At 42.0% G+C, this 72089-nt stretch overlaps 1 protein-coding gene and 2 long non-coding RNA genes across 10 annotated transcripts; 1 reads left to right on the top strand and 2 right to left on the bottom strand.

Moving 5' to 3' along the window:
- Nucleotides 1–3626: 3626 nt before the first annotated feature.
- Nucleotides 3627–9139, bottom strand: LOC146548400 (uncharacterized). Its single transcript, XR_014890723.1, has 6 exons — nt 8849–9139; nt 7887–7947; nt 7727–7775; nt 5994–6149; nt 5696–5790; nt 3627–4753 (listed from the first exon to the last, which is right to left on the bottom strand). It is a non-coding gene; the product is annotated as an uncharacterized LOC146548400 (long non-coding RNA).
- Nucleotides 9140–19486: 10347 nt separating this feature from the next.
- LOC146548399 (NLR family CARD domain-containing protein 3-like) lies at nt 19487–39938 on the top strand. Of its 8 annotated transcripts, none has more exons than XM_085265116.1 (12): nt 19487–19589; nt 19682–19751; nt 22636–22723; nt 22957–23195; nt 23350–23391; nt 29591–29741; nt 31885–32058; nt 32331–32504; nt 33406–33579; nt 35233–35406; nt 38856–38902; nt 39051–39938. In XM_085265116.1, the coding sequence occupies exons 4-12, from the start codon at nt 22964–22966 to the stop codon at nt 39590–39592; spliced, it is 1710 nt and encodes a 569-aa protein (XP_085121242.1). In that variant the 5' UTR covers nt 19487–19589; nt 19682–19751; nt 22636–22723; nt 22957–22963; the 3' UTR covers nt 39593–39938. The 8 variants fall into 8 exon arrangements, with proteins under 8 accessions (XP_085121242.1, XP_085121234.1, XP_085121235.1 ...); XM_085265108.1 differs by having other exon boundaries at nt 27941–29741; XM_085265109.1 differs by lacking the exon at nt 22636–22723 and having other exon boundaries at nt 27941–29741.
- Nucleotides 39939–48260: 8322 nt separating this feature from the next.
- LOC146548398 (uncharacterized) lies at nt 48261–48850 on the bottom strand. Its single transcript, XR_014890764.1, has 2 exons — nt 48661–48850; nt 48261–48364 (listed from the first exon to the last, which is right to left on the bottom strand). It is a non-coding gene; the product is annotated as an uncharacterized LOC146548398 (long non-coding RNA).
- Between the last annotated feature and the right edge of the window lie 23239 nt (nt 48851–72089).

The following is a 72089-nucleotide window of genomic DNA, read 5'->3' as shown; positions in this document are numbered from 1 at the left end:
TTCAGCTGATGCCATTTTGTAAAGGCAGAGAATTCAGAAACACATCATCTCTAAAAATGAGGTTCATACATTCTATATATTCAAGTTTCATTCTATATATTCAGAAGATCATTCTATATATTCAAGTTTCATTCTATATATTCAGAAGATCATTCTATATATTCAAGTTTCATTCTATATATTCAGACTTTGGTTGGAATATATATATAATCTTTTCCTAAAGGGCATTCCATAATATATATATATGGGTGATCGTGGCTCAAGAGTTGGGAGTTCGCCTCGTAATCGGAAGGTTGCCGGTTCGAGCCCCGGCTTGGACAGTCTCGGTCGTTGTGTCCTTGGGCAAGACACTTCACCCGTTGCCTACTGGTGGTGGTCAGAGGGCCCGGTGGCGCCAGTGTCCGGCAGCCTCGCCTCTGTCAGTGCGCCCCAGGGTGGCTGTGGCTACAATGTAGCTTGCCATCACCAGTGTGTGAATGTGTGTGTGAATGGGTGGATGACAGGATATGTAAAGCGCTTTGGGGTCCTTAGGGACTAGTAAAGCGCTATATAAATACAGGCCATTTACCATTTACCATATATATATGTATATACACACACATATATACACACACACATATATATATTCAAGGATGCACGCCACCCTGCAATCAATATGCAGGTGGCTGTGAAGGCTCTCAGTCATCCAGGTCCCCCAAAGAGGGACAAAGGATCCCCTGATGATCCTCTAATCACATGAGCCAAGGTGTGAAACTGGGTGTGGGTCACAATTAGCCAGGGTTTCAGGTGAGCTCATTGTGAAACCTGGCCCCACCTTGTCATGTGAATTCCTGAGGTCAGATGGCCCAGGATGTGAGTGGGCGTTAAGGCGTCTGGGAAGGAACTCAAAACTGGATTATAGATGGCAGACAGTTGGTGTCGTAAACCACCGCCTCTGTTCAAAGATGGTCGCTCACAGTGGACATAGATGCTTCTTTCACTCCTCTTTCAAACCATCTGTCCTCTCTGTCCAAAATGTGAACAATGGCATCCTCAAAAGAGTGACCTTTGACCTTAAGATGCAGATGGACCAGTAGTACCAACTGGATACAAGCACGCTGTAGTGCAGCCAGTGCTTAAAAAAACAAAAATCTTGATTCTTCTGTTCTTGCTAATTTTAGACGTGTTTCCAAGCTACCTTTTCTGTCAAAAATTCTAGAAAGGATTGTATTTGAGCAGCTACAAACCTTTCTAAACTGTCATAATATTTTTGAGAAGTTCTAGTCGGGCTTCAAAACCCACCACAGCACAGAAACTGCCCTCTTAAAAATACTTAATGATATTTTATTAATCACTGACTCAGGAGACCCAGCTGTGCTCCTGCTCCTAGACTTAACTGCAGCCTTTGATCCTGTTGACCGCAGCATTCTGATCTCCCGTTTGGAGCAATGTGGTATCAAAGGTATCCCCTTGGAACGGTTTAGGTTGTACCTCTCAGAGAGGACTTTTTCCGTGAGCCTTGATGATTTTATTTCTTCCCCAGCTCCTTTTACTTGTGCTGTCCCGCAGGTTTCCACATTAGGCCCAATTGTTTTTTCAATCTACATGTTGTCCCTAGGCCTAATCTTTAGGAAGCATAACATCTGCTTTCACTCATATGCCGACGACACCCAGATTTATCTTCGGTTTAATAGAAACACCTCCACGCTCATGGAATCGTTAGTCAAATGTCTCGACCAAGTTAAAACCTGGATGGCCTCAAATTTTCTTACCTTCAACGAGGATAAAACTGAGGTAATTATTTTTGGACCGAGCTGTAATTTCAATGCCCCAGATTTGGACTTATGTAACCTAACATGTGCTGTTAAAACACATGTAAAAACCTGGGGGTTTTCTTGGATAGCAAACTTACATTTGAGAAACAAATTAATTCAGTTGTCCAGCGGTGGTTTTTTAAATTAAGGCTCCTATCCAAAGTGAGATCTTTTCTATCCTTTAGAAACTTGGAACGAGCCATTCATGCGTTTGTTTTATCTCAACTGGATTACTGCAATTCACTATATGTGGGTGTCAGTCAGTCCAGCTCGGCCCGGCTCCAACTGGTACAGAATGCTGCAGCTCGCCTTTTGACTCGTGTGAAAAAACACCAACATATTACTCCGGTGCTTGATTCCCTTCATTGGCTTCCAGTGCGTTCTAGAATTAAATTCAAAATCTTATTTTGGACTTATAAAGTGCTAAATGGCCAGGCACCGGACTATTTGTCTGACCCATTGCAGCTTTATACGCCCTCTAGAGCCCTTCGATCAAGCGATCACCTGCTCCTTACCTTACATAAGTCTAGGATGGTTCATAGAGGAGATCGGGCATTTGCGGTTGTGGCACCGAAAATGTGGAATGATCTACCTCTCCACATTAGAAAGGCCCCAACTGTTGCTCTTTTTAAATCGCATCTTAAAGCATATTTTTTTACTCTGGCTTTTGAAACTGTATGAGAGTTGCCAATTCTTTTATCTTCATTTTCTTTTAATTGTCTTACCTGTTGTTGTTGTTAATGTCATTGTTTAATTGTTATTTTGTACAGCACTTTGGTCAACTCCCTGTTGTTATTAAATGTGCTTTATAAATAAATAAATGAAATGAAATGAATGAATGTGCTGTTGGCCAAACTCAGCGCCTCCCTGACTGCTGTGTGTGTGTGTGTGTGTGTGTGTGTGTGTGTGAGAGAGAGAGAGAGAGAGAGAGAGGGAGAGAGAGACCCTTTTTTGGCAACATCTCATTGTATGATTCACATTGAATATATTTACACTGGTGTACTGGATTAGATCCTGTGTGTGTGTCCCTCTGTGTATGTGTGTTTCCATATGTGTCCATATTTGTAATTGTGTGTATCTGTTGGCTGTTATTTCTTGGGGTTTTTTTTAATCTATTTTTAATCATTATTTTCTTTTCACAGGTGAACAACAATTAGTTTTGAGGGAACTTAACCATGTTCCTTTTTTTCAGCTTTTCATTTTACTTTTCCAATATTTCCACTTAAGTTATTACTATTCTGCTAAATCACAGTATTTGTTCTAAATCATATTAATTAAGCTACATCACAGTATTTCTGCTAAATCATAGTATTTCTACTAAATTATGTTTTTTTCTAAATATAGCATTTCTGCTATATAATGGTATTTCTGCTATGTTATAATATTTGTGCTAAACCAGAGTGTTTGTGCTATGTTGTAGTATTTTTCTAAAGCATACACTCAAAAAAATCTGTTGTTGGATGAACACAATTTAATCATGGCACCCTTTTTGCACACAATTTAACCAAGTACAATAAACCCTTTTCGATCATGTCAAACCAACACATTTAGCATTTGGTGGTTTAATGTAATCAGATTACGTTGGATCAACATACTATACTTACATTGATTTGAAGTGATTTATTTAAGTATGTAGAGTGAAATTTGTTTTAATTCATTCTACACAATTTAAAAAGTTTAGGAAAACAGAATTAAATCTTGTTGTTTCAACAACTACTTTGTTAATCAAGGCAATGATTTCACTCATTTCAACCAAATTATTTCAATTAGATTTGTTTACATTTGTTACACATTTAGAAACCCACTACTTTACAAAAAAAAGTCACAATCAGATTATGATAACATTATCTTTATTAACTGGATTTAGTGGACAATATAAAAGCTTACCATTTTTGTACACCTGCAAGCATTATGCCACTTCAAAAGGTAAAACGTTAGAATACTTATTTACATAGGTAATATGTTGGAACCAAAGCTTCCACAACTAAAAACAGATGCAAAATTTGCTCAATATATCGACTGCATTGTAAAAAATTAAACTAAAAGATAAAAATACATCTCCCACTTGGCAAGTTAAAACATGTGACAAAATAGAATTGTGTGAATTTGGAAAAATAAAATAAAATAATTAGAAATATTTTGGGGGCAATACAACAACAACAAAAAATTCCATAGTTGATGAAAATCTATATTTGTTTGGTGTATCTCATTGAAATAATTATTAGTTTGACCAATTTTTATATTTCTGTATTTATTTTTTTAATTTTGGTTGCAGTCCTCCACAGCTAGCAATATAGTTTTGCTGTGTTTTAAAACATGCTAGCAAGCAAAATGGACACAATAATACAGTGAACTTAACAGGTGGCAGTGGTCTTAAACTTTACAGGACCTTGATACATAAACACAACATAGTACTTCTGTCAGTACTTCTGATCCATTTTGAGCCATCTATATAAGGACAAACAAAAATCATCTGCAGTGCTGTATAAAAGGTGAATTGCCCAACAGAGAGAATCCAAAAACTTTAAAAAAAAATTTTTTAAATGAAAGAAAATATAAACAACTCAAATATTAACATTATATATTGGAAATCACCATTGCACCAATGAACCATTCAAGACCTATCAGTCATTTTTCAAGTGCTCTCACCCCATAAGCTTGTTTTTCAGAAACTGTACCTTTGAAGACAGCTTTTGTCCATCAAAATTTAAAAGTATCTTCTGGAGGACTTCAAAGGTGCATTTAAGTTCTGGTGGGTAGCTCAGGTTCAAACAGTATATGAGTCCAAACAACAGAGCACATGCTTGTGCAATGTTACCCAAATCAGTGTTAGCCTCCACACCCTCAATCAGGACACCAATGTCCTCTGGGTCATCTTCAGGTTCAGCACCCTCCTTCTGGATGACGTACACCCCCATCACAGTTTGCTCCATGCAGCTTTTTGCCTCGCTGTCCGTATCCTACATGAAAAAGTATAAGACAACAAAGTAAAATTTAAGAGATTGTTTAAACAACTGTTTCTATTCTGTTCATAAAATCCAAGTAGTCAAAGTAATAAACAGAAAATTACACCACTAAAGTAGTTGTTAGTAATTACTCCAATACATAAATTATAAAATACACCTCTCATGTCAAAAGAGGTGGCATAATTGACCTCTCACCAGCCCCTCCCCCGAAAGGGCCATTGTCCAATTACACATTATAGCAACCGTTACTGTGTCTGACAAACATTAACCTCAAGCAAGATGGAGAAGCGGTGTGCCCACCGATACGCCGAGAGATTGTGTCTGGAGGAGTTGTGTTCTTTCCATTCACAAAGTCAAAAACAACGTGAATGGATTAAACAGTGTGTATGGCCCCATTCCCAGGTAAATGTACCGAACATTATGAAGCATGTCTGCTCGCACATTCGGGTACCCATTGGTGCGCAGAGGAAACCATTTGTTTGTCGGACGTAGCAAGAGTAACTTAGGGGGACAGGACTCGAGAAAAGGCTAACTCAGCTGTTAAAATAAAACAGGTATAGAAGTGTTAGTACTAAACAGCTCAAAGTTCATAGACATTTCTATTTACAAATACTGATGGCCATAGCAATGAAAAAACAACAGGACTTGTTTTAATCCAAGTACAGATTCAAAAGCAATATTGTCTTGATGCATGTTAAATGCATTGTATGTTTGTGTATCAAGTTTAAGTATGCATAAATTTCTTTCCTTCCAATACCAAATTCCAGAAATTCTTTATTGCAATGCTTAATACTGTTTGGTATTCAAGACATCCTTTCCCCAATACCAGGTGTCTTGTTGCTAATCTCAAAATTTTAATTTTAATGATTTGCATTTGAGGCAACGTCACAATTTGTATGAGAATGTTACAGACAACATGCTGTCACAATGACTCACCAAGTCCTCCTTTATTAACTTCTATTAACGTCTTCGTTTAGGTGGATGCACAAAGACTTCAAGATGCATGCTCGTCTGGTATGGATGTTGTCATGCTGGAGAGGAGGAGGAGATAATATGAGCCAAAACCAGTCTGTTTTTCTTAAAGCTAGGGTAATCAGTTAACTTGCATAATTATTCTTTAGGTTAGAACCTGGCATGTACCACTTGTTAAGCCGAAACAAAATCGACAACTTCATCTCCAAATAAAAGTTATTTTTGCTGCCTATGACAAAGTCTACTCAATCCTAATACAAACCTTGGAGATGGCAAGCATGAGACCTCTTATTTTCTTTCCACGTGTCCCTCCTTTGGTCAGAAAGATTTCCATTAAGCATGGCGCGTATTGGTCAAGCTCGGCAAAGAAAGTAGATAGCAGAGGCTTTGTGGTGATTCGCAGAAACTCCTTCTCAATCTGCAATAGAGAACAAATACATTGATTAAAAACGCAACTGTATATTTCACTCACTTCACATCTAAGCTGACTAAAGCTGCTTTTAGAAGACCATGCAGACATCAGTGCTGTCTGTGTAGGACATGAATCAGTCTGTGTCAGATACTGAATTTGAAATTTCCACTAAAGTCACAAGTAAGAGGCAAGTGGAACCAAGATCTAGGCCATTTGCTTTTTGAAGTTTGCAAAGACTGCTAAATTGCACCAGTGGTAGTTCACTCTTTGCAACACAGTATGCTGTTCTAAACAGATTTTTCAGGTTTATTTTTAGTATATTATTTGCAATTGGTGTTTGTTCTGGGAAAGATATTGCAGACTGAGCAATAATCCATTTCTAATGGGGGCCTTTCTTAAAATTACTGGTCCCAGTAACAAAGGCGCTTGTCGACTCAGAAATCGAGGGAAAACCAACAACACACCCGGCAGAACGTCATGTTATTTACACGGGTGCACATAAGTGGTCCGCATGTGCGCATTCGCTGTCAAAATAAAAGACGCGCAACAGATAAGAAGTTGCAACGCACGTTTGCATCCATATAAAAGGCACTGTTTTTGTTCACTAGAGTGGGATTTTCACGGCACATTCTGCACCACATCTGTGCGTTCATCATTTGTTTGAAGCCAGCTCACCTCCGGCAACCACTTTTGCGAGAATACGCGCTTCTTTTGTGGTTCAGACTCCTTCTGACATTTGTTTGGAGGTGGAGGAAAACCAAAGTAATTGCTTAAAGGAGCTTCTTCGACATATTTAAGAGTTCTAAACAAATATGTCCTCCTCCAGAAAATCTTATGTATGCAAACACGCGTTGCAACTTCTTATCTTGTGCGCGTTTTTTATTTTGACAGCAAATACGCACCTGCGGACCACTTATGTGCAGCCCTGGTTATTTAGCTCGTCATGTTGCAGCCACAGAAATTCTTTTGTCCATGAAACCGTAAAGCTGCACTTTCTTTTTGCCTTATAGTCTGATTTGTCATAACTTTTCCGTTTTGTGGTAAGCTTTTCTTTGGCTGTCACTTCTTCACCCTGACCTGTCTTATTTGGCTCAGCAGAACTAAAATATATATCCTGCTGCTTTTACACACGCACTCACATAACGCTCAGCGATTCTCTGCACGATCAACCTCTCACATGTTTAAGCTGCGGGAGATTTCACTTGTCATGTTTGCATAGTAAGCTAACGATTGATAAGACGATGTCAGAGGAATTGGTGCGCAAATTATCATCACTCACCAATCAGTACTGTCGCTCTCTATACACAGGTCGCGATTGCAAAGTGAAAGCAAAAAACAAGCGCGAATTCAAACGCGATTTCAATATGTCACATATTGACAGTGGCTCACCGATGCCAATGACATAATTACCCAGCTACATTTCCGAAAGAATGCAGAAGCATTGACATATATTTTTCCTTCCTATGACAGCCCGACGGGCAGGGCAGAGATAGATTTTGGTAGCCCAACTGGAAAAATCGCTAGCCCTGGGACGTCGGGCTAGCGATTTTGCGAGCCCTGTACAGTGTTTCAATAATTTGTACCTACTACTCTCCCTGATGGAACAACGCTTGCACTGCCACATACAAGTCACTGAAAGAAAAAAAGAAAAGCAGTTTTAAGGATAGTTTTATTGGCACCTTTTTTTCACTTTGATTAAATCATAAAACTATCATAAAAAATATATGATGGTAAAAGGCTTACCATGTATTAAAGAGGAGGCACAAACAATCAGAAAAAGGGGTCAGCTTTCTTTGTGGTGTTACTATGGTAAAGAAAACAGACAAAATTATTTTATAAAAATTCCACAGTGGATTTTTTTTTAAACTTTGTTGCAAATGTATAAAAAAAATACAAATACATATAAATACCTCTTGCAATATAAAATTCACAGATAAATATCCAATCTGTTGCCAAATGTAATAGCAGTGTTTCACACTATGCAATAAAGATGCTGGTAGTTGCGGTAAAGGTCCGACAGGCAATTTTCATAACTATCCGCCATTGCCTTTTCCTCTGACCTCGTGTTTATGCTCTTTTTCCCCATGCACTAGCGATTAAGTCAATTCGAAGGATGCAGCCCCTGAATTTGGACACAGCTAATATTTAGCAAATCGCGCATGCTAGTTTAACTTGCATTACTGTGAGAGGCCGAATGCTTAAAATAAAAGGAGAGAGAAAGAACGAAAGAAAAAATGCAAATGATAATAAAAAAGTGAACAAAGACCATGTCTTGCAATAACCGTCATTTAAAACCAAAGTGAATGCTAACAGAGCTAGGTAGAAGTTCAATGAGACAACCATACTAGCTTTAGCTAACTTCATTTACTTTGAAAGTGAATTACAAATGTGTTAAATATTGAATTAAACATATCAATAACCGCTAAAAACACTATAAGACTAACTGCAAAAACGGGTAAAAAAAAAAAAAAAGAAAAACAATGAAGTGGAAATGCTAATAATAGTATAAATATACCCAGAGCGGATTATAAATCAGGTATTAGACGGTACCGATTGGCACCGTCTAATACCAGATTTTCACTGTATTTGCTCCACTCCCACTGTCTAATGACAACTTACACATTTGGAATTAAAAACATTGTTAAACAATTAATGGACAGAACAACTTCGTTTGACTAAGATATTTTGAGTTATTTATTACTTACCTGTATTGTGGAAGATTCCGCAGAGGGAAATGGCAGTCCACTGAACACATATAACTTCTCCGCGTTCCCGCCTCTTCACTTTTGGGAAGTTTGAGCATGCGCACTAGGCATCGGTTTTAGAGTTGTTGATTTAAAATAATTACATTTAATTGAACTGAAGAATGCAAATCTAGTTCATTAAACTTTTTGTTATTTTATGTTAAACCAACAACTGATAATGATTTAAAAACCTAAACTCAATATGTTCATGTTAAATAGACAAATGTCTATTGAATTAATCAAACAACTGCCTTAGTTGACTTTTTTGAGTGTAGTATTTCATACACATTATTATTATTAAGCCCCAGCTCTTTTATCTAGTGTGTTTTTTCTTGACTTTTTCCCTCACAACTAATCTCATTGTTCTTCCTCTCATGTACAGACCTCCCCTGGATTTTCCATCCTGGAATGCTTGGAGAGATTGCCTGAGCTGAGTGAGTGAGGAGAATTAGTGTGTTTTAACAGAAGTATCTGTACTTCTAGTTAAGTAAAGGATGTCTGTACATTTGCCACCTCTGATTTCACCTCTTCCCCTAGGAGCTGAGAAAGTACCAGAAAACAAAGAAATGAAAATATCAAATTGTATCAGGTGTCAAATGGACAGAAAAATGACCTTTGAGTTGAGCAGCAAATAGGAAACAACCTGAGGTTTCTGTTTTAATCTAGTCTGTGTGATGGTGCGCACGTAGCAACAGCTGAACAGTCACACTTTCTGCTTTTAACACCTCCTTGAGCATGAACACTGAACCACTAACAGACACATGACTGTGACCACAGGAAGTTCACAAACTAGAAACTACTTCCTCTTCTGGTCTGCAAGTTTAGTTCTCATTAGTCTGATTCTGACTTCCTGTTCAACATGTTTAGACCCAAAATAAAAGTAGTTCAGCTACTCCTTCCAAAACACATAGGAAAAAGAAATAATGAAAGAGAAATATTCAATTTTACAGTTGTGACTATAGCCTTATGGCCATCCAACTAAACCCCAAGTCTCGCATGTCAGTCAGCTGAGTAGCTGGTATGTTGTACCTAAAAGAGTTAGAAACAAAAGAAGAAATATGTTAACTTCTTTCTTATTTCTTGCATTCATTATCTTATTTGCTATCTCTTGACTCTTTCAAGTGCCATACACATTATGAATGAATTTGTTTCCATTTTTATCACTTACCTTGGCCTTCCTCTTTGAGATGTAGAATGATATAATGAGCCCATAACATGTGCTTCAGCTTCTGCTCGAAGTGTTAGCTCAGTTGACATCTCCATCAGTGATTGATAAATTCCCTCAAGAAGTGTGCATAATCTTCTCCCAGAAACGTTTTGTTGAACATTATTCATGAGCACTAGAAATGTTGCAATAATGAAAACGTGTTCTTCAAGGTGACATAGTATAAATTCCAAATTATTTCTACCATTTGCAGTTTGAACAGCTGTCGCAAAACAGTTGTCAAGCTCTAAAAAGTATTGAAATAGTTCAGCTGATGCCATTTTGTAAAGGCAGAGAATTCAGAAACACATCATCTCTAAAAATGAGGTTCATACATTCTATATATTCAAGTTTCATTCTATATATTCAGAAGATCATTCTATATATTCAAGTTTCATTCTATATATTCAGAAGATCATTCTATATATTCAAGTTTCATTCTATATATTCAGACTTTGGTTGGAATATATATATAATCTTTTCCTAAAGGGCATTCCATAATATATATATATGGGTGATCGTGGCTCAAGAGTTGGGAGTTCGCCTCGTAATCGGAAGGTTGCCGGTTCGAGCCCCGGCTTGGACAGTCTCGGTCGTTGTGTCCTTGGGCAAGACACTTCACCCGTTGCCTACTGGTGGTGGTCAGAGGGCCCGGTGGCGCCAGTGTCCGGCAGCCTCGCCTCTGTCAGTGCGCCCCAGGGTGGCTGTGGCTACAATGTAGCTTGCCATCACCAGTGTGTGAATGTGTGTGTGAATGGGTGGATGACAGGATATGTAAAGCGCTTTGGGGTCCTTAGGGACTAGTAAAGCGCTATATAAATACAGGCCATTTACCATTTACCATATATATATGTATATACACACACATATATACACACACACATATATATATTCAAGGATGCACGCCACCCTGCAATCAATATGCAGGTGGCTGTGAAGGCTCTCAGTCATCCAGGTCCCCCAAAGAGGGACAAAGGATCCCCTGATGATCCTCTAATCACATGAGCCAAGGTGTGAAACTGGGTGTGGGTCACAATTAGCCAGGGTTTCAGGTGAGCTCATTGTGAAACCTGGCCCCACCTTGTCATGTGAATTCCTGAGGTCAGATGGCCCAGGATGTGAGTGGGCGTTAAGGCGTCTGGGAAGGAACTCAAAACTGGATTATAGATGGCAGACAGTTGGTGTCGTAAACCACCGCCTCTGTTCAAAGATGGTCGCTCACAGTGGACATAGATGCTTCTTTCACTCCTCTTTCAAACCATCTGTCCTCTCTGTCCAAAATGTGAACAATGGCATCCTCAAAAGAGTGACCTTTGACCTTAAGATGCAGATGGACCAGTAGTACCAACTGGATACAAGCACGCTGTAGTGCAGCCAGTGCTTAAAAAAACAAAAATCTTGATTCTTCTGTTCTTGCTAATTTTAGACGTGTTTCCAAGCTACCTTTTCTGTCAAAAATTCTAGAAAGGATTGTATTTGAGCAGCTACAAACCTTTCTAAACTGTCATAATATTTTTGAGAAGTTCTAGTCGGGCTTCAAAACCCACCACAGCACAGAAACTGCCCTCTTAAAAATACTTAATGATATTTTATTAATCACTGACTCAGGAGACCCAGCTGTGCTCCTGCTCCTAGACTTAACTGCAGCCTTTGATCCTGTTGACCGCAGCATTCTGATCTCCCGTTTGGAGCAATGTGGTATCAAAGGTATCCCCTTGGAACGGTTTAGGTTGTACCTCTCAGAGAGGACTTTTTCCGTGAGCCTTGATGATTTTATTTCTTCCCCAGCTCCTTTTACTTGTGCTGTCCCGCAGGTTTCCACATTAGGCCCAATTGTTTTTTCAATCTACATGTTGTCCCTAGGCCTAATCTTTAGGAAGCATAACATCTGCTTTCACTCATATGCCGACGACACCCAGATTTATCTTCGGTTTAATAGAAACACCTCCACGCTCATGGAATCGTTAGTCAAATGTCTCGACCAAGTTAAAACCTGGATGGCCTCAAATTTTCTTACCTTCAACGAGGATAAAACTGAGGTAATTATTTTTGGACCGAGCTGTAATTTCAATGCCCCAGATTTGGACTTATGTAACCTAACATGTGCTGTTAAAACACATGTAAAAACCTGGGGGTTTTCTTGGATAGCAAACTTACATTTGAGAAACAAATTAATTCAGTTGTCCAGCGGTGGTTTTTTAAATTAAGGCTCCTATCCAAAGTGAGATCTTTTCTATCCTTTAGAAACTTGGAACGAGCCATTCATGCGTTTGTTTTATCTCAACTGGATTACTGCAATTCACTATATGTGGGTGTCAGTCAGTCCAGCTCGGCCCGGCTCCAACTGGTACAGAATGCTGCAGCTCGCCTTTTGACTCGTGTGAAAAAACACCAACATATTACTCCGGTGCTTGATTCCCTTCATTGGCTTCCAGTGCGTTCTAGAATTAAATTCAAAATCTTATTTTGGACTTATAAAGTGCTAAATGGCCAGGCACCGGACTATTTGTCTGACCCATTGCAGCTTTATACGCCCTCTAGAGCCCTTCGATCAAGCGATCACCTGCTCCTTACCTTACATAAGTCTAGGATGGTTCATAGAGGAGATCGGGCATTTGCGGTTGTGGCACCGAAAATGTGGAATGATCTACCTCTCCACATTAGAAAGGCCCCAACTGTTGCTCTTTTTAAATCGCATCTTAAAGCATATTTTTTTACTCTGGCTTTTGAAACTGTATGAGAGTTGCCAATTCTTTTATCTTCATTTTCTTTTAATTGTCTTACCTGTTGTTGTTGTTAATGTCATTGTTTAATTGTTATTTTGTACAGCACTTTGGTCAACTCCCTGTTGTTATTAAATGTGCTTTATAAATAAATAAATGAAATGAAATGAATGAATGTGCTGTTGGCCAAACTCAGCGCCTCCCTGACTGCTGTGTGTGTGTGTGTGTGTGTGTGTGAGAGAGAGAGAGAGAGAGAGAGAGAGAGAGAGAGAGAGAGGGAGAGAGAGACCCTTTTTTGGCAACATCTCATTGTATGATTCACATTGAATATATTTACACTGGTGTACTGGATTAGATCCTGTGTGTGTGTCCCTCTGTGTATGTGTGTTTCCATATGTGTCCATATTTGTAATTGTGTGTATCTGTTGGCTGTTATTTCTTGGGGTTTTTTTTAATCTATTTTTAATCATTATTTTCTTTTCACAGGTGAACAACAATTAGTTTTGAGGGAACTTAACCATGTTCCTTTTTTTCAGCTTTTCATTTTACTTTTCCAATATTTCCACTTAAGTTATTACTATTCTGCTAAATCACAGTATTTGTTCTAAATCATATTAATTAAGCTACATCACAGTATTTCTGCTAAATCATAGTATTTCTACTAAATTATGTTTTTTTCTAAATATAGCATTTCTGCTATATAATGGTATTTCTGCTATGTTATAATATTTGTGCTAAACCAGAGTGTTTGTGCTATGTTGTAGTATTTTTCTAAAGCATAGTATTTCTGTATTGTTTAAGTATTTCTGGCTAAAAATGTTATTTCTGTTATCTTGTCACATTTCTCCTAAATTCTTGTATTTCTGAGAAGTTATCATGTTTTTGCTAAGTTACAATATTTTTCAGAAGTTCTGCTATGTTATTGCATTTCTTCCAAGTATTATGTTTCCTCTAAGATATTGCAGTTCTGCTAAATAATTAGATTTTTGCAAAGTTCTTATGTTTCTGCAAAGTTTTTACAATTTCTTCAACTTTTCAGCTTTTTCAGCTAGTTTCAGCAGACAGCTTCTGCTTTACAGCATGCACACAGCTTTTTTGCAGGAAATGCACATTTTTCTTGTTTCCTTTGTTGTACTGTTTTGATTATTATTTCCCTAGGTTTCGGTTATGGTTGTCAATGATTTAGTTCTTGGGTTTTGTGTAATGGCTTCTTTGTGTTCCATGTTGTGTCTACTGTGCCTTTCTGTCCCATGTTTCAGGTCCCAATGTTCTGTCTACCCAGTCTGTTAAGTTTACGTGTCTAAAGTTCAGTCTGTGTGTTTCCTGTTTTACTTTGAAGGTCTGTGTTTCATGTCAGTGTTTCTATTTTTGCTTCCTTTGTGTCGTCCTGCCTAATCACTCCCAGCTGTTGTGTCTCATTCCCCTCGTTATCCCTCAGTGTGTTTAAGCCCCGTGTTTCTCCTTGTAAGTGTCATGTCCTACATCATAGCTGTGTGTTATGCTCCCTGTGTCTTTCATTAGTTTGTTATTATTCATTTCCCAGTTTAGTTTTGTTCTTTGTTTCACCTCCTCGCCCGCAATAAAGCAGTGTTTTTGAGTTTGCGTTAGTCTGTGAGCTTTGCATTTGGGTCCTTTTCTTGCCTGCACACAGCCGTTTTGTGACACCCTTTATATAAAAGATGGCTGCAGAGACCAGGTTCATAGACTAGTTCAATGTTGGAGTTGGTTGTTTCAGCTTGTTTTTTGTCCTGGATGTTTGTAGAGTCTGAAGGGGAAAAAAAGACTCCATGTAGTTTCAGTTGCAATGTTTTCAGTGATGATCTGCAGAAAAACATTGAAGACGTTTTTCATTTCTCAGCCCAGAGTGAGGTTTGTGGTTCAGCATTCAGGACAGTTTGCAGATGAAGGGTTTGAGGGTTGTTGTTTATTTTTTTCCCGCACTGAGTGCCGTCAAAGATCAAAACAATTTCAGCGTAAATGAAGGGAACAATGATACATGAAAGATAATCCAATTGGTGTATCCATCACTGGTGCTTATTGCGTATGCAAAAAGATAATCTTTACATAATCTATAGTATTATATTCTGGGGTTAAAGTGGGCCAGAGTGATAGGCATTTTTGATTGTGATCACAGTACTTCTGCATCAAGGTAGCAGTACAGAAGAGGAGCAAATATAAAGGAAACAATGTTTTGTTTTGTTTTTTTTAAAGTGGTGAGTAATTTCAAATGCAGTGTTTCTATCAGCTTGACAAATATCACCAAACACACAAACTGCTTATATGTGGTTTTCTGCAAAAGGTCCAGCTGCTGTATTTCCCAAAGACAGAAAAAAATGAGATAAAGAAGAAAGGTTATATATAAAGGTAAACACTGCTCAGGGGCATTTGATAAACTAGAAATTAAAAGCATGTCATGTCCTAATTTTATAAAACCAGATTTCCAAATTCTATACGTTTTTAGAGATGTATATAATGTGAAGTTATTATTTTTTATTTTTCATATTGTGAAATATCCCCCAAAACAATCTGAGGGTTATACTTTGTGCTATTTAAAGATTACATAAAAATACTCAGTTTAGCGCAGGATAAAAAGATTATATTCCCTGGGTTTAAAATAAGGAACAGTGTGTTGCACGGGTGCACAGTGATCAGAGTTCGATTGCATAAAGGGTAGCAATATTTAATATGAATTCAAGTTAATGTTTTGATTCAGTCATTGATTTCTACTTTTAAACAAACTTTGTACTAAAGTTTATACTAAAGTTTGCATAAACAGTACACATCAGTGTAAAGAACAGAAATCAGCAAAGACATTTTTTACTACTTGTGTAAATCCACAAAAAACGGTTTGCTTTCTCTGTCTCTCTCTCTTCCTTCTGTGCTTGTGTCTAAAGCATCTGCTACATCAATCACAAGTTCATGATGATCTTTTGATGAGGCACTATTATAAAAATGGCAGCTAAGGTTCATTCTTTGATTGATAAATGAGGCTGTCAGTAATGCCTCATTTATCAGGGATATCTCAGTAGGTAGAGTGGTTGCCCCATGATCGGAAGGTCGGGGGTTCGGCTCCACTGAACAGCTACCCTGAGGTACCCCTGGGCAAGGTACCGTCCCTACACACTCCTCCCCGGACGCTGCATTGGTGGCTGCCCACTGCTTCACTGGGTGAATGGGTTAAATGCAGAGGAGTAATTTCCCAACGGGGACTAACACATACACATTATTATTATTAAGCCCCAGCTCTTTTATCTAGTGTGTTTTTTCTTGACTTTTTCCCTCACAACTAATCTCATTGTTCTTCCTCTCATGTACAGACCTCCCCTGGATTTTCCATCCTGGAATGCTTGGAGAGATTGCCTGAGCTGAGTGAGTGAGGAGAATTAGTGTGTTTTAACAGAAGTATCTGTACTTCTAGTTAAGTAAAGGATGTCTGTACATTTGCCACCTCTGATTTCACCTCTTCCCCTAGGAGCTGAGAAAGTACCAGAAAACAAAGAAATGAAAATATCAAATTGTATCAGGTGTCAAATGGACAGAAAAATGACCTTTGAGTTGAGCAGCAAATAGGAAACAACCTGAGGTTTCTGTTTTAATCTAGTCTGTGTGATGGTGCGCACGTAGCAACAGCTGAACAGTCACACTTTCTGCTTTTAACACCTCCTTGAGCATGAACACTGAACCACTAACAGACACATGACTGTGACCACAGGAAGTTCACAAACTAGAAACTACTTCCTCTTCTGGTCTGCAAGTTTAGTTCTCATTAGTCTGATTCTGACTTCCTGTTCAACATGTTTAGACCCAAAATAAAAGTAGTTCAGCTACTCCTTCCAAAACACATAGGAAAAAGAAATAATGAAAGAGAAATATTCAATTTTACAGTTGTGACTATAGCCTTATGGCAGCACACAGTGTCTGATCAAATATATCCCCCTCTCGCCCCTGCGGGTGGTCTATCCTTCAAGCTCGGGTCCTCTACCAGAGGCCTGGGAGCTTGAGGGTCCTGCGCAGTATCTTAGCTGTTCCCAGGACTGCGCTCTTCTGGACAGAGATCTCCGATGTTATTCCCGGGATCTGCTGGAGCCACTCGCCTAGCTTGGGAGTCACCACACCTAGTGCTCCGATTACCACGGGGACCACCATTACCTTCACCCTCCACATCTTCTCGAGCTCTTCTCTGAGCCCTTGGTATTTCTCGAGCTTCTCATGTTCCTTCTTCCTGATGTTGCTGTCATTGGGAACCGCTACATCGATCACTATGGCCGTCTTCTTCTGTTTGTCTGCCACCATTAATATATATATATATATATATATATATATATATATATATAGCCCCCAATATTTCAAGATCCTAGTAATGCCCATAAGTCCAACATGTTGAAATCTGATTAAATAAACAGTGATGAAATAGTCAAACAAAGTAATGGTAGATATTTATGTTTCAAACTAACAGGGAATCCAGGAGAAGTACATCACCTTTGGACAACCTTCCAGCTGTTTGAGGAGAGATTTGGGAGTTTCCCAGGTGTACCTGAATGCATCATCTGTAATAGTCATGGGAATTCTGGCTTTTTAGAGAACCAGCTCTTTTGGCTTGGTTCACTAAAAAGAGCCAGCACCTTTGCCCCCCCCCAAGTTGCTTTTCAGGTTGCTTTGTTGCTTTAATTAATTTATTATCAACATCAATATAAAACTGGATTCAGTGCATGAATAAACTTTCTGAATCCTATATCATCAACAACTGAAAATAGTTGGAAAAAAAGCACAATCATTTTTGTCAGCTCTTTATCACATGAGTTCTGTCTTGCTGGGGTCAAAGACTTCTGCAAAAACTGTCTCATAGAGATCTGGGTTGGTTTAGGTGGTTGTGGTGGTATACTGCAAGATGCTGTATACGCAGCAGCAGCAACAGTTGCAGTAGACACACTGGCACCAATGTTCCCTCTAAGCTGCGCACGTGCGCAATTGCGCACTGTTAGCACGTTCTCTGCGCACAGAAAATCTGCGTTGCGCACACAAAAAAAATTTCAGCCTGAATTGAAATTAAAGTAAATATGTGCCGACACCGGTGTTTTAGCTAGCAAAGCGGCGTGGCTGATGTGGAGTGAAGCCACGTTAATGACAACGTTTACAACCATTGGAGATGTGAGCAGGACAGACGGAACAACTGACGGGAAAAGTGTGGACTTTATACCAGTTTTTAAATTGTGTTGATCGGCCACGTAAAACCAGAGTTATGATAAAAATATCTGCAATGTTTGGTTTTCTTCCTGAATACTGTCGTTGTTTATATTTACTGCGGGAAGAAACGGTAAAAACTGCGTTTTATAAGGAAAACACTCGAAAGCCTGTGAGCAAAGACAACACCAAAAACCCCAGCCTTTCCTATTGGTCTAAAAATGTACCATGTCGACCAATCAAAACATGGCATTTAGTTGTTAAGAAATGGGAGGAAGTTTTAGGAGTGATGGCGGTGTTGTGAGATGTGAGAGATTTGCGATGTTTAGCACAAATCTTGTGTAGTTAGTGTGTAGTTAGTGTGTAGTGTGGTCAGTAATGTTGTTGTGTGTGTCAGAACAATGAGGCAACTGCTGAGTGTTACAGGTGTTACAGCAGTGATACATCTGCTGCTGTCAGGCCTGCAGGTATCAGGCTGTTGTTCTCCTTCATCTCATAGTGGACAGAAATTATTTTTTAGAGTGACACAAATAATTTGTGTGGCATCAGATTTGATGCAGAACAGCTGATTGTTCTGTAAATAGTTTAAAATGTTTATTTAAAAAAATGCCTTGGCTGCATTTTTAGGTAAACGGCTGCAAAAAACTTTGTTGTTTGCAAAACTCAGTTACTTTTTTGAAGTAGTAACTATAATAATTAATAATAATTAATTGCCCAACATTGGTCATTACTTACTGTACTTTGCAGAGAGAGTTACAGACTCTCTCCCAGACCACAGACTCATAATACAAGTCAGTTTTTTGTTTTTTTTAAAAAAAAGAAACTTGTGTTATCAAAATTGGAGTTCAAGTTATTTTCTTCCAATAGTGTTAACATACTACACAGGTCAGGAACAAGATTTTTTTTTTTTAAATTGTCATTGTAAGTGGGCTAAAGCAGTTAATTAAAAGTAGTCTAACAGAAATGCTGTAATTTGATTATTTTAATAAACATGTAACTTGGATGGATTCAACACTGGCGTGACCACAGTGCACACGTCTAATGTCGCTCACAGTGGTCCACGAGATCGCTCAGGGAGTTTGTGTGTTCGCTCAGACACATGAAACATTAGAGGGAACATTGACTGGCACCTTCATTAATATCATACTTAACTGACTGTGTTTTATCTTCCCATTTCACTGATGGGTGGACAGGTGCCTGTACAGGTTGTTTGTGGAGCTGGCTTTATCTGATAGTCTTTTTCTTGCAGACCCTACACTCTGCCTTTGTATTGTCAATAAAAGTGAAATGGCTCCAGATTTTGCTTCTTTTCACATTGTCACTCATTTTCTTTACTATACCTTTCTAATGTGACAATGTTGTCTCTTGTTGTTGCCCCTGCTCTCTTTCTCTCTCTCTCATCTGCTCTGTTCGTGCTACTGTGGGTGTAACTAGAGGGTGAGAGAAAGAAAAAAAACAGGCTCCCATCGCTCACTTCAAAGAGCCGTTTCATTCACGACTGACCTAATCTGTAATTTTCCTCTTTGAGATATGGATGTGACGACCACAGACTTCAATATTCAATGTTTCCTTCCATGCAAAGCTCCATGAGAAGGTAAGATAAGAGGTCTGTAATGTTTTCCTAGCTAACATCAGCTGTGTGCAGCTTAGTTCCAGCACAAACAGCACAAATCTGCCTGTCCATAGATCACGGTAACGGACTCACAGCTGGACCAACGAGGCCGAGTGTTAAACACACTTCCTCCTTTCAGTGTTTGTGAGTATGGTTGACATTAAATGTTTCTAATCAGGTGTAAATAATTATTTCCACTGTATATTATCTGTATATCAAGCTGCAGCAGACACCAGGTTCATAGATTAGTTCAGTGTTGAAGTTTGGAGTTGAGTGTTTTGTCTGCAGTTTCTAGAAATTTCCGCTGTTGTTTACAGACACGTTTATCCTCCTGGAGGTTTATAATTTGAAGGAAAAAAGACTCAGTTTTCAGTGATGACCTGTTGAAAAATAAAAGTGAAGACTTTTTCACTTTTCAGGACAGGGTGGAGTTTGTAGTTCAGCATGTAGAGCAGTTGGGGCAGATGGAGGTAGCAGCTCTGTAGGTGGACAGTTTTATTTTTTGGACCGCAGTAAAAATTTCTTGCAGATCTTTCCTGTTGTCTAAAAGTTGATGCTGCTCACAGATAACTGTGACTGTTTCCAGCCATTAGTCAGTTTTTGCTGCTGACATGTTAATTTTTTTCCTTAAGGACAGGAGAACGACCGTCGTTTAAAAGATTTAATTTGACTCAGCAGTTGAAATGACAAGTTTACAGCGCCGGATCTCAGTGTGAAATCAGCCGTCTGCGTTCACACAAAGCACGACCCTCAGAGCGGGTCATACAGTTTTATAGTACAACAAAAACACATGTATCTTCTTCATGGAAGCAACATGGCGGTCCTGTCGCCTCCCTGTAAATCTTCTCCTCTCTCCATTGACATCTTTCCTTGCTTCGTATCTGTTCCTTTCCTGGAATAAAAAAAGACATCTCCCTCAGCCTTGATTATTAATTTTATCTAGCAATTCTAAGCCTACTGATACTACTTATTATCTAAGTTTGGTACATTCTGTTCTGAAAACATTAGAGCACTTATGGAAATATGTGATGTCTTGATAAATCGAGCAGATATTCGAAGTTCACACAGCATCATTCTCCCATGAAAATTGTTGAGTATTGCAGCATCGATAGCGATCAACTCGAAGGAAAATGACAACGGAGGCAAAAATGACCTTAATATTTTGGGAACTTTATTCCACATCAACACACAGCAAAACTTTCCTCATGGGTGCCATTTTTGTTACGGTATAGTTTTTCTTCTTAGGGGTGTGATGGCGCAGCATACGTGCCCTTACAATGAAACAGTGCCTCCTTGTGGTGACAACTAAAATACTCTCTCTCTGTTAACCCTTTAAGACCTACCATAGAACCAAGTCCGCCAGAGCTTATATTATATTTTTAAATGCTGTAGTGCCATTTTTGGGAGCATTTCAAGTTGCTATACATCAACACAACCATTATAGCCCAAAGTTTAATAATATGTATGCATTAAGTGCATAGAAATTACATAAATTGCAAAAAAGTGCAATAAACTACAAAAAAATAGAAAATCGTTTTTGTTTTTTTAACATATATTTCTAGTTAGAGAAATTTAAGAGGCTTATCTCTCAAAACTGTAAATACAAAAAAGTTGCACAAAATAGTTTCCCACCACAGGAAATTTATTTTGAGTGTCTTCATAGTTTTATTTTTGAAATACACCAATTTTTATACACTGCAGGAAAAACGAAAATAAATATTATAGTGCAAATTTGCAGAAAAACAGCATATGCATCAAAATAAAATATTTCCAGCAGTGCAATATGAGTCCTAAGCATCCCAGAAACGACACAGAAAGTCATAAAGTCAAAGATAACTTTTAAAAACACAAGTATAGGCTCATGAGGCCCTGATGGTAAAAACTACATTTCCGCGAAAATGACGTCACTTCCGGTTTCAGGCAGGTAATGGCGGACATGCAAAAGTTCGCTCTGATGTAGGAAGTGTTATGAACAGCTGATCGGATCGGCAAAGCCTGTTTGGGGAATATTATGTTTTTGTTGCTGCAAGCGCTTTTTATGCAGTTTTTGCAAAGCTATATGTGGAAGGAAACTGTGACCTAGGACAAGCTGATGGCATAAGATGTAAGTACAACTCCTCTGGATTCATATGCAAAAAAAATTATTGCGCTAGCTTACGTGGTGTCAGTGCTACCGTGATTTAAATATTGTTACGCAAAACAAAGCATGCCCGCTCCGACCGGTTTTAAAGGGTTAAACAACAGTAACTATAATGCAGCTAAACACACTGTACAACACAATGAATATCTTAACAAAAATATCTTAAGAGTTTATTTTGTGGCCCAGAAAGAGTAATATTTCAAACTCCGCCACTCTGTGTTCCTCCGCCACTGCCTCGTTTGAGTTTTGGACGAAATAGATTCTGGGATATTGCATTTCGTCATTTCGAGCTGATTGGAGACCAAAAGAGCCAATCAGATTTTTTTGCATCGAAGTCTGTGATTGGCTGGTTTTGTGGCACAAATATAACGGTGTACAGAAAGAGTTGAGCGCGCAAGGACAGAAATGTTGAGAGCGCAAGCAACACATTGCGAGCGAGCGCAAATGCAAAAACTGAGCGAGACGGGCTGCTATTGTGTGTGCGTGCGTGTGTGTGGATAATAGCAAACACTGAAATACATTTTTTCCACTCAGCAATGCATTTTGTTCACTCAAATTTAGCTTTTCTTCGCTCAAAATAACTTTCTCCTCAAAATGCAACACTTGCACCTGCAATTTTTTTTTTATGTGTGCTCAGAATAGTGGCACAAAAGTAACGCCATATCTTTATTTCATCATTTTATTCCTTATACTGCCAGAATTTTCTTCATGTGATGATTGCACAGCTGGAAACATCTGAAATGTTGAAAACATGATCAGCAGCTAAGCTGAACAGCACATTCCCTCTTAGCATTTCCGGATTCAGAGACTTTTGGAGACTTCTCATCACTTCTTGTTAGAAATGTAGAAACTGTAAAACCCTGGCTGAAACAATGCTGCTGATTTCAGAGAGGGGTCAGCCTTAACGGTGAAATAAAAGAGGAGGGTCGGGGGTTCGAATCCACTGAACGGCTACCCTGAGGTACCGCTGAGCAAGGTACCGTCCCTATACACTGCTCCCTGGGTGCCTGCCCACTGCTTCACTGAGTGAATAGGTCAAATGCAGAGAAAAACAAGTAATTTCCCCACGGGGATCAATAAAGTATACATTATTATTTATTAGCCTTTATATGTGTAGCATTTCATATCCACTTTAAATGTCCTAAATAAGTAAACAGGAGATGTCATGAAACTCAGTGACTGTGATTCACACCCTCTAATGTTTTACAGTTTAAAAATGGAGAAGGCCTTACCAGTGCAGCTGCTGGAAATGTTGAAGGATTTGGGAGAGGAGGACCTGAAGCTTTTCCACTTTTACCTGAAATATGAACCTGGAGGTAATTTCCAAAGTATCTACAAGTGCCAGCTGGAGAACGCAGACAGACTGAAAACAGTAGATGTGATGGTGCAGGCCTATTCAGACTGTGTGATGGAGGTGGCGAGGTCGATATTAAATAAAATTAATGAAGGTCAGTAAGAGGAAAAAAGGTATGGTACGTCACAGATTTTTTTATATAATATATCTAAAATCGAGGATGTTTTAATCAGATGTCTGCATACAAATTTTATAGTTTGATTTTTTTGAAACAGTTTTATGACTCAAGGTGCACTTCCCTCCAACAGGAAGTCCCTCAGCCCAGGCAGCTTCATTGCTTTCACCAGAAGGTAAGAATTCATAGGCTTGTCTGAGAAGATGTTGATAAAGCAAACACACTTGAATTCTGATCTATCCATCCATCCATATGTGGCAGCAGGAGGTGGGGATGGAATAAATACTCTTCACAATTTAACAGACACTAGAAACACTAATCACCAAGAAGGCAGGTTCGTATTACTCAGTACAGAGACGTGGTTCAATGATAAAACAGGTTGATGTTTCATTAATAATTATTTAAAACAGCATATAAAAGCACAAGCATAAATATCAATATACAAATATTCTAAGTATTCAGAGCCGAGGCTTACCAGTGGGGGGACAGGGATGCCACACACAAAACCAATTCAAAAAGAAAAGAAAACTCACAAATACACAAGTGCAGCACACTGTCACACACTCACACTAATAAACTAAAAATGCAGGTGTGTAATACTCAAAGGATCCCACCACCAAGGCACCCCAGTCTCCTCCACATCAGGCCCTCCACATCTGAATAAAAGAAAATTATAATATATTCCAAAAAAACTAATATGCACATGCTGGGATCAGTCCAAGTGCAGGAACACACTGGTGATCCGCAGCTAGAAAAAGGGACTCCTACCAGTGGAGTAACAAAAAATCAAATTACAAATGAAAACAACAGAGAGCTGCCAGACATACAAACTAAATAAAGCCTTAAATCTGGAGCACACGGAGTCACCGTATTACTCCAAATTGCCCTCTGCCTGACTACTTTAATTTAACAATTAAGTCAATCAACATGCACGCCAGCCGACTCCCGTAGCGGCATGTATATAGCTGATGTCCACACCGACATCCACTCCTAAGAGGCTGGCAGCAGCAGGGAAAAAGAACCCTCGCAAACGGAAACAGATGGGGCCAGGCAAAGCAGCACTTCTTTTAGCTTAGCTTAGAAAAGCCATAGTGACCCTGCTGTATAGCTACTGGCCGCCCATTAAGGCCCACACTTCCAACTAAATGGCGTCACTCGATTTATGAACAGAGTGGCTCGTAGGAGGCTTCTGCAGCTATGACAAGCCACGGTGAAGGCTTCAGGAAGGTAATCCACAGGTGATCTCTGCAACACCGAGGGAACTCAGGTGACCGAAAGGAGAAAACAGGTACGTGATGCAGGGATGCTAAGATGACCACTATTTATACTAGCGCCCCCTAATGCGCCTGACTAAGAGTGGGATCACATGCATACATACATCCTGTTCTTTGGATTGCGGTCTTCTGGACAGAGATCTTGAATGGTGTTTATGGGATCTCCAGGAGCCCCTCACTTAGTTTGGGAGTCACTGCACCTAGTACTCCGATTACCACTGGGACACCTGTTACTTTCACCCATCTTCTCGAGCTCTTCTTCAAGCTCTTGGTACTTCTCCAGCTTCTCATGCTCCTTGTTCCGGATGTTGATGTCATTCAGTATCTCAACATTGATCACTGCAGCCGACTTCTTCCACTTATCTACCACCACTATATCTGGTAGGTTAGCCATCACCAGTTTGTCCGTCTGTATCTGGAAGTCCAACAGGATCTTAGCTCGGTCATTCTCCACCACCCTTGGGGGAATCTCCTATTTTGACGTCGGGATGTATTTTTTATTATTTATTAATATTTATTTATTAAACGGATTACAGTAACGTGTTACTGCCCATCTCTGTTGACCTCAGGACTTCCAGGCCATACTCGGCACAGATGTTTCTGTGTACTATGCCAGCCACTTGGCGTTCCATGTATGCCTTGCCTGCTAGCATCTTGCACCCTGCTGTTATGTGCTGGATTGTCTCAGGGGCATCTTTACACAGCCTCCACCTGGGGTCTTGCCTGGTGTGACAGACCCCAGCCTCTATGGATCTTGTGCTCAGAGCTTGTTCCTGTGCTGCCATGATTAGTGCCTCTGGTAGGACTTCTGGATGTTAGCCACCTCCTCTATCTGCCATTTGTTCATACTGTGCAGGGTCCTGTCCTTCCATGATGATTCCTCTTCTTCCTTCTCTTTCTTGGGTTTCTGCTGCCTGAGGTATTCACTGAGTGCACCAATGTTTGAGGCCATCTTCCTGATGTATTCATGGATGTTTGTTGTCTCATCCTGGATTGTGGCACTGACACTCACCAGTCCCCGACCTCCTTCCTTCCGCTTAGCATACAGCCTCAGGGTGCTGGATTTGGGGTGTAACCCTCCATGCATGATCAGGAGAGTTCTTGACTTGATGTCAGTGGCTTCTATCTCCTCCTTTGGCCAGCTTATTATCCCAGCAAGGTACCTGATCATGTGTGGGACATAGGTGTCTATAGCCTGGATCTTGTTCTTACCATTCAGCTGACTCATCTGCAGCTTTCCCAGTGGCATCTTAATTTGTTCCTATTTGCCTGTGGGATCCCCAGATACTTGTAGCTGTCCTCAGTGTCTGCAATGTTGCCTTCTGGTAGTTTGATCTCCTCAGTTCTGACTACCTTCCCTCACTTTGTTATCATCCAACTATATTTCTCCAGTCCGAATGACATTCGATGTCATTGCTGTATATCCTGGTAGTGTGGATCAGTGAATCGATGTCTCATTCACTCTTGGCACACAGCTTGATGTCATCCATGTACAGGAGGTGGCTGACAGCTTCTCCATTGTGTAGTCAGTATCCGTAGCCAGTCTTACAGGGAGTGCAGAATTATTAGGCAAGTTGTATTTTTGAGGAATAATGTTATTATTGAACAACAACCATGTTCTCAATGAACCCACAAAACTCATTAATATCAAAGCTGAATGTTTTTGGAAGTAGTTTTTAGTTTGTTTTTAGTTTTAGCTATTTTAGGGGGATATCTGTGTGTGCAGGTGACTATTACTGTGCATAATTATTAGGCAACTTAACAAAAAACAAATATATACCCATTTCAATGATTTATTTTTACCTATGAAACAAATATAACATCTCCACATTCACAAATATACATTTCTGACATTCAAAAACAAAACAAAAACAAATCAGCGACCAATATAGCCACCTTTCTTTGCAAGGACACTCAAAAGCCTGCCATCCATGGATTCTGTCAGTGTTTTGATCTGTTCACCATCAACATTGCGTGCAGCAGCAACCACAGCTTCCCAGACACTGTTCAGAGAGGTGTACTGTTTTCCCTCCTTGTAAATCTCACATTTGATGATGGACCACAGGTTCTCAATGGGGTTCAGATCAGGTGAACAAGGAGGCCATGTCATTAGTTTTTCTTCTTTTATACCCTTTCTTGCCAACCACGCTGTGGAGTACTTGGACGCGTGTGATGGAGCATTGTCCTGCATGGAAATCATGTTTTTCTTGAAGGATGCAGACTTCTTCCTGTACCACTGCTTGAAGAAGGTGTCTTCCAGAAACTGGCAGTAGGACTGGGAGTTGAGCTCGACTCCATCCTCAACCCAAAAAGGCCCCACAAGCTCATCTTTGATGATACCAGCCCAAACCAGTACTCCACCTCCACCTTGCTGGCGTCTGAGTCGGACTGGAGCTCTCTGCCCTTTACCAATCCAGCCACGGGCCCATCCATCTGGCCCATCAAGACTCACTCTCATTTCATCAGTCCATAAAACCTTAGAATAATCAGTCTTGAGATATTTCTTGGCCCAGTCTTGACGTTTCAGCTTGTGTGTCTTGTTCAGTGGTGGTCGTCTTTCAGCCTTTCTTACCTTGTCTCTGAGTATTGCACACCTTGTGCTTTTGGGCACTCCAGTGATGTTGCAGCTCTGAAATATGGCCAAACTGGTGGCAAGTGGCATCTTGGCAGCTGCACGCTTGACTTTTCTCAGTTCATGGGCAGTTATTTTGCGCCTTGGTTTTTCCACACGCTTCTTGCGACCCTATTGACTATTTTGAATGAAATGCTTGATTGTTCGATGATCACGCTTCAGAAGCTTTGCAATTTTGAGATTGCTGGATCCCTCTGCAAGATATCTCACTATTTTTGACTTTTCTGAGCCTGTCAAGTCCTTCTTTTGACCCATTTTGCCAAAGGAAAGGACGTTGCCTAATAATTATGCACACCTGATATACGATGTTGATGTCATTAGACCACACCCCTTCTCATTACAGAGATGCACATCACCTAATATGCTTAATTGGTAGTAGGCTTTCGAGCCTATACAGCTTGGAGTAAGACAACATGCATGCAGAGGATGGTGTGGACAAAATACTCATTTGCCTAATAATTTTGCACTCCCTGTATTGATGATCTCACTGAGGGGGTTCAGGCGTAAAACAGTAGTGGGGACAGAGCATCTCCTTCGTAGATCCTCCACTTGATGGAAAAGATCTGAAGGATATCAATTAAACTTTTTTTCAATTTTTTTGAAGGTAATTCAATATATCTGAAAATTCTAAACTAAACAAACTTCTTATACAAATAAGAGATGGTCAAGCAGGAGAAAAACTTGATTTGAGATGAAATTACTCCGAAATCTATTGGGATTTAAGGAAACATTATCATAACGATGCAAATTAAAAATAATATCATGACATTATATTAACCACAATAGACAAATCAACTTATCTGCTTTTTGAAATTCAGAGGTTCTTCAGAGGTGTCAGCCTAAACTTAAATCTATCCTGAAGAAGAAGTTCCAGTCTGTGTTTGAGGGGATCGCTAAAGCAGGAAACCCAACCCTTCTGAATCAGATCTACACAGAGCTCTACGTCACAGAGGGAGGGACTGCAGAGGTCAATGATGAACATGAGGTCAGACAGATTGAAACAGCATCCAGGAAACCAGACAGACCAGAAACAACAATCAGAAAAGAAGACATCTTTAAAGCCTCACCTGGAAGAGATGAACCAATCAGAACAGTGCTGACAAAGGGAGTGGCTGGCATTGGGAAAACAGTCTTAACACAGAAATACAGCCTGGACTGGGCTGAAGGCAAAGCCAACCAGGACATCCAGTTCATATTTCCATTCACTTTCAGAGAGCTGAATGTGCTGAAAGAGGAAAAGTTCAGCTTGGTGGGACTTGTTCATCACTTCTTTACTGAAACCAAAGAAGCAGGAATCTGCAGCTTTGAAGACTTCCAGGTTGTGTTCATCTTTGATGGTCTGGATGAGTGTCGACTTCCTCTGGACTTCCACAAAACTACAATCCTAACTGACCCTAGAAAGTCCACCTCAGTGGATGTGCTGCTGATAAACCTCATCAGGGGGAAACTGCTTCCCTCTGCTCGCCTCTGGATAACCACACGACCTGCAGCAGCCAATCAGATCCCTCCTGACTGTGTTGGCATGGTTACAGAGGTGAGTGGGTTCACTGACCCACAGAAGGAGGAGTACTTCAGGAAGAGATTCAGAGATGTGGATCAGGCCAGCAGGATCATCTCCCACATCAAGACATCACGAAGCCTCCACATCATGTGCCACATCCCAGTCTTCTGCTGGATCACTGCTACAGTTCTGGAGGATGTGCTGGAAACCAGAGAGGGAGGACAGCTGCCCAAGACCCTGACTGAGATGTACATCCACTTCCTGGTGGTTCAGGCCAAAGTGAAGAATGTCAAGTATGATGGAGGAGCTGAGACAGATCCACACTGGAGTCCAGAGAGCAGGAAGATGATGGAGTCTCTGGGAAAACTGGCTTTTGATCAGCTGCAGAAAGGAAAGCTGATCTTCTATGAATCAGACCTGACAGAGTGTGGCATCGATATCAGAGCAGCCTCAGTGTACTCAGGAGTGTTTACACAGATCTTTAAAGAGGAGAGAGGACTGTACCAGGACAAGGTGTTCTGCTTCATCCATCTGAGTGTTCAGGAGTTTCTGGCTGCTCTTCATGTCCATCTGACCTTCATCAACTCTGGACGCAATCTGCTGGAAGATGAACAAACAACAACCACCACATTTTCTATAATATTTAACAAAATAAAACTAAATTTGCTTCACCGGAGTGCTGTGAACAAGGCCTTACAGAGTCCAAATGGACACCTGGACTTGTTCCTCCGCTTCCTCCTGGGTCTTTCACTGCAGACCAATCTCACTCTCCTACGAGGTCTGCTGACACAGACAGAAAGTAGCTCACAGACCAGTCAGGAAACAGTCCAGTACATCAAGAAGAAGCTCAGTGAGAATCTGTCTGCAGAGAAAAGCATCAATCTGTTCCACTGTCTGAATGAACTGAATGATTGTTCTCTAGTGGAGGAGATCCAACAGTCCCTGAGATCAGGACGTTTCTCCACAGATGAACTGTCTCCTGCTCAGTGGTCAGCTCTGGTCTTCATCTTACTGTCATCAGAAAAAGATCTGGATGTGTTTGACCTGAAGAAATACTCTGCTTCAGAGGAGGCTCTTCTGAGGCTTCTGCCAGTGGTCAAAGCCTCCAACAAAGCTCTGTAAGTAAATATGTGATCATCGCTTCTTTCTTTAAATCGTGATTCTACCTAACAAAATCAGGCATGTTCAGTTCAAAGAACTTAGCCTTTTAGAAAAATATGAACATACTGAATTGGTGGAGGCAAAGGTAGGAAGTAGACAGCAACACTGGACAACCACAATCAAAAAGGCGGAAGACAACAGAACAGTTAAGAATCAGGCAGGATTTATTGGTTGCTTGCCTTGATAGTCAAACTTAACAAAAGAAAAGAGGTGGGGGAGGAGGGCTGGGCGGTTGAGCCAAATCAAAGAAATTAATAAAACAAAAAGAGGTCGATAGCTTCCAGGGCCTAACTGAAGCAAAAAATGCAAAACAAAAGGCCTACCTAGCTACTCGACAAAAGGTCAGTGAAAACATACAAGAGTGGCGTCAACCGCATAACCTAGTGTGACTAACAGTTTAAAACCTGCAACCAGTGTATAGGGTACCCCAGCTTACCTGTCCAGCCTCCCACCACACAAAATACAAAAAAGCCTGTTTGCAAATGTTTGTCATAAAGCAGCAGCCAGCAGCTGGCCAGGGAGCTGCTCATTTGTAGTGATCCTCGGAGAGTGATTGGCCATCTGTGCCCAGACCAGCCAATAGACACATGCCAATCAACTTTGAACTGGCCAATAGGTGGAGGCTTGACACCTGAAAGATAAAAAGAACACAAAAGCAAAGCCACATCTCTTGGCACGTAACAATGATCATTAGTCACTCAGACAAATATTTGATACGTTTAATGTTTACCTCCAGCAGGACATTTCAGCATTTCTGAAACATTTTTCTCTTTAACTCAAATCAAATAACAATCTAGACCCAGTCTATAAAAACATGAGTTCTGATCCTTCAGCCCCTTTATCAAGTTTATTGTCCTTAGGCTTTTTACTTGTCCCCAACTCCAGGAATTTTGTACCTTTTTTTCTAAAGCATATACTTCCGCTACCAGACTACACCTTCATCTTTTTCTGGTGTTCGTAATCCAAGTTTTGGTTTTTGTCTCAGCTTTAGTACAATGTTCAATGTTCAATCTCTCTTTTTTTTAATATATATAAATCAGCTGTGGCTGTCCTGACTATATCCAGTATGGAGGGAAATACTTGTGCTTTATATTTGAAATTCCTACTAAGGTTCTGTTTCTCATCAGCAACCATATCTAACTGTAATGTCACCATAACCAATGTTACCAATTACAGTGGGTTCTCTCATGGTACTCTACAGTTTCTGTCCACTGTCCAAAAACATGCAGTTAGGTTAACTGGTGATCTAAACTTCATGCAAGTGTGAGTAAGAATGCTTGTCTGTCTCTCTGTGGGCCAAATGGAAGAGACTGGATGGATCACTGCTTTACCTTTGATATTTCCTGACACCAAACATTCTCCATGAAGTCAGCATTTCAGCTCATACCCTTTATAAACACCTTTAACAGGAAGAGTTTTATACAGGTACTGTTTAAAATCCAGTGTTACTCACAGTATGCAGGTAATGAACATAATAATTACTGAACAAAGACGTGTGAACTTTGTTACTGTGGATCTAAAATGTAAAAATGCATTTGAGAAGATTTTATTTCCAATCAGGTTTTAATGTGGGTTACAGTTTTTTAGAATTTGTAAACTAGAAGGTTGAGTAGATGGAGCTTGTAATGACTGATCTTCAGTGTGCTTTATGAAATTATCAAAGCAATAGAAAGTTGCCCTTTAGGGAGGCCGGGACTTTAAAGGGACTGAGCCAAAGCAGCATGTTGTAGACAGAAATCAAACAAGAGTCTGCACCAAGTCCAGCATGTGATCCATTATTTATAGCTACATTTACAGTTATTGCAGATATTAGAATTAGAAAAAGTGACCAACAGTACTGTAGTATCTGTAGTACTCTAGTACCCACAGGCATGTCTGCAGACACTGATCTAGTGTCACTAGATCACTGGTTGCAATTTAGATATGTTGGTACAATTGTGTTTCTATGAATTTAATTTACTTTTTTTTCTTCCATACTTAAGTTTTATCATTTTTGAAGTTAATTTTGAGTTGTAGTGTACACAGGCATATTTGATTTATTATCTAGGTTCAATATATAAAGAGATTTGATCTCAAATATTCCTTTTGGGGGTTTTTTAGACTGAGAAGCTGTAGCCTCTCAGAGGAAGGCTGTGAAGGTTTGTTGTCAGTCGTCAGCTGCCAGTCCTGTAGTCTGAGAGAGCTGGACCTGAGTACCAACAGGCTGAATGATTCAGCAGTAAAGCTTTTGTCTGCTGCATTGGAGAGTCCACATGCCAAACTGAATATTCTGAGGTCAGATCAATATGTATTCTGTTTTGTTTTGTTTGTTTATATGTTTGTTTCTTCTTTTTATCAAATCACAAAATAAACCAATGAAACAAATTAACCAGTAAAGGCAAACTTTATCCATGTATTGTTGTTTCTTAACATTTTTAATCATTTCTAAGTTAAAGTAAAATTTTACTAACCTGTTGAGGACAAGATATTAAGCATACTTTAAAATACATCATTAGTTATTACACCCTGGTTATACTTTAACACTTTGTTCATGTTTTTATTTTCAGACTCAACATCTGTGAACTCTCAGAGGAAAACTGTGAAGCTCTCTCCTCAGTTCTCAGCTCCCAGGACTCTAGTCTGAGAGAGCTGGACCTGTGTATCAAAAACCTGCATGACTCAGGAGTGAAGCTTCTGGCTGTGGGACTACAAAATTTAAACTGTAACCTGAATCCTCTGAGGTCGGGTCAAATTACATTTTGTATTTTTAAAATTAACTAGTGCTGTCAGCGTTAATCTTGTTAAAATGACATCAACGTAATAACCGCATTAATGCGGCAAATCTTCATTAGCAAGTTAATGCAGATCGTCCTGTGCATGGGGTTGCAAGGCACTACCGCGTTAACGAGCTAACTGCGCTAACTCTTTGATGCCATGCAGCCCCATGTACGGGGCAATCCGCATTAACTTGCTAACGAAGATTTGCTGTGCAACTGCGGTTATGGCGTTAATGTCATTTTAATGAGATTAATGCTGACACCACTAAAATTAACCAATTAAATATTTTAAGCCAATCCATATTCAAATTCATATGACGATTTTTCTTAGCATGTTCAGGTTTTCTTTTAAAAAATAAAAAGACAGGATTTAATATTGGGAAATATAATTTAAAATATATGCATATAAATTAAAAAAATATACTTAAAAATTTCACGTGACTGCAGCACATTGGCACGATAGTTAACACTGTTGACTCACAGCAAGGAGGTCCTGAGTTCAATTCCACCATCAGGCCAGGGTCTTTCTTTCTTTCTTTCATTCTTAGAGTTTGCATGTTCTCCCTGTGTTTGCATGGGTTCTCTCTGGGTATTCCGGCTTCCTCCCATAGTCCAAAGCCATGCAGTTAGTTGGGTTAGGACACTAAATTGTCCATAGGTGTGAATGTGAGTGCAAATAGTTGTGTCTGTCTTATTGTGTATGTCTATGACAGACTGGCGACCTGTACAAAGTGTACCCTGCCTCTTGGACTAAGAAAGCTGGGATAGGCTTCAGTGCCCCCCGCGATCCTGAAAAGGATAAGCGGAAATGGATGGATGGAACTTAACACGAGTATTTGTATTATAGGTTGTCTTTATTTTTCAGACTGATGGGCTGTAATCTTTCAGGGAGAAGCTGTGAAGTTCTGTCCTCAGTTCTCCGCTCCCAGTCCTCTAGACTGAGAGAGCTTGTCCTGAGTAACTCTGACCTGCAGGATTCAGGCGTGAAGCTTCTGTCTGCTGGACTAAAGAGTTCACAGTGTACAGTGGAAACTCTCAGGTCAGGATTCAAACTTTTACACAGATGATCATTTAAATTGTGAATTATATTATTGCATAAACAGGTAACCTTTATAGAGCTGTCAAGTGAATGTTTATTAATTAAGAATTAATTCAGTAATTGGAATTAATATGTAAACATTTTTATAGTCATGTGTTTGTTTGTTTAACAAAAATACTTCATGTACTGGCCAATTTAGAGATTTGGGGTTACTTTGTGCTCATAAAATATAAATTTTATTTCTGTGGGAATAAAATGTCAAAATTACATGTTTTGATGTCTAATGGGCATTAATTAAATTATTATGTATCGATCATCACTGGGACCACTGTTGCTTTCACCCTCCACATCTTCTCTTGTCACCCTCTTGTCCATTACAAGTTATTCGTCATTCTGGTTCAAAGTCTGCTGCCAGCCCTCAATTACAGAATTTGTCAATATTAGATGCTGCAGTTCATCACCAAGCGCTGCTCACAGTGGATGGTCTGATGATTGGAGCTTTCTCTCTAATATTGTAGGCTGTTACCTTACACTGTTAAACAGCTTGAGAGGCTCTTGATGAAGGCGGTCGCACTTTTCTCCTCTCCTCCTCTCCCTTAGCTTCCCTGCTTAGCCTCTAATGTCCTTGTCTAGTCTCGTTTTTTTTTGTTTTGTATTACTTTTCCCTGGAACACTCTCTCACAGTCTGTTCTCTAAAACCTAAAAGAGGAATTATGGATTGTATCAACTGGTCCCTACATGCAATTGACACCCCTTTCTCAACGAGAAGTTTGGGCTCGGGTGAGCCTGAGTGCTGAAGATATCTACCTATTCGGAACCATGGTAACAGGGTTCTGGCTGATCGGAGCTGGCTTGGCCCTGACTTATCGAAGAATTAAGAAAGTGGAACCGGCTGTTCAAACCCCCACAAGGCTGCCCGCTGGGATTGAAACGATGGGAAGAGGCGTGAGTTTCTCAAAATGGGCTCATTGAGTGCAGCACGGAAAAGATCTTGGAGAGGCTACGGCTGCTGTGAATATTCAGAATAAGATCTCTGAATGCAGACTGGATTACATCTCGGAAGGGCTAGCACGGAATAACATCTCTGAGTGCAAACCAGATGACATCTCGGGGAGGCACACTGTCGTGACTTCTCAGAATTGGCTCTTTGAACACAAGAATGACAACATCACAGAACGCAAGTATGGCGAAGCTGGCGGCTCTCCAACGGGAGATTGAGAGACCAGTGTTGGACTGTAGAACTGCTTTGAAATTCATATGAGCTGTTCGCACTAAAGTAAAAAGCACCATCACTCATGCGGATACCCCTTCGGCGCCAGCTGCGGTCTCAAGGCTGGAGCCGAACAAAAAACACCCTGATAACAACTGTGTTTAGTCTGTTCCTTCCCATTCCATGCAAGGCCACCTGGGTTGGCTGGAAGACTGTTTACTTAGCCTGGTAGGGCGAAGGACACTGTCTCAGCTGAACTCTGGACACGCAAACACACACATACACTGATATGCACACACTGATGCAACCTGCATGTGGCGAATAAAGCCTTGATTGATTGATTGATTGAAGTTAAGTTAAATGGATATAAATGGATAGAGGTTATTGTATGTGCAAACAAAAATCACTGTTCACAGATGAACTGTTGTTTTGTTTGTCTGTAGTCTGTCAGGCTGTCTGATCACAGAGGAAGGCTGTACTTCTCTGGCCTCAGCTATGAGCTCCAACCCCTCCCATCTGAGAGAGTTGGACCTGAGCTACAATCATCCCGGTGACTCAGGAATGAAGCTGCTGTCGGCTGGACTGAAGGATCCAGGCTGGAGACTCAACACTCTCAGGTATGGAGAGAATGTTTGATATAGGAGAAAGAGTTGTAAACATTTCCTGTATCATTTATTCACTTGCTCTTTATTTCAGGCAGATGTGACATGAACAATCTCACATTCAGAAATATTTTTAGGAACGGAAACTCTTTGCATAAAATTTTGGCTTCAGCAATTATCCGTTCTGCATTCCGCTTGGGCAGCTCATTTCTATCATAGCCTCCCACAGGCTAGCCAAGCCAAATGGGACTCCTCCTTCAGCCTGATGTCACCCTTTACCCCCAGTTTCCAACATCTGGTTTCGGGGTTACCATCACGACAGACACAAACCATCAGTGCAGCAGGTTCAGCAATGGAGGGGCTGAACATTGTCCATTCAGACTCAGTGTCCTCACTCTGCCTTGGAATGCTGCCAAAGCTCTGCCTGTCACGGTATGGCATGGCAAACCGTGGAAGGAGTGGGGAAGGAGGACCCAGGCGCGGTGCTCTATGTATAAACAGTGTGTTTATTTACAGTGTGAAACAAAGTAACAATAAATCCCCGTGTTTTCCCAGACTCCCGTGTCGTGTCTCTCCGTGAATAGTCCGTGTCTCTGTGCTCTCCGCTCCTGTGTCAGCACCCCCCGGTGCTTGCTGCTCTCGTGTCTTCCACGCTCCTCCTGCGGGAAACAATAGACGCAGCCGTCAAGACACATACAACTGCGGGCATACACACACACTAACTCAATCAACGGGACGACTAACGTGGAGCCTCAAGGAAATGATCCCGCGTCGGTGGGAGCTCCAACTCTCTCCTAAGTAGCTCCCCCGACGAGGCCTGATCAGCAGCAGGTGTGTGGCTTCGGGTGTGGCCAGTCCTTCCGCAGGGCCACACCCCTCAGGCCTGCAGGTGGCTGAGCTCCATTCTCCAAGCATACCCGCAGACATACACACCCAATACCCTGCCTATACATATGAGTGGGACACAGACTAACACAGCACAGAAAAACACAGACATATGTACACGCACAGAAAAGGGGAAAACGACACCAAAAATCCATAATACTACACAAGTCCATGACTGCCCAGGGGTCCTGGGTCGCCCAGTCCCAGGACCCTGACACTGCCAGAGGTGGGAAATGAAGATCTGATGGACCAGGGCCTCTGCCAGGCGTTCCCAGTGCACCCTTACTATACATTTAGGTGTCTTTCCAGCATCCTCCCCCACCACCTGATTTAACTCACCACCAGGTGGTAATCAGTTGAGCACTCAGCCCTTATCTTCTCCCAAGCATCCAGAACATATAGCCATAGATCTAATGATACGATTACAAAATCGATCATCAACCTAGTGATCGTGGCTCAAAGAGTTGGAAGTTTGTCTTGTAATCAGAAGGTTGCTGCTTCAAGCCCCGGCTCTGACAGTCTCGGTCGTTGTTTCCTTGGGCAAGGCACTTCACCCGTTGCCTACTGGTGGTTGTCAGAGGGCCCGGTGGTGCCAGTGTCCTGCAGCTTCACCTCTGTCAGTGCGGTCCAGGGCAGCTTTGGCTACAATGTAGCTTGCTATCCTCAGTGTGTGAATGGGTGGATGACTGAATGCAGAGTAAAGCGCTTGGGGTCCATAGGGACTAAGTAAAGTGCTATACTCTAAGGAGCTTGGAAAGAAAAGCGACTTCTTAAAGGACTTCTTTAAGTTGCTTGAAGACGTTTCACCTCTCAACCGAGAAGCTTCTTCAGTTCTAAGGGTCAAATGGTGGAGAGTCCCAGATTTAAACCCAGTGGGAGTTTCGCTCCAAAGAGGGACAAAGGACCCCCTGATGATCCTCTACCTAATCACAGCCGAGATGTGAAAATGGGTGTGGGTCCCAATCAGCCAGGGTTTCGGTTGAGCTCATTGTGAAACCTGGCCCCACCCTATCATGTGATTTCCTGAGGTCAGATGGCCCAGGATGTGAGTGGGCATTAAGGCATCTGGGGAGGGAACTCAAAACTGGATTATAGATGGCAGACAGTTGGTGTCGTAAACCACCGCCTCTGTTCAAAGATGGTCACAGTGGACATAAATGGCTTCTTTCACTCCTCTTTCAAACCATCTGTCCTCTTTGTCCAAAATGTGAACATTGGCATCCTCGAGGATAGATGGTTTGAAAGAGGAGTGAAAGAAGCCACCTTCACAGACATAAAGCGCTACACAAATACAGGCCACTTACCATTTACATGCACTTATGGACACACTTATGTTCGAAAATTGTGTTTGTTATTGAAAAATCTGTCCAGTAACAGAACACCACTCTGCCTCAAATCAGGCAGGCTGTTCATTCCAATCACTTCCCTCCAGGATCTTGCCACTGTTGCAAATATGACGTCTCCCAGTAGGACACCTGAGTCCCCAGGTGAATAATCCACAAATACCTCACCCAGGGACTCCAAGAAGATTGGGTACTCTGAATTATCATTGGACACTTAAGTGCAGATGACAATCAGGACCTGTTCCCCAACCTGAAAGCACAAGGAACTTTTTCCTACTTGTCCACCAGGAAAAAATGTACAGACAGAAACCTGAGGTGATACCAAGATACCCACTCCAGCCTGCCACCTCTCACTTAGGGCAACTCCAGACTGGGACAAAATCCAGCCCCTCTCTAGCAGTCTGGTTCTAGAACCCAAGCTGTGTATTAAGGTGAGCCCAAATATATCTAGCTGGTACCACTCAACCTCACGCACTAACTCAGGCTCTTACCCTGCCAGAGAGGTGACATTCCATGTCCCATTTGCTAAGTCATAGTAATCGGGTACCCTTATCCCATGTGGAGTGAACTGTTCCTTTGATTTCATACTCATATGGGGTCTTTTGTCTCGCTATTTGTCTGGTCCCTCAACCAGGACCAATTTGCCATGGGAGACCCTTGCTCCCTGGTACAACATAGCGCCTAGGATACCTGGGACACACAAAACCCTCCACCATGATAAGGTAGAAATTCAGGGAGGAGAACACATGTTTTTTCTCTTTTACCTTTCATTTAGTTTTGGCAATGAATTCATTATGTAAATCTCTAAACTATGAAAAATAAACAGCATGTCACACAGTTTGTGTTTCCATTCTGCTGTTATCGTTGTGTGCTGTACTGCATGGGGATGCTGCACTCACTCAGAGGTCAGAGGTCATGTACAGTAACCACACTGACACCAAGAGGAGAAAAACAGCTGGCAGCAAAAGCAGGGAGGTGTCCATTTCAGCTTAACAGAAGAGGAATATAAAGATAGTGAAGGTCACAGTTTGAATCGGTCATATTTCATTCAATATAGTCGTGTACTGACAGATCCAGGATCAGTCCAAATCATCATCAGTAACGTATGGATTGAAGTATATTTGTGAAAATGTTGGACTGTTCCTTTATCAGTGTCTAACAGTATGTGTATGAGAGCCATGTAATGTCCATGTGTGCATGCTGACTGTGCTGCTCTGACCCCCCTCCTCCTTTCAGGGTGGAGCCTGCTGGAGTCCGATGGTTGAGACCAGGTCTGAGGAAGTGTAAGTGTGTTTTTAATGGGATTCATGAAAACAAAGCAGCACACATTCAACCATCTTCATCATGTCAGGAGTCATCATCAAAGTGTCAATCAATGAACAGATGATGGATCAATAACTGCAGCTGGATTGTGTTTGTTCTCTCCATCAGATTCCTGTCAACTCACAATCGACACAAACACCATAGGCAGAAAACTTAAAATGTCCAACAACAACAGGAAGGTGACACGTGAAGGATATCAGTCATATCCTGATCATCCAGACAGATTTAATATCTATTCTCAGCTGCTGTGTAGAAATGGTCTGACTGGTCGCTGTTACTGGGAGGTCGAGTGGAGAGGAGACGTTTATATATCAGTGAGTTACAGAAGCATCAGAAGGAAAGGACGCAGTGATGAGTGTGAGTTTGGAGAGAACAATCATTCCTGGAGTCTGTACTGCACTGAGGATGGTCCTGTTCGTGTCTGGCACAATAAGAGATCAACATCCTCCTCCTCCTCCTCCTCCTCCTCCTCCTCCTCTGTCTCTAACAGAGTAGCAGTGTATGTGGACTGTCCTGCTGGCACTCTGTCCTTCTACAGAGTCTCCTCTGACACTCTGATCCACCTCCACACCTTCAACACCACATTCACTCAAACTCTTTATCCTGGGTTTAGGTTCCGGTCTCGTGGTTCCTCAGTGTCCCTGTGCTGAGTGGAGTGTAAAGAGTGTCTCCTGTTAGAGAAACACTCAGACTGTTGAGCAGATAGTTCAGTCTGTACATGTCTGTCTCTTTCACTCAGAAACACGTTTTCAGATTCATAGATTCAATCAGTTGATGTTTGAAACTGTTCTAAATGATTCCTTGTAAACTTCTTCCTCTTCAGTCCTTTAAAGATGGAAGCTCCCATTATTCCAGGATCCCCATGTTGTTTTTCTGTCTTTTTCCAGTCAAAGCTTCACATTGAATCTCAGTGTGTTGTGTTTCTCTGAAGCTCAGTTCACAACCAGCTCCTCTGCATTTTCAACAAGTCTGAGCTCATTAAAATGAATCCAAATGTTTGATTTCTCTTTCCTAATGGGATGTTTCCAAACTTTCCACATGCTCTTACTGTTTCACTCATTGTTGGAAGCTCATCATTTGAAAATGTTTCAGCCATAGAAGCTGAAAATATTGTCTCGATAGTTTTGAATGCAGTTCTAACCAGTGTGCTGGGTTTTTAAAAATCCGTGGCTGCTGCCTGATGTTGGGCCCACAGAGGAAGACGGCTCACTCACTCTTCTTCACTTCCTCCTTAAACATGTGGAAGGAGAGCAAAGTGCTGCCAGACTCTTATTTCTGACAGGAACAGAAGAAACCACAGCAAACTGTTCCAGTTCTTCATCTTCATCACAATCTATTTATTTCTGATGGTGTCTTCAGTCTGAGGTTTGAAGTTTCCATGTCTGTGTGATGTGTGAAGGCTGCTGGTTAAACTGGGACTCACTGTTTAAAGCACTGAGTGCTCATAGAGAGATGCTCCACGAGTCCCAGTACAGACTACAAACATGGTGGAAACTTAGCTTTGATATCCACACACTCTGCACGTCTGTGAGTAACTGTGATGAAGATGTGCAGAGATCTGTGTCCAAACAGGAGAAAGACTGTAAAGACTCTGTGCTTCTAACAGCCTCTGTTAACATATGTGAGGCTGTTTGTTGTTGTTGCCATGGAGCTTTGCACTGTTTGGGTCAGCAGGTCATGTGATCAGGTTTGTTCTGTGAAAGCTGGACGATGGTTCAGTGTCAGGGTTTGTTTGCATTCATCAATAAATATCTAAATAAATCAAAGACTCCATGTTTGTTCTTTCATCATGTGACCTCTGCTCATCCATCTCTGTGTGTATCAGGATACATTTAGTTCATAATACACAGAAAAATCAGAGTTATTACCTGTAATAAATGTGAAAGTAAAGATTCCTGCAGTGATAACCAGGCAGGACTGAAACACATCCAAGCTGTCACCACGGTAACAGCACCGTCCATCCACAGGTGAGGGGAGGAGCAAAAAGAGGGACTTTCACCATTTTATACTAAAAACACTCAACTAATGTTTCTAATATGAAACAAATAAGCCCACATTAATGTGAGCATTTATTAAATAATAATAATAATGATTTCCTCCTGATCTCATTTCCATAGCAGAGAAAACTGTGGTGTATATTGAGGTGGAGGGTGTGGTCTATGGCTCAGGTGTAGAGTGAGGGTGGGGTGCACCACAGCAGCATGCTGGGACTGCTGAGGGTGGAGGAGGGAGTGATGATGACATCAGAGCTGCAGCAAAGCAGTCAGCAGCACAGAGACCAGTGAACACACAGTCTGTTCATCTTTGCATAGATACAATATACAGCACAATATTGAATGACAGACACGCTGTGGGAGCTTCCACAGATACACTGACGTCAGCATCCAGAGTCCTCCTGCTGCTCCCCCCTCAGAGCCCCGTGATCAGCACCAACACATTCAGTTAGATGACAGAGTCCAGCTGCAGCTAGAATCAGCTCCCCTCTGTGAACAACAGCACAGCGTCAGTGTTTCACACTCAGTGAAAGGAGGAAACAGCAGAAGAACACCATGTGTGCTACGTTTCCCAGGACACACTACAAACTGCACAAATACAGAGCAGCACGTGGAAGGACCTGCAGCTGCATTTACAGAGAAAAGACAGCGTGATGTCCTGTATGGACAGGTGGAAGGAACCAAGTCCTCAGCTGAAACACTCGTGTTTGTCCACAGACAGGAAACACAGCAGGAAACTTCCTCACAGAAGTGCAGCTCATGGATAACACACTTCCTGTCAGTCAGAATGAGGCTGAAGCCAAACACAGAAAGGTGTTTTTGTCCAGATGAGCCCAGAGAAGAAACACGAGTGTTCACAGACATCAGAAGCTCAGAGAGGTGAAACATGAGGTTGGAGTCCTCGTCAGCATCCAGAAGAGCTGCTGTGAAACCCTGAGTACTCATGACAGACTCTGATGGCACAAACACATCATGATTCAAACAGAAAGACAAACATGGAGCTCCTGATCCTCCTGCATGAGAACAAGCTGACATGAGCGCTGTGTCTGAGAGTGTCTCCCTGTCACAGTGACAATAACACAGCTGCTGCTCACAGTCATTAAACTGACCTGAGGTCAGCTGTGCTCCTTACATATGAACCATGTGACCTTACATCAGTGCTGTGGATGACTGTAGTCATAGAAGAGTAGAGCTGTAGCAGGTGGTGTGAGGAGGAGGAGGAGGTGGTGTATTCTAGTTAACGCAGTACTGAAACACTCCAGCAGAGGGCGCTGTTAAGTCCTTATTTTTATCTTTTCACGACTGGACTATTGCAATTCCCTGTTTACTTATCTAAACAAAGGTTCTTTGGAGCGTCTGCAGATCGTTCAGAATGCTGCAGCAAGACTGTTGACGAAAGCTTCTAAATATTCACATATAACACCGTTGCTTATGCAGTTACATTGGCTTCCTGTCGAATTTAGAGTCCATTTTAAGATTTTGGTTTTAACTTTTAAGGCTCTTCAACAACAAGCACCACCATATATTATTGAACTTTTACAGCCCTATGCCCCTAGTAGGTCTCTGAGGTCGAGTAGTCTGGGCCTACTTGTCATTCAGTATACGAGACTGAAAACTAGGGGTGATAGAGCTTTTGCTACTGTGGCCACCAGACTGTGGAATTCCCTTCCTCAGGACTTACGATCCGCTGATTCATTGATTACTTTTAAAAAACAGCTAAAAACACATCTTTTTAAAATTGCTTTTTGCTAACTTTGTTTGTATTTTGTCTTTTTAATCTGTTATATCTTGTTAAGCACTTTGTGATTTCTATCTAGAAATGTGCTATATAAATAAAACTTTACTTACTTACTTACTTACTTACTTACTTACTTACTTACTTACTTACTTACTTACTTATTGTAACACAGTTACTGTGTGCAGTTATACTTCATACATAATCTGCACTTATTTCCATCAGACATGCTGTCAGTAAATGATTGGTTTCTATACATTTCTAAACACAAAACCTCTTCAAACTTCTAACATGCACATTTACACAACTAAATGGCAATATTGATGAAAAGAAACACATTCAACAAATCCATTTAAACCTTAAAACAAACAAAAGGAAGCATCTCTATGGACAAACAAACCCCTCCACTTGGTTTGACCTGCTGATGTCATGTGTGACATCAGCAGGACTTTAAAATGAAGAAATGCCGGGCGGGCGTTTCCCCACACCTGACCCTCATGAAGACTGAAAAGACAAACAAAGTAAGTATGAACGAATGACTTAATCTGTAACATAATAAAATGTAAAGAAACATGTAACTGAGTATTCAGCTTCATTTGCAGAATGTTTGATTTGCCAGCAACTGAATGCTTCCACACACAAACCCGGCATAGTGAGTGAAGCAATGTTACTTAACAAATAGCAAATCATAGCAAATACATAGAAACAGAATAAAGTGTTTAATATGCAAAAGAAGAAGAAGAAGTAAACACATATGGGACAAATGGAGACCATTGCAGCTCATCCACTTTGTCACACAGTAACAGTATAACTGGAACACATTTGCAATTTAGATCCAATATTTCTGAGAGAAATAAAAATTGATAGAGATATATGCATGTGTTATTATATTTATGTATCCCAGATAATTGTTTTTCATCTAGTCATGGGACACCCACCCCTTCCTCCCAAGTTAACTGCAGCCAAAGCGAGCTAGTGGGGGTATTTAGACACTCGCAACCAGTGGGGTAAAAAGAGCAACCAAGAAAGTGGCAGCCTGCACGGCCACAGATGTGCTGGAAGAGCTAGAAGCTCTACCCATGGAGAAACTCTTGGAGAACCTTGCTAAGCCTAACAGGGGACAGGTACTTCTGCCCAACCTGGCAGCCACAAAGTGAACTCATTTAGGTAAAGATAACCACATGCACCTAACCAGCCTGCACCAGCCTGACATTTCTTCCTCCTAAGTAAAAACGAATGGATGGATTGAACTTAGAGTCTCAGCTCAGTTTTCTATTTTGACCACCTACACCCCAAGATACTCTTTTAAAAAGTGTTGTTTTCAGATCCCTTTAAAGTTCATAAAGGGCCTGTTCATTTTCATTCAAATGTTTTATTACATAAATGTTACTGTTTTCTTTTGATTTATGCTCCCACTACACTGCACCTCTACAAACAACAATGCCACGGACTGTCAGTTGCTTTTACATGCTGTGAACATGAGTAGGTTTGATCAGAGTTTCAATTATCAAAGAAAAGACAAACTGAGCAAAAAGAAGGAAAAAAAAGACCAACTTCTTCCCAACTGACAAGAAAAATACTCATCATGTTTTCATAATAAAGGATCAGGCTCCCCATTTATGACAGCTTGGACCAATAATGTATGTTACATTGATGCTACTGTAGAGACAGGGTCAACATCTCTATTTAAATAGAATTAATATACAAAACACAATAAAAGTTATACATGAATTATTCATTATTTTTTACTATTGATAAAATTCATGTATACTAATCAAAGTTATACATGAGTAACGACATTATTAATAATGATTAATAATAATAATTCTAATGCCAACATGATGACTGTTCATAGCTCCTGCTTTGAAATACTGAACTTAAACATTTACCTGATGAAAGATCACAATTCACAGTGGCCCACTGTCAGAATCATTCTGAATATAAACTCATCGAGTTAATCTGAACCTTTCTCAAATGTGCTGTGAATAAATGCTGCTGCAAGCCACTGTGGGAAAGCTGTGTTATTATCATGGAAACATCTGTGACACATTCACAGAGGACGAGGACACAAAGGGACGACACGCAGAGGCTGTGTTAAAGTCAAAAATCCAAATCTTTAGTCCTAAACAGGCAGTGGTTACAAACAGGAAGACGAGCAGTCCATTAAACAGTCTACAGGGTCAAACATACAGAGAATTCAAACAGCTATTAAAAACAAATAACTGGACACTGAAAAACTTCAGTGATGTGTGAGGCACCAAAGGGAAGCAGCTGAGTATATTCAATGAATTATCTTCAAATACAAAGACAGAAACTCCTACAGGCAGCAGGCAAACTGAGCAGGATACACAAAGATCAGAGATTACAAAAGAAATCAGAAAAGGATTTCAAACTTACTGAGAGCAAGGCCTCTGTTACAAATCTGTCTAATAGAAAAACATGCTGTACAGATACAATACGGTCAGTGTTCATGGTCATTTAAAAACTGGCTCTACCTGAACCACTTCAATATTTTATGAAGTCATTGAGTCGACGTTTTCTACAGTTTGTTTCCTTCATTGCAGTTAGAGTTTGGCTGGTAAGGATGAAAACACACACAGAGCGTAAATTGTCTTTGTTAGTAACAAACGTCAGCAAAGAAAAGACAAAACACACAAACACTCTCATGATATTCATGAATCATTAGAAAGCATCCAAACATTCTGCTCGTGGACTTTTACAGTCTTATTTGCACTCGCTCATCTTCATAATCATCCTGATCAATACATGACAGGCGAGGCTTTGAGGTAGGCGGGGCTCTCTGCTGATGTCAGCATGAAAGGCAGGACCAGCGTCTGCCACATGTTGGTGAAACATCACAGTACACTGGCGTGGTTTCCTTTCCAGATGTTGGACGTTTGACACTTCAACGTTGAAACAGTGAACTAAATATCTGAAATCTTTCCTTCCTTAAAAGTTATAATCCTACTTAAGTTATAGTGCAAACGCTTAAGCAACAAATATACTTAATGCTAATTAATTAATATTTCCCTTTGATGTTGCAACTATGCGGTCACTTCTGTCTTTAAACAAAATAATATTTTCCAGTTACAGAAATCATAAAGTCCAAACTAAAGTGCTACTGTTGCTATATGCATTTTATATAAATCATCGATGATGGTACTGACATGAAGGAAGAGAAAGTTACAGGTTGCATCCTTTGACTTTGTCTCCGTGCCTTTGGGTGATTTTCAGAAGGACAGATGTTTCTGTTCAATTCTTAAATCAATTTTTTCAAACACAAACACTATTTGAAAGCTTCTAGAGAGTAAAATATTAATGATAATTATAATAACAATAATAAAAACAAAAGCTCTCAGATCCATCAAACCAAGCAGCAGGAAGAACAATAACTGAAGAGAAAACTTTAACCTTGTAGACTTCATTATGTTCCAGCTGCTCTACAGACGCTGTGACCTCGAACTTAAGCAGGTCGTAAAGTATGTGCAGCTCAATAACTTCATAATCAGACCCTGTGGTATTTAGGCAGCAGAACAACTAAGAATAACAACTACAAATAATGTTTTTAGGTTTCTGTTGTACTGCAAGGTTCTGTACAGGAGAACCAAACCAAGAGCAAATATTACGTCTCATTTACACCTGAGCACGAAGAGCCATCAACATTTAGCAAATTGAATCATCTTTGTTTAGATGCAAGAAGAATCATATAGAAATGAAAAAGTAGAAATATAAATCCAGAGCAAAGATATCCTCTAATTCAGTGTAGCACATGTGCAGCTGCTGCGATTCACGTAAGCATTCGGCTCGTCGCTGTTGCAGATTTTTCTCTCGCTGTTCTGGCTCACAGCGCTGCAAACACAAAAATAAATATCCCCAAAGGTGTGAAAGGGAGCTAATTAGTAAGAGTATTGTTACTCTCCGCAGGAGTAGTCCAGCAGTAGAAATCAGTCCAATAACAAGGTGTGTAACATCTAGCAGGGTGACAGAAAAACCCAGGGTAACTTCTAAGGACCTCAACGTCTCTCTCACATTGTGTTTTTTAAACATGCTTCCATTTGTCACTTCAGTCTTTACTCTGAAATACAGGAAGAGAAATCATGGCTGAAACAATTTCTCATGAAACCAGGGGTGTGGTCCAACAGTCAGTTTGGTGAGGAAGGTTCCTAACTGAGAGAAGTGACCCAGAAGTATCTGTGTAGCAGCCACAATGAATCCAGATCATGAGCTTTATTAACTGATCAAAGTCTCTTCTTTCATCTTCTGTATCATTCAGTTTGCATTGGTAATGCCCATTATTGTAATGCTTTTTTAAGACGAGCAAAACTTTATTTCACTTTGGGTTAGCTGGGATAAGTGATGGATGGAGGGAATTTTACTTCAGCCACAGAAATCCTAAACAGGAAGGAGGAGCAGAGTTACAGTGGATCACTATCCAGCAGGGAAACAAGGTTTATTTCAATTTCTTGGCCATGAGTGGGCAAATTAGGGAGACGACACCATCAGATCCCGAGCCCTCCATGTGTTAATCAAGAGACGGCTGCTGTGCTACATCCATAAATAATGAATAAATTAGGAGCTAAAGCTGAAAGGACAGTTTATTTGTACCATCTTCACGTGAACACATTCAAGAACATCACAGATGAAGAAACATTAAAAACTTCCACACTACATAAAGCAAGAAAAATAGTTTTTCTTTCAGGTGGTTTCAGAAAAAACAGAAACATCAAACATCTCCAAGACTCTCTTTGAAAGAACTACAAACCTTTGTTCTGATGGTCCAATCATGAGTGAACTCCCCGATGAAGCCTTGTGTGCTAAAACATGTCAGAGTTTTAAAGGTTAAACATGAGTTTCCAAAACGTTTTGCTGGAGAACAATGAACTATTTGACTGAGTTTCAATCATTTACAGACGAGCAAAACCAGGACAGAGAAAAAAGGACAAAACTGACTCAGTAAAAAACAGAAAAGAAGATCCCATGTAGATCTGTATTATGTAGAAGTTCAGCCCAACAACCAGTTCAGTTCAACACAAGTTTAAATGATTCTATCTGAACTCTGTGGAGCCTGATCTCAAGCTTTTTGAGTCTGACACAGAAACCAGAGGATCTTTCTGTGTCTTCAGATTCACTGTGATCCAGTGATGGGAGTGATTTCAGCCCTGAGTGATCGCGCTGATGTTTGCACAGAGCAGACAATGAGGTGAATGTTTGGGCACATTGGTAACAGTGAAACAGTTTATTAGTAACGTGGGATCGTTTGTGTGCAGAGTATGAACTGAGATTCCTGAAGCTCTTGTCACACTGGTCACAGCTGTAGTTTCCTTCCATGTGTGCACGTTCATGCCTGTTACGATTACTTGACAGTGTCTGCACTTGTGTGGTTTCTCTCCTGTGTGGACTCTTTTGTGTGATTTAAGGTCCCTTGCAGTGGTGAAGGATGACCCACACTGATCACAGAGGTGCTTTTTAACCCCACTGTGAATCAGTTCATGTTGTTTTAACTCACTTGGTGTGGTGAAGCTTTTCCCACATTCTTTGCAGTATTTCAGTTTGTCTCCAGTGTGTCTACATTGATGTACTTTTAGGGTCTTTTGCTGACTGAAAGTTTTTCCACAGAGGTCACAATGAAAGTCTTTCCCACCACCACAGTGATGACAGGGTTGAGAACTGGATCCATCTGTGTCGCTCTGCTTCTAAACAAAGACACAAAGACAGTGTAAGTCAGTCCTTCAACATTTGTATCTTGAACGTCGCCTGAAATAAAGAGCATCTCTGCAGACGTCCAACTACATTTGACTGTTTCAGTTAACACACTCAGTTTACTGGGCTGCAATAACTACAATACTACCACCATAATACTACAGTAATACTAAAATCATAACTGAAAGGAAAATCTGAATAATCACTCAGAGCTGCTTTTCCATGCAGTAGAATTGCTAACATGCTAACAGTCAGGCTAAAATGACAAGATAACAATATAAATACATACCTCACAGTAGCTGCACTTGTAGAGTCTCTTTCTGGTGTGGATCTGTTGGTGTCGTCTCAGGTGATGTGGAGCTTTAAAAGTCTTCTCACACAGGTCACATCGATAAGGTCTCTCCTCAGTGTGGGTAAACATGTGTTGTTGTAAGTGTGTGTGAGTTATAAACTGTTTGCCACACTGTTCACAGCAGTACACATCATGTCTGGTGTGAATGCGTAGGTGTTTATTTCGGCTCTCTCTCTGGCTGAAAGTTTTTCCACAGATGTCACAGCTGTATGGCTTAATTCCAGAGTGGGTAACTAGATGCTTCTGTGAGCTGCTACTGCGAGTAAAAGCTCTGCCACACTGATCACAGCTGTACGCTTTAACTCCACTGTGGATGAGTTGGTGTGTTTTTAGGGAACCCTTCAAGGAAAAAGACTTCCCACACAAGTCACAGCTGAACGGTCTCTCTCCAGTGTGGATGACCTGATGCTGTTTTAGTGAAGCCTTCAGAGTAAACTCCATCCCACACTCGTCACAGCTGTATGCCTTAATTCCAGAGTGGGTAACTAGATGCCTCTGTAAGCTGCTACTGTGAGTAAAAGCTCTGCCACACTGATCACAGCTGTATGCCTTAATTCCAGAGTGGGTAACTAGATGACTCTGTAAGTGGCTACTGCGAGTAAAAGCTCTGCCACACTGATCACAGCTGTATGCCTTAATTCCAGAGTGGGTAACTAGATGCCTCTGTAAGTGGCTACTGTGAGTAAAAGCTCTGCCACACTGATCACAGCTGTATGCCTTAATTCCAGAGTGGGTAACTAGATGCCTCTGTAAGTGGCTACTGTGAGTAAAAGCTCTGCCACACTGATCACAGCTGTATGCCTTAATTCCAGAGTGGGTAACTAGATGCCTCTGTAAGTGGCTACTTTGAGTAAAAGCTCTGCCACACTGATCACAGCTGTACGCTTTAACTGCACTGTGGATGAGTTGGTGTCTTTTTAGGGAACCCTTCAAGGAAAAAGACTTTCCACACAAGTCACAGCTGAACGGTCTCTCTCCAGTGTGGATGACCTGATGCTGTTTTAGTGAAGCCTTCAGAGTAAACTCCATCCCACACTCGTCACAGCTGTATGGCTTAATTCCAGAGTGGCTAACTAGCTCTTGACCATCCCTTAAAATTTATACCCATCCTTTGCCCTTCGTACCCAAAATGGTCCCCTGACAAAAGGTGATATAGCAATATCATATATGAATTTTTTTTCTGATTTTTTTCACATCAGAGCTTTTAAACAACTTCAGACCTAACCACAGATATAAAGTTTTTCATTATTTTTTAAATATTTTTTTAGGTTTTTATGGCTTTGTTGTCATATAAAACACTGTTTTTTGGGGGTGAAAAACCCATAATATGCAATATTTTCAAAAAATGACTTGCAAATGGAAGTATTTGGCATTAGGTTATTACAGCCTTGAATAGGCAAATAATTCATAACAACATTGATTTGAATGCATTATTATTTTTGGAACAATAACACTTTATTGCAAAAAAACAAACTGAACTGACCTGAACAAACTCAACAACAAACTATACAAAGATGTAATTTACATTATCATACATAGCATGAACCATAAGATGGTTAGATTTTGCAGACAGGACATATCTTATATATATCTTTGTAGAAGTTACGATAATAATGTGCTGTTTGCACAATGAGCACTGCTTCCGCTTTTTGGAACGCTGCGCTTTCTCAGCAAAAGCCTCCCCTAAATTGACCGTGTGCTTTGTGTTGTGCATGCGCGCATCTGTTCATTTCGTGGCATCTGTGCAGAAATGACTAGTAAGACAAGGCTGCAAACTATTCTCACAGACTTCAAAGGTGCACCTGAATTAAAAAATGATCATCCTCTATCTTATTGGATAGACGATGATCTTTTTCTGTCTCTCCCTCCTGTTCCATTCCTGTGCCACTGGGAAACTGAACTGACCTTAACAAACTCAACAACAAACTGAACAAAGATGTAATTTACATTTTATAGCACGAACCTCTAGATGGATGGATGTTGCAGACAGGACATATCCTAACTTTTGCAGCTGTTACGATAATAATGCGCTGTTTGCAGGATGATCACTGCTTCCAAGCTCCCCTAAATTGACCGTGCGCTTCGTCTTGTGCGTGCGCGCATCTGTGCATTTCGTGACGTCTGTGCAGAAATGACTAGTAAGACCAGGCTGCAAACTATTCCCACAGACTTCAAATGTGCACTTGAATCCAAGAAGATAGAAAAGGATCTCTCTCTGTCTCTCCCCCAGCTCTGCTGACTTGCCACTGGGAGAGTAACGACTGCCCCTCCCCCCTCTGCTCAGCAAACAGGTGGCTGTTTTTGCACCCCTCCCCCCTCTGCTCAACAAACACGTGGCTGCTTTTACACCCCTCCCTTCTCTGCACACGAGCCTTGTTTTTGCCCTCAGCCAAGTGAGGAAAAATAACATTGACAGAGGTTCAAAGAAAAGAGAAAAAAAACGGAGCAGGCTGCCGTTGTTCACTTCAAGGAGGCGGCTCTATGGGCTGTTTTGTTTGCGGCCGACACACACACACACACACACACACACACAGTATATATATATTCTCAATCACATTCACACCACTCTCTTATATCAGTTCCACTACATCAAGACTATTTTATGGTGGTCAGCTGTTTTATTGCCATGCATTTTGCAAGGTAAGATAACCATGTCCTGCATTCAAAACCACTGAAAATGTCTATGGTGGTGCTGTGCCTAATATTGTGCTCATTGGATCCAAAACATATTTTTCCTTTATTTTGAAGGCAGAGGCTTAGATCCATTAGGTATTCACGAGAAAAAAATTATCACATGTCAGGATTACAGTATATCGAAAATATGTGATTATAATGGGAGTCAATGGGGCCCAAAATGGTACAAGGGCAAAGGGAGGGGGTAAATATGTGAATCTCCTTTACTATACACCACACCATAGAGGGGATCATTGAATTTTAAAAATAATCCTAAAATTCACATCCTGGGCAAGTATCATGCAACTGGTCTTTAAAATGACTGATATATTTAAAATCGAAAATCCAAAAGTACCCAAAATGGTCCCGTTTTTTGCTAGGGTAGCACGAGGGCTAGATGACTCTGTAAGCTGCTACTGCGAGTAAAAGCTCTGCCACACTGATCACAGCTGTACGCTTTAACTCCACTGTGGATGAGTTGGTGCTGTTTTAGTTTAGCCCTCACAGTAAAACCCTTCCCACACTCGTCACAGGTGTGTTTTTTCTCTCCCTTTCTTCTGTGAGGTTTGTCGGCCTCCTGAGAGCGCTGACTTCTGGCTCCAAGTTGGTCCTGCAGTGACAGAGATACAAACAGAGGCAGTGAGTGAAATGCAGTCGTGGAACAAACTCAACCTTCAAACTCCATTAACACTAGTTTTAAACCTGAAGGTGGAGTGTGGCACCAAACACCTTAAAGGTCTCTTATCCCCACCTGCTGGTAGTTCTAACACATTACATCCAACCTGCTGTTAAAGATAATTCATGACTGTTCAAACACTAAAATCATGCCCATCCCTCCTGATTGTACACACACACACACACACACACACACACACACACACACACATTATTTTATAATTTAGATTATTTTGTTGTTTCCAATTACATATTTCTATAATTTGTATAGATTTATACATCAGAATCAGAATCAGAATCAGAATCGTGTTTATTGGCCAAGTATATGTGCAGACACATACAGGGAATTTGGTTCCGGTAGATGGTGGCTCTCAAGCACAGCAATGTAAATCTCTCTCACACACACACACACACACACACACACACACACACACACACACACACACACACACACAAGTGTCTATATATACACATTACACATACATACACAAAGCTGTGTAAACCAACTATAAATAACGAATCTAAACTTATATACATAAAATACAGAAATGAATGAGGTGGAATGAATACTACAAAATGTACATAAGGTGCAGTTGCAGTCTGGCAGTGGGAGCAGTGTGACAGGTCAACTGTTTAGGAGGGAGATGGCGAGGGGAAAGAAACTGTTCCTGTGTCGGGTGGTCCTGGTCTGCAGGCTTCTGTACCGTCTGCCAGAGGGCAGCAGATCAAAAAGTCTGTGTGCAGGGTGTGAGGGGTCTGCGATGATTTTCCCTGCCCGTTTCCTGGTTCTTGAGAGGTACAGATCCTGGATGGAGGGCAGGGGGGCGCCGATGATCCTTTCTGCTGCCCGTACAGTCCGCTGCAGTCTGCTCCTGTCCTGTTTAGTGGCTGCTCCATACCAGACTGTGATGGAGGAGCACAGGACAGACTCAATGACCGCAGTGTAGAACTGGATCAGCAGCTCCTGTGGAAGACTGTACTTCCCCAGTTGTCTCAGGAAGTACATCCTCTGCTGGGTCTTTTTGAGGATGGAGTTGATGTTGGTCTCCCACTTCAGGTCCTGGGAGATGGTTGTACCCAGGAACTTGAAGGTCTTCACAGTTGACACAGGGCTGTCTGATATGGTGAGGGGGAGCAGAGTTGAGGGATGTCTCCTGAAGTCCACTGTCATCTCTACAGTCTTAAGAGTGTTCAGCTCCAGATTGTGCTGACTGCACCAGAGTACCAGCCGCTCAACTTCCTGCTGGTATGCAGACTCATCACCATCTTGAATGAGGCCAATGACAGTGGTGTCATCTGCAAACTTTAGGAGTTTGACAGCCGAGTTCTTGGAGGTGCAGTCGTTAGTGTAGAGGGAGAACAGTAGTGGTGAGAGGACACATCCTTGAGGGGCACCAATACTGAGGGACCGGGTTTCAGAGGTGATCTCCCCCAGCCTCACTTGTTGCTTTCTGTCTGTCAGGAAGCTGGTGATCCACTGACAGGTAGCTGGTGACACGCTGAGCTGGGAGAGTTTGGAGGAAAGAAGTTCAGGCACAATGGTGTTAAAAACCGAACTAAAGTCCACAAACAGGACCCTGGCATAAGTTCCCGGGCGGTCAAGGTGTTGCAGGATGTAATGCAGCCCCATGTTCACTGCATCATCCACCGACCTGTTTGCCCGGTAGGCAAACTGCAGAGGGTCCAGCTGGTGGCCTGTAATGTCTTTCAGATGGGCTAACACCAGTCGTTCGAAGGATTTCATGACCACAGACGTCAAGGCGACAGGTCTGTAGTCATTCAGTCCTGTGATCGTGGGTTTCTTGGGAACAGGGATGATGGTGGAGCGTTTGAAGCAGGAGGGAACTTCACACAGCTCCAGGGATCTGTTGAAGATGCGAGTAAAGATGGGAGCCAGCTGTTCAGCACAGGTTTTGAGGCAGGAGGGTGAGACGCCATCTGGTCCGGGGGCTTTCCTGGGCTTCTGTTTCTGGAATAGTCGGCTCACATCCTGAGTGTGTATTCTTAGTTTCAGGGAGGAGGAAAGGGGGGTGAGAGGTGTGGTGGAGGTCGTTGAGTCTGGATTGGAGAGGGTGGTGGTGGTCGTTGAGTCTGGATTGGGGAGGGTGGGGGTGGTCGTTGAGTCTTGATTGGGGAGGGGCAGGGTGAAGGGGGGAGAGGTGGAAGGTGTGTTGGGGGTCAATGTCTGAAGCAATGTCCCTGGGGAGGGGAGGGTGGGGCGTGGGAGTCTGTCCGTCTCAAACCTGCAATAGAAAGTGTTTAACTCGTTGGCCAGGTCTTTGTTTGCTTCAATAGTGGGTGGGGGGCGTCTGTAGCTGGTGATTTCCTGCAGGCCCCTCCACACTGACGCAGGGTCGTTGGCTGAGAGCCGTTCTTCCAGCTTCTGGGAGTAGATCCTTTTAGCTGCTTTGATCTCCTTGGTCAGTGTGTTCCTGGCTTGCTTGTACAGGACCCTGTCACCACTTCTGTAGGCGTCCTCCTTGGCCTTACGAAGATGTTGGAGTTTAGGAGTGAACCATGGTTTATTGTTGTTGTATGTGCAAAAGGTCTTTGTTGGCACACACACGTCTTCACAGAAACTGATGTATGATGTCACAGTGTCCGTGAGCTCATCTAGGTTCTCAGATGCAGCTTCAAAAACAGTCCAATCAGTGGAGTCAAAACAGTCCTGCAGTTCCTGCTTTGCTGCGTTAGTCCACTTCTTCACAGTTTTGACTACAGGCTTGGCACGTTTGAGTTTTTGCCTATAAACTGGAATAAGATGGACCATGCAGTGATCAGAATGTCCCAAAGCTGCCCGGGGCACAGAGCGATAGGCATCTTTTAGAGTGGTGTAGCAGTGATCCAGTATGATGTTGTCCCTGGTGGGGCAGTCTATATGCTGTCTGTATTTAGGGAGTTCGTAGTTTAGGTTTGCTCTGTTAAAATCCCCAAGAATAATTGTAAAGGAATCCGGGAATTTCCTCTCCAGGGTAGTAATCTGGTCAGCCAGCTCGCACAGTGCGTTGTTCGCGTTGGCCTGTGGAGGGATGTAAACTCCGACCAGCATGAAGGAAGAAAACTCCCGCGGTGAATAAAAAGGTTTACAGTTGATGAAAAAACTTTCCAAGTGTGGGCTGCAGTGTTTCTGTAACACTGTGACATCAGTACACCAACCTTCATTAATGTAGAAGCAGACTCCACCACCCTTTGTTTTCATAATTATTCAGTGATAATAAATCCTATGTTTGTTTATTCTAAAGGAACCCCGTTAGCTTCCACAACAGATGTTGCTCGTCTTCCGTCAAATACTCACATAAAATATTCCACAATAAAGTGGATTCAAGATATCCACATAATTTCACTCTTACATCCACAGTGAGGTTTCACAATTGTTCAAATATCAGCAATCAATAATAATAATAATAATAATATCAATAACATTGAGGCACATTACACAAATTTCAAAAACAAATCATGTCTTACAATATTTACAACAACTAAAAGCTCTGTAAATCGGCTTTTAAGTGTTCATTGAAGTTTTGAATAATTCTCTAATTTTTTAAGGCAACTTATTCCACTTAAAAGTTGCTCTAAATGTAACAGTTTTACAAAACGTTACTTTTAACTCAAGCATTTACTAAATTGCAGCTTGTTGAAAACTGTGTAATATGATGATGTATTTCATCTGGATACTGCAGCTGAGCAGAATAAATGTGGTGTGTTTAACAGAATTGCTTTCTTTAGAACTACAAGTAAGCCATAGAATATTTTAGCCTGTACAGGAAGCCAAGAAAGGTTATTATGCATTTTATCAATATTAGTATAGTATGAACATCTTCACACTAATCTGGACGCCTTATTCTGGACTAACTGAAGTCTGTTAAGATCTGTCTTATTAGCTGCTGACCAAATGATTGAACAATACTCCAGATGAGACATTACTAGTGCATTAATGACATCTTTCATAATGAAGAAGTGATACACAAAGAGCATTTCATAGCCATAGCTATGCCTTGTCGGCAGAGTTATGTGACATTAGTGATGTTTGTACTTTCAGCGTTAACTTGGTTTTAAAGCCTTTAAAATATACGCCGTTCAATAGTCGACCTTAATCTTACAGAGAATGTGATGATTTTGTGGATAATTAAAGTCAGTCATATATCCACAAACACAACAAGCTGAAAGTCAGTGATGCTGCTTGGTTTGCAGTCCTGAACATCACGGCACAAGCAGGATCCACTGCACTGTTAATGTTAGCTGTGTTATATTGCTGCCTCTGTTCGGTGGTGTCGAGCCAAATGCACTTTAACGTGTGTTTGAACGAGCTGACGGTTCACTCGTTAAGCTGAAAGAAAGATGCTTTAATCACAGCAGTCACACATGTGTCCACTGCACCATCTGGAACTCTTCTTGTTTACACTCGTAATAACACAAACACTAAATCCTGCTTCTCTGCTGCTGTTCAAATTCAAATTCAAATTTTATTTGTCACGTACACAGTCATACACAGTACGATATGTAGTGAAATGCTTGGACAACTACTCGTGACCTAAAGAAAACAAAAAAAGGAAAGGCTATGAATAAGATAGGAAATAAATATGAAAAATTAAAAAGGGTAAATTTAACTAGGAAGGAATAAAATATAAATTAAGGTTAAAAATGAAATAACTGTACAACACAAATTAGAATGAAGGGTAAATTTAACTGGGAAGAATAAGATAAAATATATAAATTAAAGTTGAAAATAAAATAACTGTACAACAAAATACACAATACACAATATAGAACTATATAAGAATGTATGAAGAAATCTAAATATAAATAAATATATACACAATAACAGCAGCTGTACAAGTATTAACTGGAAATGAAGAATATAGTGACCAGTGTTGTGCAAAAACAAAGTCCAGAAAGTCCAGTGTGTGTGTAAGAACCATATGTGTGGGTCAGTACTGTGTGGTGGTGTGATTGAGAGACCGTATCGCCTGCGGGAAGAAGCTCCTCCTCAGTCTCTCTGTGTTGGTCTTCAGGGAGCAGAATCGCTTTCCTGACCTCAGCAGAGAGAACAGTCTGTTGTTGGGATGGCTGAGGTCCTTCACCATCTTCCTGGCCTTGGTCCAGCACCGCCTGCTGTAGATTGAGTGCAGGTCAGGGAGCTCGGAGCGGATGGTGCGCTCAGCTGACCGCACAACCCTCTGTAGAGCTCGTCTGTCCTGCATGGTGCTGTTCCCGAACCAGGTTAAGATGTTTCCCGCCAGGATGCTCTCTATGGTGCACGAGTAAAAGTTCCTGAGCACCTTGGAGGGCAGTTGGAAGTCTCTCAAGCGTCTGAGTTGGTAGAGACGCTGTCTGGCCTTTTTCACCACGGTGTTGATGTGACAGGACCATGACAGGTCCTGCGTGATGTGAACTCCGAGGTATTTGAAGCTGTCCACTCTCTCCACTGGGCACTCGTTGATGATGGGGGTCTGGTAGTTCCTCTCCTGCTTAGTGCTGAAGTCCACTATCAGCTCCTTTGTCTTACTGACGTTTAGAAGGAGGTTGTTCCTCTGGCACCAGTTCTCCAGATTCCTAATCTCCTTCAGGTAGGCCGTCTCGTTGTTATCAGAGATCAGGCCCACCACGACGGTGTCGTCAGCAAACTTGATGATGGTGGTGGAGCTGGTAGTGGCCACACAGTCATATGTGTACAAAGAGTACAGCAGGGGGCTCAGAACACACCCCTGGGGGGCTCCAGTGCTGAGAGTGGTGGAGGCTGAGACATGTCCGCCCATCCTTACTGCCTGTGGTCTGCCAGTTAGGAAGTTGGAGATCCACTGACACATAGATGAGCTGAGTCCCAGATGCTCCAGCTTGGTGGTGAGTGTGGAGGGAATTATGGTATTAAATGCAGAGCTGTAGTCTATGAAGAGCATTTTAACATAATTCCCCCTTCTAGTGTCCAAGTGAGTGAGTGATGTGTGGAGGAGATGAGAGATGGCATCGTCTGTGGAACGATTTGGACGGTAAGCGAACTGTAGTGGGTCCAGTGTGTCTGGTAGTGAAGAAATGATGAAGTCTCTGACCAGGCGTTCAAAGCACTTCATCACTACTGAGGTGAGGGCTACAGGGCGATAGTCATTGAGAGAAGCAGGGTGGGGTTTCTTCGGGACAGGAACAATGATGGACTCTTTGAAGCATGTGGGGATCACCGACTGAGATAAAGAGATGTTGAATATCTCAGTGAACACAGGAGCTAGCTGGTATGCGCAGTCTCTTAGGATACGACCTGGGATGCCGTCTGGTCCTGCTGCTTTCCTGGTGTTCACTCTCTTGAAGGCTCTCCTTACTTCATGCTCGGAGATGACGAGCACGTTTCCGGTGCTGGCAGTATCTTCCTGTCTGCAGCCGTTAGCGCCGCTAACACTAGCATTGTTGGAGACCTTAGCTGCAGCCTCGAAGCGAGCATAGAAAGTGTTCAGCTCGTCTGCCAGAGTCACGGCCGCGTTCGTCATACCGGTTGTTGGTGCTTTATAGTCCGTTATTGTCCTTAGTCCCCGCCACAGGCTCCTAGAGTCACTCTGTTGGAGTTGTGACTCTAGTTTCCTCCCGTAGCGCTGCTTCGCCTCTTTCACCGCCCTCCGCACGTTATATGACGCGGCTTTGTACGGGTCCATGTCCCCCGTCATGAGTCCCGTGTTGTAGGCAGCGGTGCGGGATCTCAGAGCGTCGCGGATGGTTTTATCCACCCACGGCTTCTGGTTGGGAAACGTTGTGATAGTCTTTGTCTCCACGGTATCATCCGCTAGTTTCCCGATGAATCCCACAACCGCTTCCGTAAACACGTTGACGTCATCGTCGGAGCTGTTTCTGAACATGCCCCAGTCTGCGTCATCGAGTGCGTCCTGTAACGCGGCCACCGATTGATCCGTCCAGCGTGCGACCTTCCTCTGAACCGGAACTTCCTGTTTCAGCCTTTGTTTGTATTTTGGCATGAGGAAGATGGCGGCGTGATCAGATTTGCCAAACGGGGGGCGGGATTGTGCCTTGTAGCCGTCCTTGACCGTAGTGTAGCAGTGGTCCAGTGTCCTTTCACCCCTGGTGGGGCAGGTGATGTGTTGATAAAAGTTCGGCGCTGCGCGTTTGAGGTTGGCGCTATTAAAGTCCCCCGTCACAATAAGCGCAGCGTCCCGGTGTTGTGTCTGGTGCTGTGTGAGTGCCTCATGCAGCTCGCATAAGGCGGTGACCATGTCCGCTTGTGGTGGAATATAAACGGCACTTACAATGACCGATGTAAATTCCCGAGGTAGATAAAAAGGACGACACATGATGGACAGTAGTTCCAGATTTGGTGTGCAGGAGCGTGTGAGAGGAACAACGTTCGCACTGTTGCACCAGTTGTTGTTCACCATTAAACACACGCCGCCTCCCCTTGACTTCCCCGAGTCCCGTGTCCTGTCCATGCGGTGAACCGAGAAGAACTCGGCCGGCTGGATGGCGTGGTCCGGCACCGCTGGGTTCAGCCATGTCTCGGTGAAGCAGAGGAGATTGCAGTCCCGAATGTCTCTCTGGAACTTTATCCTGGCCCTGAGGTCGTCAAGCTTGTTCTCCAGTGACTGGACGTTGGCGAGCAGGATGCTAGGCAGAGGTGTGCGGTGTGCACGAGCTCTCAGCCTGTTCCTGACGCCGGCTCGCTTCCCTCTAGGCCGCCGCCGCTTCCCTTTGTTCTCCCTCGAGATCTCACTCGGCCAGCTCGGATCCGGAGTTAAAAACTTCGAATTGTGAGTACATTGTATACCAATAGAAACAAGAGTGTCACTGTCATACCTAATGTACCCAATGGTGATGATTTTGCCGATTTAGAAACGCTGAAAACTAACTTAAAAAACAAAGACAAAGAAAAAGTGGTCGGAGCAGTCGTGACGGCAGCCGACCTCACCGGCGCCATCTTAATGTTGTGTAGCATGAGTTTAAGCTAGTAATATCAATATGATGTCATAGCAGATATAACACCGTCACCCTCCGTCATTGCTTTAATTGGAATGTTTCCGTTTCGTTTCTTTTTTTTTGTTGTCGCTCACAGTTCATGTGGTTTCTTTCTTTCTCTTGTCTTTCACTGCTGTGGTCACCTACTTCCCCACTCACCTACAAACAACACCCTCTATTTCTCCATATTTTCACAACACGATCACGCAAACACATCAGCTCAACGGCAGCACATTCACAACAGCCTCACAGCACGCACAGACTTGCAGGACACATAAGCAAGCCACGCTTGTTCATATTAGTGAATATTCACACACATAGTCAGACTTATGGAGTCTCTCACCACACTTCTTTTTCTCTTTCTATTTACAAACAAGGGATGTTTCCATATTCTCTCCACCTGTCTAAACGAAACACCCAGCATACATCATTAGACATACACGCACAATTAAGGGCATGCTGAGGTTTGTCACATGGAATGTAAATGGAGCTGGCACCAGAGGAAAGAGGTTAAAAATATTTAACCAGCTTAAAAAACTACAGGCAGATGTTGTTTTATTACAAGAAACTCACAAACCTGTCACAGGTTTAAATGAACTTAAAACACCTGAGTTTCCTAACGTGTTTGCAGCCGGTTATAATTCTAGACAACGGGGAGTAGCAATTTTAATACATAAAAATGTTAATTTTACAGTACTCGATACAGTTATAGATCCAGAGGGTAGATTTCTAATTATTAAACTATCAATATTGAACAAAAAACTATGTATTGTTAGTATATATGGTCCAAATGTTGATGAACCCTCATTCTTCCACGGTTTTTTTAGTGCACTCTCTGAACACCTTGATTGCACACTCATTCTTGGCGGTGACCTCAACCTTGGACTAAATGAAGAAATGGATAGGCTCAACACAACAGGAACTCAGCGTAATTGGCAGTCCACAAATATAATCAAACAGTATATGAACGACTTTGGTCTTTGCGATGCATGGCGCTCTCTTCACCCCACCAGTAAGGAATATACTTTTTTCTCGCATGTTCATCACTCTTACTCTCCTCTGGATTATTTTTTGGTCAGCAGCTCACTGCTGTGTGACATTTCAGACACTGAGATTCATCCTATAGCTGTCAGCGATCATGCTCCTGTATCTTTAACACTAATGCACAAGAATAATACTACGCCAAGTAAAAACTGGAGATTTAATATATCACTACTTAAAGATGAAGACTTTATTAAATACTTTAAAAAGGAATGGACTTCATATTTAGACTTTAATGACACTCCCGGAATATCTGCTTCTGTTCTATGGGAAGCAGGGAAAGCTGTGATGAGAGGTAAAATAATTTCTTTCTCATCACACAAAAAGAAAGAAGAAAACAAAAATATTCAGGAATTAGAAAAAAACATCAAATCACTAGAAGAAGCCTACGCGTCCCACCAAGATCAGGAAACATTGAACAAAATATGCAAAACAAAACTAGAATTAAATGAAACTATTAATAAAAAAACACAATTCCTTATACAAAGACTTCGCTTGCAGAATTTTGAACACAGTAACAAATCAGGTCGATTTCTAGCTAACCAGCTAAAAATAAATAAAGAAAAAATAACTATATGTGCTGCTAAAGATTTATCGGGGAACACAATATATGATCCTGGAAGAATAAACAACATTTTTAGGGATTTCTATGAAACTTTATACTCACCACAAATAAACCCATCTAAAAATGAAATTGATCTGTTTCTTGACAACGTAACTCTTCCAAAATTACTAGACAGTCAAGCAATGGAACTGGATTCGCCACTGACGCCAAGTGAACTCCAGGAAGCCCTGATAAGTATGCCCAATAATAAGGCTCCAGGTCCAGACGGCTTCCCTGCAGAATTCTACAAAGAATTCTGGACAATTTTGGCACCAGTATTCCACAGCATGTTGCAGGAAATCGAGGAAAAGGGCAGACTACCACCAAATATGAATTCTGCCAACATTAGTCTCCTGCTAAAACCAGGCAAAGACCCTTTATTTCCCTCAAGCTATCGTCCAATTTCTCTTTTAAATGTAGACCTTAAAATAATCTGCAAAGCTCTCTCAAAGAGATTAGAGAAAATGACCCCCCTCTTAATTCATCCTGACCAAACTGGTTTCATAAAAGGTCGGCACTCCTCAACAAACACTCGTAGATTACTTAATTTAATAGACTACTCATACGATAAAAACATCGAAACCATAATATTATCTCTAGATGCAGAAAAAGCATTTGACAGAGTTAATTGGAAATTTTTATTCGCAACTTTACACAAATTTGGTTTTGGAAACTCTTTCATAAACTGGATAAGAATATTATACAATTCCCCAACGGCTCGTATCAGAACAAATGACCAGACATCCTCCAGCTTCTGTCTCCTGAGGGGCACCAGACAGGGATGCCCACTCTCCCCTTCACTTTTTGCAATTTTTATCGAACCTCTAGCAGCAGCATTTAGACAGGCTACAACAATTAAGGGCATAAAATGTAAGAACATAGAACATAAAATCAGTCTCTATGCGGATGATGTGTTGCTTTTTCTGCAAAACACACAAACCAACCTCTCTGAGGTAATTACTTTAATAAACTGGTTTTCAAGAGTTTCAGATTATTCAATTAACTGGCCAAAATCTACAGTTCTCCCCATTAACTGCTCCTTCCATAATTCTTCCTCTGCCCCACTGCAATCCGGAAATATTAAATATTTAGGTATTAATGTCTCTCCTAAGCTTTCAGACTTAACTAAACTAAACCACATCCCACTTCTAAAGAAAGTAGAAGGCGATCTGACTAGATGGAAATCTTTACCCATATCACTCATGGGAAGGGTCGCCACTATAAAAATGATGATCTTGCCAAAAATAAATTACTTATTTTTGATGATCCCTAACAAACCATCACAAGATTGGTTCAGATCTCTGGATTCATATATTTCCAAATTCCTTTGGAAAGATAAACCCCCGCGTATTAGCTTAAAAACGCTACAAAGAACCAAGGATAGAGGAGGATTAGATCTGCCTAATTTTCACCAATACTTCTTAGCCAACAGGCTTCAGTTCATCTCAGAATGGTTAAAACACACCTTCTTAGTTGAGCCCTGGCTAGATGTTGAACAGGCACTATGCAAGGATCTAGAGATTTCAGACCTACCATTTATTAGCTCAAACATCAAAAGACATGAATGCTTTAAAAGTATCAACATCAGCTTTTCTCTAACAGCATGGTGGGAGTTTCTAAAAATAACGGAGTCTTCATTAATCCCATGCAAACGTACACCTATCTGGAATAACCCTGACATATTACAAAACAATAATATGATTAATTTCCCAGAATGGAGTTGTAAAGGAATTAAATACTTAGAACATATATTAGAGGGAACAGAATTTATTCCATTTGACAGACTAGTTGAACAATATGGGATCAACAAGACAAGGTTTTTAGAATATCAACAAATTAAATCCATAGTAAAAAAGAAATTTAACCTCAGTCAAGTTGAATTACAAAAACTTTTAAATTAATTAAAAATCCCAGTCTGCAATTAATACAATACAAAATACTTCATAGAGTGCACTATACAGGTCATTGGATGTTCAAGATGGGCTTTACATCTTCCAACAACTGCTCACACTGTCAAGGCAATACACCAGACAATTACATCCACGCTCTTTGGTTCTGTCCACCAGTGCAAAAGTTTTGGCGCGAGATATGTGAAGACTTATCAAAGTGTCTGAAATGTAACATTCCAACTTCCCCCTTAGTGTGTCTACTGGGCAGCTTAGATAATGTCACTTCAGAAAAGAATATAGCCCATATGATCTTCACTGCCCTATGCATAGCCAAGAAAACAGTCCTAATGAACTGGAAAAATAAAAATAATCTTAATTCTAACCAATATAGAAATTATCTATTAGATTACATTAGTCTTGACACAGCCTCTGCCACCACATTAGATCAATTGCTCTGGGCCCCTTTTATCAGCTCCATCACCTAGTGGGGGTGGGGGGTAATAGTTTGGTCCCGCCTTCACTGTTGTGATTGGTGAGGGGGTAGGGACAGGCTTAGGGCGTCGGGGGGTTCCCCGGAGGCATCTTCCTTGGGGGGCTCAACCCGGGGTAGCGGTCACGTCCGGTTGGGGGCTCTGTTGGCTCTCAGGTGACTGTTTCCTCGCGGCTGCGTGCAGCGGGGCTAGGGGAGGGTCTGTGCTGACGGACGTGGGTTACTGACCTGGCAACCTGGCTGCCCCTGGGTGGGTCCGGGATGGGCGTGAGGTTCTGGGGGCGCTCCGTCTCTGGGCTGGGGCCCGGGCCGGGCCTCGGGGGCTTGGGTCCTGGTTGGTGTGTTGCCGGGGTTGTGGGCGGGTGGGTGCATGGGGGCCCGGCCCTGGAGCAGGGTGCCGCCGGTGCGTCGAGCCGCCTGGGGGGCTCTTCAACTGGTGGGGGGGATGGTCACATCTTGCAGGAGCTTTCTTCTCTTTAGGAACTCTCTGCAGGAGGGGGAGATACAGGAGAGGTGGAGGAAGATCTCAGCCTGGGCGTTTACCGTCTTATGTAGTCTGGAAGATGTGTGGATGGTGGAGTGGGTGCAGTTTTCTCTGTGGTGGGGTTGGGTGGACTGTCCAGGGCTCTGTGGAGCCGGAGGGCGCTACTGCACTGGGCCCCGGTCTGATGGGCCTGGGCCCCCCTTCCCTGGCGGGTCGCGGAGGGTGGGAGTGCCTACTGGGGTCAGCGGGGGAGCTGGCCCCAGGGAGGGGTTACCTGCCCCTCCCTTCCTTCCCTCCCCATCTCCAGCTGCCTCCCTCTTCCCGCTCCACCACAACCACCCACACATGCAGGGCCTTGGAGTAGGGGTAAGTCACCAAGGTGCAGAGGAGGCTACCCCCCCCCCCCCCCGTCCCCTTCTGGCTGCCTCTGCCTCAATTTTATCCCACAACTTAGACATTCACATTATTCACACTCTCCTTACACATACATATAGGATCTTGGGGGTGGGCACAATCACGGAGTCCAAATTACCATCAGGGTGTACACCTCACCCCTGACGTCGTTGCCCACCTCTCAATTTTAAATACACTTAGTCATTGAGGGCTAGCAGGAGGGACTATGTGCTTACCTGCTGCTCCTTGGCAGGTAGCTCCATGCCCTCCTGGGTTTTAATTGCACCTTAGAACACATATGCATCAACACTACAATGAGCGGGTGGAGGGAGGTTTGGAGTCTTCTCCCACCCCCATTCTCTGCGGCCTGCTGGAGCGGGAGGGCTAGTAGGAGGAGTTGGCCGTCCGACTGCGGTCTGGGGTGTGGGGCCTCCCTGCTGCTGCGGAGTCGGGGTGGTCTGCCTCTCCCCACCGCAGGGAAAAGGGTAACACCACCTGGGTCTGGGTGCAATTCCCCCCTCCAGGGGCAAGGGTACCTAGACCCGGTTTGTAGAGTACGCTTGGGGAGTGTGATTGTGTGTACAGCGTCTCTTTATGTCTGTCTCCACGTTGGTTGAGTGTGGAGTGAGTGCATATGAGAGCATGAGGGTGGGAATGGATGTTTGTACCTGTGTGTGCCTGTATGTCTGTGTCTATATGTCAGGTTGGGTATCAGACGCCACCTCTCTGGGGACACCTCAGGCCCTCCAAGGTTTGGAGGCCTATCTCCACCCACCACCACTTCCCCTGCCGGTGGCGGACTCCCTCAGGTGTCGGTGTGTTGGTGGTTCTTTGTGTCTGGGGGTGGGCGTCCGGGTACACACCGGCTCACTCCTTGGCGGCCGCTTGTCGGGGCCTGGGGCCTGGGGCTCGCTCGGGCCCCTTTGGAGGTGGGGTGCCCCCGGCCTCTCGGCCTGGGGCTCGGTCACTCAGGCGCAGCTGGGGGCCGGCGGAGCTCACGGGCGCGTCACTGCAACTCCCCCTGACTTCTGCTCCGCGGCTGCTGGGCGAGCCCTCATCTGGGACTCTCCTCAGCTCTTACTGGAACAGTGGCGCGGCTGCCCCTCTGTTGGTCTTTCATGGTCTCTTGTGTTCTGGGGGCCTCTGGATGTCTGGAGTTTTGATCTCCTCCATACCCGCTTCACACCCTGGAGGACGGGGCTGTGGCCCCCCCACACTCACTAGCAGATCATTACATGGAGAAACCTTTGGAATGCAAGCATGCTGATCCACACAGGTATGCACACATGGGTATTCACAGACGCGGACTAAAGCTTTCTTGGCTGCTGCCTCAAAGCACACTGTGCGCTGTCTATCTTGCGTGCTGCACAATATCGTTTATTATTTAGTAAATATTGATATCTATGACTAGCTAGTTTATTGTGATGGTGCTTTGTTTTCTCTATTATTATGTTGCTCTTTGTTGTTTGCTGTCTCCTCTGTTTGTTTTTTTTGTTTGTTTGTTTGTTTGTTTTTTTTCTCCATACAGGTGACCCAGGAGTTCTTTTTTTTTTTCTCTCTCTTCCCCCCCCCTTCTCACCGTCTCTTCTCCCCTTTGGTTTTCTTTCTTTCTCTCCCCCTCTTTCTCTCATTCATTCCCCCTGTCCTATTTATTTAAAAAAAAAAAAAAAATGACAAAGGATGAACTGAAGCTCTGCCATCACGTAATGTCGCATACTGCTGTTTCTGATGTCATTTAAGAAAAAAAAAAAAAAAAAAAATGTTGTGTAGCAGTGTGTACACCTGAGACTGTCACCTGTCTGTCTGTCCTGCACTCTCTCTGTTTCTTTCTCTCTGATTGTGGAATAAAAGTATGAACATGTGTTTATAAGTTACACTTGTGTTTGAATCCTGCAGCTTATCACACATTTGATTTCCATGTGTGACGACTGCAAGTGTCCAGAGTGAGGACAGACTGAGGGACCCACTGCTGCACATCATCTGTGAGGCTTTGCAGCCCTGATGATCCACCAGGACAAACTCAGCAGTGTGTGAGGAAGAGGAGGAGGAAGAGCCAGCAGCAGCTGACAGATGGAGAGAATAGACAGACTGTTCCCTGTTTGTGAAGGACTGCTAGGAAAGTTTAACATAACTGTCTGTGCTGAATCAGTCTTATTAGGTAATGTTCAAATAATGTGATCATCCCAGTGTTTCCAGTGTGGGAGAAAGTACTCAGGGCCTTCAAGTTACACACTATGAAAGGCAGCAACAAGTTTAATGTTCAGAAACCTAAAGTCTGTATCAGCAGCAGGATGGAGCTAAAAATAAATGTTGGTTTCAGTTCTATGAAGCTTTGAGTATTTTGGATCAGTAGCTGCTGTGTTTGTTGCATCATATTGCTGTAACTGTTTATATGCTTTATATATTCTGAGCTAAGTTGATCTATAGTGTTACATCATATTCTATAAGGATGTTATGTGTTTGTAGACTTTCTGCCCAGTTTGACCCATTTAGCAGACGTCAGCCTGTTTAAGGCTCTGATATCTATTCTGTGTGACTTACAGCAGTTATGACATGGTCTGATTTTCTCACCCAATAAAGGAATATTTCATATATCAGTCGACTCTTCATTCTATCAGACACAGTTATCACAGTTCCAACATTTGCTTTTTACACATATATGTAAGCATTGAGCCACATTTAGTACCAACATATTAAATGAACAATATTTGTCTCTTATATATGATACACCTATATACACACTGTCACAGATACTTGTCTGTGAGTGAAGTGATTAATATAATAACTATAATATTGGCCATATTATATTTACATTACCACAGTGAGATGACTTTAGTCTCATGAACAACATCAGCTAATTGTTATTTACAGCTAATCTTAAACGACTGTTCAGCACAGAAATGAAGCCCAACAATCATGTTTCACAGTCCTGTGGTCTCAGCCTCAGATACTCATCAAATCACACAGAGCTCATGTAGAAACAAATGAACTAAATATGTTCTCCTTCATTTCTGTCAAACAAAGCTGTATGAAACGTTTCCAGCTGTTAGTATCATGGTTGCTAGGCAACCTGGGCAGCGCGACGGAGGCTAGACGTCCCATTTCACGGGCCTACGAGCCTCGCACTTCAGCCTTAGCGGTCTTTGAGTACGCGGCCCTTGAGGACTTTAAAGCTGCAGAACCTGAATCGGGATACAGCCATGATGATCTCCAGCCTCGTGCTCGCCAACATTCTCACCTGAGTTAAGAAGACGATCACTGAAATGGTCTCAGCAGGTCCTTTGATGACAGCAATGAAATGCAGTGGTAAGGCTTTTTGGGGATTAAGTTCGTTTTCATGGCAAAGAAGGACGATGCAGTTCATCTGATCACTCCTCATAACATTCTGGAGTGCAGGCAAAATGCTATTATAAAAACTTAAGCAGCAACTTCTCCAGGTTCCAATATTTATGCAATTCTCAAACCTTTTGGCCACGACTGTATAACCTCTTCTGAAGTTTAGTGGATATTATACATGGTTATGCTCAGGATGTGTCGGCCAGTTTCCACTGGAAACGCCTTTTGGTTAAACTGTCAGCGAGGAATTTGCATTTGCACTGTTACATTTTTATATAACTTTAATGCACATAAACAACAGCTGCTTGTTTCAGTGAAAATACATCGATGGGTTTTTAATAAAGTTGTGCAGCTGTAAAGTATTTTGTCTGGTGTCAATTATATCGTCAGCTACATCGTTATGGCAAATGTTCAGATGTATATGGTGATAAATATCTTTGGTCATATGGTCCTGCTCTGTCTGTCACCTTCTGTGTTGAGCTCATTGTTTCCTCTGTAGTGGCTGAGCTGAGTCCAAGTAGCTGAAAATGTTCCTCTGCTGCTCCGTCAGACTCTCCTCCTCCTGCTGATCAGCTGGGACACAAAACAGATCTTTGTTAGGCTCCACACTGCACTGAAGAGTCAAAGTGTCTCATATGTTCATCTGACAAGTAAAAGAACACATTTTTGTTTCCCGAGGTGGGCAACTTGTTGGAAACAAACACAAAAGCTTTGAGCACTGATACCTGCCATTGCTGGCATTGAAAGATGCAACGCCAGCAATGTGGATTGTCAAGACTCAAACCAATCATCAAGCAAAGACAACAGGGATCATTTGTTTCTGTTTATTTAGCATTCACAGCATTTGTAGTTGCCTTCTGTGCAGGGGAAGTCCACGCACACTGTGTGGTACCGCCATCCACAGAAGGTGCATTCAACCTCTGTAAGAGAAACGAGGTTGTCTGAGACTGAAATGATATTAACTAAAGAAGTGGTGATTTGTAAAACTTCACATTTTGATCCGGGACGTAATCTGCAAATAGCTCAATAGCCCCTAACCCTAGCCTATTTTGTCATCCTTCTGTTCTTGCAAAAACAAAACACAGCAAGACAAAACCTCCACCTTTCTTCTACAGGCTGGGTGAATTGTTGTGGACATTCACTAATCCTAAAGTCGGCACCGTTTTTGTCTCAGTACCAAGTCAGTTAAAGCTTTTAGTCGTCAGTCCGTCACAGTCCAGTCACATGCATACATCCACACACATTCATACCAGAAGTTGCTGATAACGGAGTCTCACGCGCAGCCTATTCGAGCCTCCATCACCAGCAAGACGACGTCATCATTTTAAAGGAAACAGTTCCTTGTTTGTTTTTTCCTTCTTTGGACTGGATTGACTCGCTGCAATCCTTTTAGGCTCAGGACTTCTCATGTGATCAATGTCCCATATAAGTGAATTTCTCCCAAGCCCATTATAATCATGGAGAAAAACACTTTGCCACTGTTTCCAGTAAGAATATTTTATAGCGCTTTAAAGTTCAATCTCTCAGGCCTGGATTAAAGAGCTGATTTGTTAAATCAGGAACTCACAAAATACCAAAATATCACCACCGGTGGATCACACCTCTCAGATGTTCTTATCTCAGTGCACTGTAACAAAAGCACAAACAAACGTAAACAATAAAATACTAATAAAGTAACAAATACTGGGGCCCATTGCAAACATGTCCAAGCATAAAACCATCTTTCTCTCTCTTAGAGAAAGAAAACAATCCAAACCTCACTGATAGAATCAACCTAGTGTTAAGCAAAACCCAAAACTCAACCAAAACTTCACCAGAAAGTTTTTCTCCCTCCCGGGACAATATTGTGCAGGAATACAGGTACCGTAAGTCCTTTTTGCACTGACAAAAACATGTTGGATTGACTTAACTCAATAGTGGACACTGGTTGCACACAAATGCTTTGCTTTGGCAGAAACTTAAACAACTAAGTTAAATCGACACAACCTTTTCATATTCTCTCCGAAATAAAACTCACACCGTTAATTCATCATTCTCACTCTGTACCACTGCTCCTTATCAGGCTGTGTGAAGCACAGTAAACAATTCAGTGGAGGCCTTAAGCCATAAACAGACATCACGCACAGACATTGTTTCCACTACCCAACTGCTTTAGACCCTGTCCCCTAAATCTACACAAATGCCCTCTGGGTGGCATGAAATGCATTTAACCAATAAACAATCAATGGCTTCTTGTTGTTTGTCAGGGGTAGACATTTGTTCACAAGTAAGAGAAATAAGACACTGCAGACCAGACTCAGAGAGTTTTAAGAACGTGCGCACGGGTGAATGTCTCTGAGAAGACACACACACCGAGTGCAGGCTTGCTTGCTTTATTTATAGGGCAAAGCAGGTTACATAGTACTTCCTCTTCTGTGAGAAGTCGAAGAGAGGTTAGGCATTAGCTCAGCTTATCTGATCTTTCACACACTGGAGTAAAGAATACAGAAGTATATCATGCTTTATCTGACATCACAGACACTGAAATAAAGAATGCATCATGTTCTTATTAACAATAGGCTCGGTTATGTGAAAATATATGAACACTTGAATATAAGGCACACTTGATTATATTGTATTTCATAAAAATCCCCTTACATTGTTGTAACCGACTCCGTATTTGGATGTTTGTGTGCAGCATTTGTTAGTAAAGCATTCTTCATTGCATCAGCGTGTGTATGGATCACTTCTCAGTGTATTGAATCAGCATTTCGATTTGTGCACGTGTGTCTGTCATTTCTCACTCAATCAACGAGTGCATATGTGTTCATATGTGTGTTTCTCTTCATTCTGAGTCAGTGCATGTAGATGTGTGTGTTTGTGTGGGTGTTTGTGTTCATCACTTTCCTGTTCTGGTGTTCTGGGTAAACCACGGCCTGAAGCGTGCCCTGGGTCCTGCCCTCCTCCTTTTCAGTCCGTTTGCATCCGTTGGTGCTGCTGCTCAAAGTTCTGTCCATACTGGTTCTGGCCCCAATTGAGGCAGTCCTTTTCTCCAGTGTCCTGCATCTTCTCCTTGTTCCACTCCTCCTTAACTTGACCCTTTGCTTCTGTAGCTCCTTCAAGGCTTGCTCCTGCTGTTGGAGCTTTTTCGTCAGGTTTGGCAACCTCCTGCTCCAGCAAGCTCCGGCCTGATTTCAAGTCCTGTGTCTGGGACTCCAAGCCTGATGGGTTCGATTATCAGCCAGCTCCTCCTGATCCATGCTCAGTTTCTGCTCTGATGCCTTGAGCTCTTACTGAGGGCAGAAACCTCAGAGTCTTCTCCGTACAGGTCAGATTGAAGTCCATTGATGTTTCCCTTGCCTTTCTCCACGGCCTTCTACAACTCTGCTGTTCGGCTCTTCTCAGAGGTCAGCTCCTGGCCGAGCCCCGGCACCTGTGCCTTCAGCTTATTTTCTCCTGGTGCTTTTGTCCATTCTGAGGTGCCTCCTGACCTCAGTTACTCCTCCTGTCTCTGGCACGCCCTTTTTGTTGCCCGATCATCCGTGTTGGTCCGTCACTGTCCTGCACAGTTTTAATGCAGAGTTGTTAAGGTCAGCATTGTCTTGCTCGGCCTCACTTTTCATCTGGGCTTAATGGGCGTCTCGTCACAGCTCTGTCAGCTGAAGCTGTCTGGAAATCTCCCCGTGTAGTGAAACGGGCCTTGGATTTAACGCTCTCCGTCTCTGCTGCATGAGATCGTTTTCCTGCAGCACTGTTGACATTTTCAGGTTGTTGTTGTGGGTCCAGCTGCTGTAGCATTTGGTCAGGGTCACATCAAAGATGGTAGAGGAGTGAGCAAAGATGGTAGAGGAGTGA

Source organism: Mchenga conophoros, linkage group LG23 (assembly GCF_057382185.1).
Source record: "Mchenga conophoros isolate Kocher_MC1m ecotype Shallow Benthic linkage group LG23, M_conophoros_male_GT1.1, whole genome shotgun sequence".
NCBI lineage: Eukaryota > Metazoa > Chordata > Actinopteri > Cichliformes > Cichlidae > Mchenga > Mchenga conophoros.
The sequence above is the reverse complement of the archived record's forward strand: the minus strand, read 5'-3'. Positions and strand labels throughout refer to the sequence as shown.

Excerpts from the sequence above, each read along its gene's own strand:
- LOC146548399 (XM_085265109.1), top strand. The coding sequence starts at position 22,964 with ATGGAGAAGGCCTTACCAGTGCAGCTGCTGGAAATGTTGAAGGATTTG. Across the intron at positions 32,059-32,330 it reads GCCAAACTGAATATTCTGAG|ACTCAACATCTGTGAACTCT; the intron begins GTCAGATCAATA and ends TTTTATTTTCAG. Across the intron at positions 38,903-39,050 it reads GAGACCAGGTCTGAGGAAGT|ATTCCTGTCAACTCACAATC; the intron begins GTAAGTGTGTTT and ends TCTCTCCATCAG.